The sequence below is a fragment of the Podarcis liolepis genome, assembly GCF_965112155.1.
Source record: "Podarcis liolepis genome assembly, chromosome: 9".
NCBI lineage: Eukaryota > Metazoa > Chordata > Lepidosauria > Squamata > Lacertidae > Podarcis > Podarcis liolepis.
Genome location: NC_139564.1, coordinates 13,377,683 through 13,447,441, shown reverse-complemented (window position 1 = coordinate 13,447,441; position 69,759 = coordinate 13,377,683). Strand labels below are relative to the sequence as shown.

At 43.6% G+C, this 69,759-nt stretch overlaps 3 protein-coding genes and 1 long non-coding RNA gene across 16 annotated transcripts; 2 read left to right on the top strand and 2 right to left on the bottom strand.

The window, feature by feature from the left end:
- Positions 1-1,578: 1,578 nt before the first annotated feature.
- Positions 1,579-19,461, bottom strand: ENOPH1 (enolase-phosphatase 1). 2 transcript variants are annotated; one of them, XM_083458969.1, is made up of 6 exons: positions 18,634-19,461; positions 8,553-8,654; positions 7,762-7,964; positions 5,963-6,095; positions 4,584-4,707; positions 1,579-4,020 (listed from the first exon to the last, which is right to left on the bottom strand). In XM_083458969.1, exons 1-6 carry the CDS (start codon positions 18,949-18,951, stop codon positions 3,881-3,883), a joined length of 1,020 nt encoding a protein of 339 aa, XP_083315095.1. In that variant the 5' UTR covers positions 18,952-19,461; the 3' UTR covers positions 1,579-3,880. The 2 variants fall into 2 exon arrangements, with proteins under 2 accessions (XP_083315095.1, XP_083315096.1); XM_083458970.1 differs by lacking the exon at positions 18,634-19,461 and adding an exon at positions 17,123-17,363.
- A 143-nt stretch (positions 19,462-19,604) lies between these two features.
- HNRNPDL (heterogeneous nuclear ribonucleoprotein D like) lies at positions 19,605-31,820 on the top strand. Of its 7 annotated transcripts, none has more exons than XM_083459021.1 (9): positions 19,605-19,842; positions 23,914-25,216; positions 27,697-27,865; positions 27,955-28,116; positions 29,209-29,340; positions 29,458-29,572; positions 29,831-29,998; positions 30,285-30,377; positions 31,555-31,820. In XM_083459021.1, the coding sequence occupies exons 2-8, from the start codon at positions 25,098-25,100 to the stop codon at positions 30,353-30,355; spliced, it is 936 nt and encodes a 311-aa protein (XP_083315147.1). In that variant the 5' UTR covers positions 19,605-19,842; positions 23,914-25,097; the 3' UTR covers positions 30,356-30,377; positions 31,555-31,820. The 7 variants fall into 7 exon arrangements, 4 of the variants coding, with proteins under 4 accessions (XP_083315147.1, XP_083315148.1, XP_083315146.1 ...); XR_014515595.1 differs by lacking the exon at positions 19,605-19,842 and adding an exon at positions 30,762-30,866 and having other exon boundaries at positions 24,928-25,216; XR_014515596.1 differs by lacking the exon at positions 19,605-19,842 and adding an exon at positions 30,762-30,866 and having other exon boundaries at positions 24,977-25,237; positions 31,559-31,820.
- Positions 31,821-35,779: 3,959 nt separating this feature from the next.
- On the top strand, positions 35,780-52,380 carry HNRNPD (heterogeneous nuclear ribonucleoprotein D). Of its 5 annotated transcripts, XR_014515589.1 has the most exons (9): positions 35,780-36,728; positions 43,821-43,989; positions 44,114-44,275; positions 45,685-45,816; positions 47,775-47,874; positions 48,605-48,754; positions 50,716-50,813; positions 51,127-51,233; positions 52,045-52,380. XR_014515589.1 is itself a non-coding variant. In XM_083458987.1 (8 exons), the coding sequence occupies exons 1-7, from the start codon at positions 36,523-36,525 to the stop codon at positions 50,781-50,783; spliced, it is 987 nt and encodes a 328-aa protein (XP_083315113.1). In that variant the 5' UTR covers positions 35,780-36,522; the 3' UTR covers positions 50,784-50,813; positions 52,045-52,380. The 5 variants fall into 5 exon arrangements, 3 of the variants coding, with proteins under 3 accessions (XP_083315113.1, XP_083315114.1, XP_083315112.1); XR_014515590.1 differs by having other exon boundaries at positions 50,716-51,233; XM_083458987.1 differs by lacking the exon at positions 51,127-51,233.
- A 152-nt stretch (positions 52,381-52,532) lies between these two features.
- LOC310686002 lies at positions 52,533-65,340 on the bottom strand. Of its 2 annotated transcripts, none has more exons than XR_014515626.1 (5): positions 65,147-65,340; positions 62,268-62,335; positions 61,257-61,365; positions 56,128-56,286; positions 52,533-54,454 (listed from the first exon to the last, which is right to left on the bottom strand). It is a non-coding gene; the product is annotated as an uncharacterized lncRNA (long non-coding RNA). The 2 variants fall into 2 exon arrangements; XR_014515627.1 differs by having other exon boundaries at positions 65,201-65,265.
- Positions 65,341-69,759: the final 4,419 nt, after the last annotated feature.

Here is a 69,759-nt window from a genome sequence, read left to right as displayed (position 1 = left end):
AATCTCCACATCAAAAAATGAAATGTGTCTCGTCTCTTGCACAAATTAAAAATACATTCTGTGCATTGGGCCCCAAACGGGATAGAATCTTGTAAACTGTTTGGCGTGTCTGCCCATGACTTGTAATTCACTAATACAAAACCAATCACTGAGCAGAAAACACATTTTTGGGGGGTGTTGTACAGAGAGAAGTCTCCATTTCTTCTCTGACCTCCATCTCATCTTTATTTCTATTTCACACAAGCAGCTTCTTCTTCCAACGATTTTTTATTCTGTAACTTCTCTGGAACACACACAGAGAATGAAACTTTGCTGGTTGCAAGAGTTTCATGCTGGTTTAGGTTTTTTTGTGCCAAGCTTTCCACATAACTTTTATACAGCTCTGATTAATATTTGTGACTTGTTTTGGGGAGATCTTACTTCTCCTTTATCAGAACTGTTCCTTTTGCACGGAACTAGGTTTTTCCAGAGCTTCAGCCTATACAGACAGATTTGAATATTTTATAGATCACTCTGCTCCAAGGTGAGATTAAAAATAAAATAGCAAAGTCAAACATTTTTCTTTAATTTTTATGCAGACTAATTTTATGTTTGGATTTTTGTGGTTTTTATATCCTGGACACCATACTTATCTCTAGCAAGATGAATCAAAAACCACAGGAGCCTGTTTCCTGGAACAGTCTTTTCTTGAAGTGAAAGGCCAGCTAGAATTATGTAGTAAACTTTAAATGAAACTTTAAATGAAGAGGCTGCTGGAGGTTAGGTAGGAAGAGTTTAGTTGCAATTAATCTTGCATATAACAGCCACTTTCCTGTAGATTTTTCATTCCCCAATATGCATTTCATGTTGTTTTCACTTTGATATTTCTAAGCTCACATCTTTCATAAACTAAACTGGCATGCGCTGGACTTTGATTGATGTATTTAAAATAAAATCCTTCCAAACAAATTAATAGCCTCTCAGGTTCTGTTCATCCTCTTGCCTATTTGGGGCAAATTAAGACTGTGTGGGATGCAGGTGGCGCTGTGGTCTAAACCACAGAGCCTAGGGCTTGCCGATCAGAAGGTCAGCGGTTCGAATCCCCGTGATGGCGTGAGCTCCCGTTGCTTGGTCCCTGCTCCTACCCACCTAGCAGTTCGAAAGCACGTCAAAGTGAAAGTAGATAAACAGGTACCACTCCGGCGGGAAGGTAAACGACGTTTCCGTGCGCTGCTCTGGTTTGCCAGAAGCGGCTTAGTCATGCTAGCCACATGACCCGGAAGCTGTCTGCGGACAAACCCCGGCTCCCTCGGCCTATAGAGTGAGATGAGCGCCACAACCCTAGAGTCGTCTGCAACTGGACCTAATGGCCAGGGGTACATTTACCTTTACCTTAAGAACCTGACTACAACTCCCATCATCCCTGATTAGTGGCCATGCTCCTTGGAGCTGATGAGAGCTGAAGTCAAACAATACCTGGAGAGAACCAGGTTCCCTGATCCCTCGTTTAGAGAGTGACCCCCTTCATTTGTGTGCTTTGAAAGATTACCAGAGGTCAAATTTGCAACAGGTAAGCAGCTACCAACATGATACAGGTGCTTGTCAAACACGAAAGACAAACCTTTATTTACCACAAGTGCGTGGGCGGAAGTGAAGCCAGTTCAGACAGAGGGGCCATGGCTGCTGGTCTTCCATTTCGGCCACAGATTAGTTTAAAGACAACACATGCATTACAAGGTGACAATCACACGGACATTGAATAGATCTGCAGCAAAAGGGACGCTTCCTATCGCTACTCAAGGAAGAAGCTTTATTGCTCAAATGGATTTCATTGGAAATATTTTGTTTCCCAGCATGCAAAGGTTGTAGTGAGAACTGGGATCCTTACGCAGCAGGGTGGATCACATATTCATGTGCACTGTTTCTAACAGCCCTTTATTCCTGAAGAGGCCGCAGAAGAGGCCAAAGCCTTGTTCTGGGCTTCTGCATAGGGCAGGACTACTTTTCCCTAGGACAAAGCCTGCCCACCCCTTGGTCCTACAACATAATGTGAATATAACTTGCTATACTTATGGCCACATCTGCACAATACTATTAAAGCAGTATCATACCCCTTTAACAATCATACGGTGCTACAGTTCCCAGAATTGTTTATCAATCCCCCTTTCCAAGAAATTCTGGGAATTGTTGCTCTGTGAAGTGATATGGGTTCTCCTGAAAACTCTCAGCACCATTAACAAACCACACTTCTGATGGTTTTGGGTGGTGATGAGGAGCCACTACCAAGTTGTATCACAGTGTTTGAAATTTACAATGAGGATGTGGTCTGTTATATTCTGCATTCTGCCTATCTTAAGACATAAGTGTTCCAGGCCATCAGCCATCCAGGTCCTGGCCAGTCACAGAGCTGCTCAGTACTGGCCAAGACTGCTGCAAAATATGCCTTGAAGACAATGCCCTGGTTACAGTGCCTTGCAATAGTATTTACTTACAAGCAAGGAAGTAGTTGTTTGTGTGGAAAATGACACTGCTTTCTCTCAGCATTCGCCCTGTCCGGTGTGGACGAAGTTGTATCTCTTCCACGCAGAACGGAAAGGGGAAGGAGCAGCCTGGAAACAGCTGTATGGCAAGGCACAGCTGCACACTGAATTTGAGGTGATACACACTTGTCTTGGGAGACCAAAAAAAACCATGCAGACTTTGAAAGGGGTCAGTGGGGTGAAAACGTCTGGGGGGAAAAAAGATGACATTTTGGGAATTCAACAGCCACAAAATGGTACAAGTAAAGGGAGAAATGACTGGTGTGATTTGTGGCATCGACGTCACAGGTACTGTCCAATTGATTGCAGCTGCAATGCACAAAACACTCAACCTATCAGTAGATGAAGGGGAGAGATTGTGTTTGCCCACAGTAAAGGGAAAATACAATCCTTCCCTCCCCCGCCAATCTATACATTAGCGATGCTAACGTTGTACAGATTTCCCAAAACACGCTGGGACAGGGGTGGGCAAAATATCGCACCACCTTGGCACAGAAAGCTTCGCCTGGGAAGGCCTTCAAAAGTGTTTACAGCTTTTGGTCTGCAAGTCAGTTCACGCTGCATCCTTATTTCCTCAGCGGATTAGTTAACTCTTAAGCAGAGCAGATAATGCGATCTTTGCATAGCAGGCTGCATTCCAGCATGCAAAACTCGGGGCTTTTGTGTCTCTGCTCCCCGAATCTCTCCATCCTTCACTAAGACAAGCAAGATTGGGGCACGTTCCGGCTAGATAAACGCACCAGAGGAGCAGAACCTGGAAGGGGTGTGGCCAGAGGAAGGGGTGTGGCCTGAGGAGAATCCCATGGGCGGGATAGAGGACTGCATTTGGTCCTGATCCTGATGTCCCCCACGCCTGCTTGTAAACCAAAAACAGCAGAACATAAAAACCTTAAAAGACTTGTTTATTATTTGCAGGACAGGATGAAGCTAAGGGAATGTGTGTCTGAGGTAAACATGCTGGGCACAACCCATGGCAAGGATCTCCTACACAGGAGCCTCTGGAGATGAACGGCGGCTGCGGGTAAACTTAGGCAGCCTCCTTCGTCTCGAGAAGGCCTCCCATGGACAACATCCTCCTGGTGGCTTGCGTGACTTCCACGTGCAATTCCAAAGCTAGGATGTGCTGACAACCAGGGCTTTGCAGCCACTGGGTCCGATGTGTGCCTGCAACACCAGCAGATGTCTCAACCTCACCGGGTTCAAATTCCTGTCGCTGGAAGGCCAAGGATCCCAATGCTCTCAATTCCAAAATTCATGTCACCAGCAATAAACTACCGTATTATAGTACAAGGAGGATTTTGGTCAGGTGTCGCTCCCGTATCATCCTTTCTTTCTTAACAGAAACACAGAAATTTGCTTCTTTAAGTGGAGGACGGCAAGAAGAGTTCGTTGAAAGAGGTTATGAGTCTATAATAAGATTTCTCGTCGTCTGTCAGGCCTGCGTTGCCCGGCCGGACTACTATCGCCACATGCATGTCGACTTCTTCTGCGGCATCTGCCTCTGAGGGGAAAAGAGCAAGAATAATCCATCAGAAGAGGGTGAATCCAGATACACACCACCATCTTATTACTGCTCATATGCTGGAAGAAGGAAAGATGGATAAACCACTCTGGGAACTGTAGCTGTGACAAGCACAGCTCCGTAAGAGGAACAGGGACTTTCCTCGCAACTCACAGCGCCCCTTAATAAACTGCAGTTCCCAAGATTCTCTGGGGGTAGTCGTGACTGTTAAAATCAGTACAGTGGTACCTCGGGTTAAGTACTTAATTCGTTCCGGAGGTCCATTCTTAACCTGAAACTGTTCTTAACCTGAAGCACCACTTTAGCTAATGGGGCCTCCTGCTGCCACTGCACTGCCGGAGCACGATTTCTGTTCTTATCCTGAAGCAAAGTTCTTAACCTGAGGTAATATATCTGGGTTAGCGGAGTCTGTAACCTGAAGCGTATGTAACCCGAGGTACCACTGTATAATCGTGCTTGAAATGGATGCAGTTCACAGTGAACAGCTTCTGGGCAGGCTTACGAGAAGATAAGGATCACAACAACCAAACTTGCTTTCTTACCCCGAGTGACATCCGTCAAGAACAGTATGTTGCTTGTGGAACACCCAATGCTTGCGGCGATCCTCTGGTAACTCACGCTGTCCACTTTCGGGCCTATTTTGGTGTCAAAGTGGCCATCAAAGAGCTGGAAGATTTAGGAAGGACATTTTGTTTTTAAAGGAGAGGCTTCACATTTCTCATGCTCTTCTTTCATTTTTGTGTTAGTATCGTTTTTCTCGCTTGTTGGCTCGGTCTGTTCTTTAACGCAATGTTGCTTAGTTTAAGATGTTAAATTAGGCCAGCTTATTCATACTGTTTTACATTGTACGGACTGACATTTGCATTAACTGATGTTGTGATGATATAGAATAGTTTCTAACGCGTCTACTACTTATTTCATAAAAATTCTACACTGCTCGATTGCAGAAAAAGCGGTTTCTTCCCCCATTTTGCAAAATTTAACAGAAGTTAGAGTCCTGGTTAGATTGTGAAGACCCCTCTAGGCCCTGTTTACACGTGGAGCAGAATGTGGGGGTAAAAACAGCCTGTACCACTTCATGCTGTGAGAGGATATGTGCCCTTAAAAAAAAAAAAGCTCTGATTTAGATTTCAGGATTTTTAATAAATAGTATTTTGCCTTTTTATTTCTGCACTGTGCTGATTTTTTTTTTAAAAAAAATACATTTATTTACATTTTACACATTCTTTATTATTTTTATTTTGACAAAGTAATAATCATAAATAAATGAGTAAAAATGTGCACCCCACCACCGAGACCATTCCATTGTAACTACCCAACCTCCCAAAATTTCAACACCTCTTGCAATGGTTTGACCCCTTTCCGTTTTAACAGTACAAATTCTACTAACACCCTGATTTTTAATGCCAATCAACCTTGTGTTCTTCAGTAAAATCACAGGACACCCAGATGTTTCCAAAACTCTCAATGCAATAAAATTAAAATGCACAGCAGAGCGAAGCGTTCTAGTTCAGCCTGCTCCCCACTGTGCTTGTATTCCACTTGCAAGTAAATTTCATTTTTTTCACTAAATAAAGGAGCATGGAAGAAGGAGGAGATGGGAATTCCTTGAGCTGCAGTGTGAAGTGAAACATTCCAGTCTGCCGCTTAATTCCTTCACTGCATGTCTTCTCTGCTTTTGCCCATTTTATTGTCTCAAGGACATAGAATCACAGCACTGGAAGGGACCATTTAGTTCAACCCCGGTAAGGCGAGCTGTCTCCAGAACATAACCATCAAGGTTACTTGATGGCTTTATCCTCCATCTTGTGAACGCAAACAGACACTCTGCACCTGAGAGAAGTTGGAAGTGAGACCGTTTTAGGGCGGAAGAAGCTGGAAAGACAAAGAAAGGAGACAAACCTTTCAGCGGAGTGCCTACCTCGCAAATATCGCCTTCCGTAGAGTTCCCAAAAAAGAGCTTTTGCGCCTCAACACTCCCAGAGGAATAGATGTAAACTTTCATCCCTGCTTCTCTCCATTTCCTGACTGCTGGAACCACATCATCAAAGAACCTGTAATGGACAGGGAATAGCAATGCATGAGGCAGCAAAATATCTTGAAAAGACAACAGAAGTTCTTGCCTTATTTGTGTGCAGAATTTGCTGGACAGACACATTCCACAAATGCGCAAGAAGACCTGATGCACCTTAGAATTACAGGAACAAAAACGTTCCGATAATAAACGGTGTCCCTCGGGAGGTGGTGGACTCTACTTCCATGCAGGTTTTTAAGCAGAGGTTGGAGGGCTACCTGTCAGGGATGCTTTAGCTGAGATTTCTGGATTGGACCAGATAATCCTCAAGGTTCTTTCTAACTCAACAATTCTATGGTTCTAGGTTTCTATGTGTGTCTCTAAATTATGAAGAGATGTATACAGACACCCATCCCAACACTGGATGATAACAACAACAAGAAGAAGAATCCCATCCTAAAGTATGCTGCTGAAATGAAGAAATCAGGGGTGGGGGAATGGATGTGTGTCCATTCAGTCTTGATACTCAAGATATTCCACTCAGAAACACATCATTGCTTGTTTTAACTCGCTTGTGGGAATAACTCAGAGGCTGTGAAAGAAGGAAGGTTAGCAACAGGAAGAATTAGAGGAACCATCAGAAATGACTATGAAAATAATAATAATTATTATTATTATTTATATCCCGCCCTCCCCAGCCGAAGCTGGGCTCAGGGCGGCTAACAACAATCAAATAATCCCACATTCTAAAAACATTCCATTATAAAATTAATTAAAATCAAATTGATGGCAACCGTTAAGCAAAATTCTGTGCAGATTGCCAGAATAGGGAGTCAAGCTGCGTCCTGACCAAAGGCCTGGTGGAACAGCTCTGTCTTGCAGGCCCTGCGGAAAGATGTCAGTTCCCGCAAGGCCCAGGTCTCTTGTGACAGAGCATTCCACCAGATCGGGGCCACGGCCGAGAAAGCCCTGGCTCTAGTTGAGGCCAGCCTAACCTCTCTGAGGCCTGGGACCTTCAGGGTGTTTTTATTTGCAGACCGTAGGTTCCTCTGTGGGACATACCAGGAGAGGCGGTCCCGTAGGTACGAGGGTCCTAGGCCGTATAGGGCTTTAAAAGGTTAAAACCAGCACCTTAAACCTGATCCTGTACTCCACCAGGAGCCAGTGCAGCTGGTATAGTACCGGATGAATGTGATCTCGCAGCGAAGACCCCATAAGGAGTCTCGCTGTAAAAGCAGTATAAGAAAGAAAAGCAGTATAAGATGATCAGAACCCTCCAAACTTGAAGCATGGGAAGTCCTATTAAAAAATTATAATCTGGCAGAATATTTGGATTATTTGATATGCATTTGTACAATTTGGAATATTTAATGTGATTTGATTGGATTGTTAAAGTGGAAAACTTAATAAAAATGAATTTTTTTAAAAAGATATTCCACTCAGTTCTGATACCCCTAAACTCAGAATTAAGTCATTCTAAGGGTCTGTGTTTTGCACCTGGCCTCAGCAAAAAAACAACAACCCCAGACAAACAGGAAGTTGAATCTGCAAGCCTGAAGTCTGCCCAGTGCTAGGGTCAAAGCCCCATGTTTTCTGCTTTCATGTGCAGATCCCCTCTAAATGTGTGTTTATGGTTGTTTGGAGGGCAGGAGCAATGGGGCAATAACGCACACTGGCCGCTTGTGTCATAAACGCTAGACACTCACTCTCCCTTCAGTCGGCCGTTTTCATATGCTGCTCTCCATATGTGGCCTTGGAGCTGCTTTAGGGCGGTTGTCTTCCTGTCTAAAGACATCTGCCAGTGGACGTTGTCTATGACGGCCTGGATGATGCGCTCCACCTCCTCCTCTCCATCCCTGGTCTCCAGCGGGATGGGCACCACTCCATCCATGTGGGCATCTTCTTCAGCCTTTGGGAAACAGTGAGAAAATGTTATCAGCAGTGATGGGGACTCCTACTTCAAAGAGCCCAGCTGGGTCAGATTCAGAGTCCATCTACTCCAGCATCCTGTTTGCTGAAGATCAGCCAGAGGTCCTTTCCTGCTACCGATGTGCCGTGATTAACATCTTGTGACTTTGTCCTAGACCTGGTGTCCTGACTGCAGCAAGAGAAGACTAGAATACTTGTATACCTGAAGGAGCATCTCCACCCCCATCGCTCAACCCAGACACTGAGGTCCACCTCCAAAGGCCTTCTGGCGGTTTCCTCATTGCAAGACCTGAAGCTACAGGGAACCAAGCAGAGGGCCTTCTCGGTGGTGGCGCCCGCCCTGTGGAATGCTTTCCCATCAGATGTCAAGGAGATAAAGGACGGCATAACTTTTAGAAGATATCTGAAGGCAGTCTTGTTTTAATGGTTGATGTTTTATTGCATTTCTAATATTTTGTTGGGAGCCGCCCAGCATGTCTGGGGAAACCAAGTCAGATGGGCGGCATATAAATAATAAAATCATTGTTATTAGAAGAAGAAGAAAAGGAAGGGATGGCAAACACTTTACCTGTTTTCTCAGAAGGCCGACGTCTTCTTGGCACTCCTCTTCCTCCCAGTGCGCACGAAGGTACTCTCGGATGTTGTCTTTGATGTAGGAAAACAGAGTATCCTGGCGAGACAAAAAGCGAAATGAACACGAGGCAGAAATGTTTCCATCCCTGTACTCGCATCCCTTGCCTGTGAAAAATTTTCCATTTTTAGAGTGACCTCAGCCCTACTCATGTGTTGTTAGCTCACATAGGGCATCGACATGTGGAGCAGCAGTAGTCAACATAGTGCCCTCCATCTGTGGCTGGACTCCAGCTCTTGTGGCGATGGATGATGGGAGTTGTAGTCCAACGACAGCTGGAGACCCCAAGGGTGGGAGAACACTATTCTAAGGGGAAATGGGGATTAGGCCTGAATGTCATTCTTGCAATACAGTGGTACATTGGGTTACGAACTTAATCCGTTTCGGAAGTCCGTTCTTAAACCAAAGCCATTCTTAAACTGAGGCGCGCTTTCCCTAATGAGGCCTCCTGCCGCGGGTGCCCTTCCACTGTTTGGCTTCCGTTCGTAGTCCGAGGTAAAGTTCGCTAACTGGAACACTATTTCTGGTTTTGCAGAGTTTGTATACCGAATAGTTCTTAAACCGGGCTGTTCTTAAACCGAGGTACCACCGTAGAAAGTTATGAGCAGGCGATGCCCCGCTGCAATTCAACTGATATTCTTAACATTTGAAAACGACAAAGCACATTTGCTTCCTGTGCTCTTCCTCGCCCTGTTAGTTCCAATTCCTGGTATTACAGAAGGGCACGTGAGTGCAAAGCCTTCAGCCTGCAACTGTTCAAGTTGCCTTTTGGTTTAAATGCATCGTTCGATAGAGAATTAGCCAAGAGCAGTAGCGGATGGGGGTGCTGGAACAGCCCTCACTTGACCTCCTGGCAGCAGAGGCCCTGCTGCTTCCTGGGAAGGAGACGGGCAAAGTGGTGGGAAAACAGGCGCGGTGAAAATGCAATGGCAGGAGCACTGGTTGGTACTGGCAGTGCATTTGCACTATGCTGACCCCTGTGGCGATCACAAAGGATCCCCGAATATTTCACCGTCTATTGATCCCTGTGCCACCACTTTCTTTCTTGCTGCCACCACCCAGGCCCTACCAGGGACAATATTGAGTCCAGTCAGGGTTAAACTGGAATATAAACTTCTGTTTATTTATTGCAGTTTAACAAGCGTGTGGTTTCATAAACAGTATCGGTCAATTACAATCATGGGATGCCTATCCAGCCCTATAACTTCCGCTACCTGCTCTCACTCACTAAACCACCTCTCAGATATTTACTTGTCTACCTAGCTCCTAACTGTTCCTGACTCAACTTATTTCACTATCCTAACTCAACCTACCCACAGACTCTATCCCAATTCACTCCCACTCCAACCAACCACCCAACTCCCAACGAACTCCTCCCTTTGCCCCTCCCAGAGTTGGTTTTATAGTCCCTCTGACTCCACCCCCTGGGTTCTGATTGGGTAACCTGTTTAACTATTTCACCTCCAGCACTCTCATATGTTAACGGCAACCCCCCCAACCCTCTCCTTCTCTGTAACCAGCAGTGACTCAGCTGTCAGGAAGCCAGGGGAGCACCACTGGTCCTTCTACTCCTGGTCAAGAGTGAAATGCAGGGTAGCTCTGAGACGCTTTTCAGAATAGGAATGATGGCAACATCTGCTAGATCACCTGGCTAACTGGCAGGCTCTCCTTCCTCTGGCAATAATGAGGTTTCAAGTTTGCTTACGATGCATAAGCACAGAGAATTCATAGAATCATAGAATCATAGAATCATAGAGTTGGAAGAGACCACAAGGGCCATCGAGTCCAACCCCCTGCCAAGCAGGAAACACCATCAGAGCACTCCTGACATATGGTTGTCAAGCCTCTGCTTAAAGACCTCCAAAGTAGGAGACTCCACCACACTCCTTGGCAGCAAATTCCACTGTCGAACAGCTCTTACTGTCAGGAAGTTCTTCCTAATGTTTAGGTGGAATCTTCTTTCTTGTAGTTTGGATCCATTGCTCCGTGTCCGCTTCTCTGGAGCAGCAGAAAACAACCTTTCTCCCTCCTCTATGTGACATCCTTTTATATATTTGAACATGGCTATCATATCACCCCTTAACCTCCTCTTCTCCAGGCTAAACATGCCCAGCTCCCTTAGCCGTTCCTCATAAGGCATCGTTTCCAGGCCTTTGACCATTTTGGTTGCCCTCCTCTGGACACGTTCCAGTTTGTCAGTGTCCTTCTTGAATTGTGGTGCCCAGAACTGGACACAGTACTCCAGGTGAGGTCTGACCAGAGCAGAATACAGTGGCACTATTACTTCCCTTGATCTAGATGCTATACTCCTATTGATGCAGCCCAGAATTGCATTGGCTTTTTTAGCTGCCGCGTCACACTGTTGGCTCATGTCAAGTTTGTGGTCAACCAAGACTCCTAGATCCTTTTCACATGTACTGCTCTCAAGCCAGGTGTCACCCATCTTGTATTTGTGCCTCTCATTTTTTTTGCCCAAGTGCAATACTTTACATTTCTCCCTGCTAAAATTCATCTTGTTTGCTTTTGCCCAGTTCTCTAATCTGTCAAGGTCATTTTGAAGTGTGATCCTGTCCTCTGGGGTGTTAGCCACCCCTCCCAGTTTGGTGTCATCTGCAAATTTGATCAGGATGCCCTTGAGTCCATCATCCAAGTCGTTGATAAAGATGTTGAATAAGACCGGGCCCAAGACAGAACCCTGTGGCACCCCACTAGTCACTTTTCTCCAGGATGAAGAGGAACCATTGATGAGCACCCTTTGGGTTCGGTCAGTCAGCCAGTTACAAATCCACTGAGTGGTAGCATAGTCAAGACCGCATTTTACCAGCTTCTTTACAAGAATATCATGGGGCACCTTGTCAAATGCCTTGCTGAAATCAAGGTAGGCTACATCCACTGCGTTCCCTTCATCTACCAGGCTTGTAATTCTGTCAAAAAACGAGATCAGGTTAGTCTGACATGACTTATTTTTCAGAAATCCATGCTGACTATTGGTGATCACAGCATTCCTTTCTAGGTGCTCACAGACTGTTTGCTTAATGATCTGTTCCAGAATCTTCCCTGCTATTGATGTCAGACTGACTGGGCGGTAATTATTTGGGTCCTCTCTTTTCCCCTTTTTGAAAATAGGGACAACATTTGCCCTCCTCCAGTCTGCCGGGACTTCGCCTGTTCTCCAGGAATTCTCAAAGATGACTGCCAGTGGTTCTGAGATCACATCTGCCAGTTCTTTTAATACTCTTGGATGCAGTTCATCTGGCCCTGGAGACTTGAATACATCTAATCTAGCCAAATATTCTTGTACTATCTCCTTAGTTATTCTGGGCTGTGTTTCCTTTGCTGAATCATTTGCTCCAAATTCTTCAGGTCGGGCATTGTTTTCTTTATCGGAGAAGACTGAGGCAAAGAAGGCATTGAGGAGTTCAGCCCTTTCTGTGTCCCCTGTTTGCATTTCACCATCTTCTCCTCTGAGTGACCCCACTGTTTCTTTGTTCTTCCTTTTGCTACGAACATACCCATAAAAGCCTTTTTTGTTGCTTTTAACCTCTCTAGCAAGCCTGAGTTCATTCTGTGCTTTAGCTTTTCTGACTTTGTGTCTACACGTGCTGGCTATTTGTTTGAATTCCTCTTTGGTGGTTTCCCCCCTTTTCCATTTTTTGTACACATCCTTTTTTAATCTTAATTCAGTTAAAAGTTCTTTAGATAGCCACCCTGGTTTCTTTAGGCACCTTCCATGTTTCCGTCTCATTGGTATTGCCTGACGTTGTGCTTTTAGTATCTCCCTCTTAACAAACTCCCAGCCATCATGAACTCCCTTTCCTTTTAGTATTGCTGTCCATGGGATCTCACCCAGCACTTCCCTAAGTTTTATGAAGTCGGCTTTCTTAAAGTCAAGAAATTGAGTCCTAGTATGCTTGGCTGCTACTTTCCGCTGTATAGTAAACTTCAGAAGAGCATGATCACTCGCGCCTAATGATCCTTCCACATCTACCCCACTAACCAGGTCATCAACATTGGTTAGGACCAGATCTAAAATGGCTGTTCCTCTTGTTGCTTCTCCCACTTTCTGGACAATGAAGTTGTCTGCAAGGCCAGTGAGGAATCTGTTTGACCTTATGCTCTTGGCTGAGTTTGACGTCCAACAAATATCCGGGTAATTGAAGTCCCCCATTACTACTATCTCCCTTCCTTTTGCATGCTTGGCCATCTGTTCCAGGAAGGCAGCATCTATGTCCTCCGTTTGGCTTGGGGATCTATAGTAAACTCCCACAATGAGGTCTCTGTTATTCTTCTCTCCCTTAATTTTGACCCAAATGCTCTCACTTTGGCTTTGAGGTTCTAAATCTTGGATCTCTTCACAGGTATACACATCCCTGACATATAACGCCACTCCTCCTCCTTTCTTGTCTGGTCTGTTTCTCTGAAATAGATTGTATCCCCCCATTATTACATTCCAATCGTGGGACTTATCCCACCAGGTTTCAGTGATGCCTATTATGTCATATTTAGTTTGCTGTACCAAGAGCTCAAGCTCATCTTGTTTATTTCCCATGCTTTGCGCATTAGTGTACAGACATTGAAGTCCATTAATCATTCCCCCGTGTCTCTTATTTAAGGATTTTTTCCTCCCTCCACTAGGTCCGCGTGCTGTTTGCTCCATTTGGTCTATGACATTTGGATGATCATCTTCATTAATTGATAGACTCCTACCTTCAGGAGCACTGTCTCCCTCCCCCACATTAGTCAGTTTAAAGCCCTCCTGATGAGGTTTCTGAGATTTTTGGCAAAAACATTTCTCCCAACCGTTGTGAGGTGCAGCCCATCACTTGCCAGAAGTCCATCTTCAAGAAACTGCAGTCCGTGATCTAAGAATCCAAACCGTTCCTGTTTACACCATTTGCGAAGCCAGCTGTTCACTTCCACTATTTTCCCCTCTCTCCCTGGGCCACGTCGTTCAACTGGGAGGACAGACGAGATGACAATTTGTGCATTTAGTTGCTTCAATTTCCTGCCGAGAGCCTCGTAGTCTCTTTTGATCTTCTGGAGGCTATTGTTTGCAGTGTCATTGGTTCCCACATGAACCAAGAGGAAGGGGTATTCGTCAGTGGGTTTTATGATTTTTTGCAGTCGTTCAGTTACATCTTGGATCTTAGCCCCGGGGAGACAGCACACTTCCCGAGACATCTTGTCAGGCCCACAGATCACTGCTTCTGTTCCCCTCAGTAGGGAATCCCCTATCACCACTACACGCCTCCTCTTGGGTTTGGTCGGGGTTCTTCTGTGAGCTGTCTGTTCCAAGGTCGCCTGCACATTCCCTGAGGACTGACTTTGCTGCTCGTCTTCATATACCTGATCGACTGTAATGAGGGAGAGATCCTCAAATGGAGTCTGCTCTTCGTCTTCCATGCTAGGGGAGAGGACCTCAAAGCGATTGTGTATTTCTAAACAATCAGAGTGAACCCTGGGCCTCCTACTTCTTTGAGTCACGTTTCTCCATATATCTGGCTCCTGTGTTGCTGAACTATCCTCCTTCTCAGGGGAGTCCCCTGTCTCCTCTCTGGTGGAGACGGTGTGCTCTGTTGCTTCCAAGAAGAGCTCCAGCTCTCTAATTCTTTGGAGCGTAGCTACACGTTCCTCCAGTTGCTGAACTTTGTCTTTTAAAAGGGCAATCAACATGCAATTGCTGCAGGTAAAGCTGCCTGCAACCTTTGGCAAGATGGCAAACATTGCGCAGGAATCGCAGGCGACTGCAGCTGTTCCCTCCCCTTCCATCTTGAGATCGTGTCGTTCGGGGTGGCTACCGAGGTCCTCCATCATAAAAAGCTTGAGGACAGGACAAATAACTTCCCCTCCACACACACACACACAAAAAACACCTAGGTTTCCCCCACAAACGTTTGAGACTAGCTCCCCTAAATCTAAAAGATGGGTATAACTGCGCGCGCCGCTAGGCGCGCGCCGCTGCCCTGCAGCCTCTGATAAGCTCCTCCCACAGCTAATCCCCTGCCTCAACAGAAACCCTGCCCCCTCTGACCTTTACACAGGGAAAACAGCTAATCAGCCACAAAGAAACACACACACACAAGAAAACCCTTTTTTCTCCTTCTTCAACTCTGCCCTGCAGCCTCTGATAAGCTCCTCCCACAGCTAATCCCCTGCCTCAACAGAAACCCTGCCCCCTCTGACCTTTACACAGGGAAAACAGCTAATCAGCCACAAAGAAACACACACACACAAGAAAACCCTTTTTGCTCCTTCTTCAACTCTGCCCTGCAGCCTCTGATAAGCTCCTCCCACAGCTAATCCCCTGCCTCAACAGAAACCCTGCCCCCTCTGACCTTTACGCAGGGAAAACAGCTAATCAGCCACAAAGAAACACACACACACAAGAAAACCCTTTTTTCTCCTTCTTCAACTCTGCCCTGCAGCCTCTGATAAGCTCCTCCCACAGCTAATCCCCTGCCTCAACAGAAACCCTGCCCCCTCTGACCTTTACACAGGGAAAACAGCTAATCAGCCACAAAGAAACACACACACACAAGAAAACCCTTTTTGCTCCTTCTTCAACTCTGCCCTGCAGCCTCTAAAAAGGATAAGCAGAGGCTAGATACGTCTTTCCTTTTATTTGATGGGGGTACGGCTTCACACAAGCAGTGGTAACGTTTCTTTGCAAGGTTGTTTTGCATTTCTAATTAAAGCTGCCGCTGGATGAACCTTTTTTTTGTGAAACTCAGTATGTTTCACAAGTTGACGTTATGCAGTCGGAAGCAAAAACCACCGAGTTCAATGGGGTTTGTTCCCAGGAAACATTGTACAGGATTGCAGACATGCTGGTCCTAATCAACCGGGTATTGAGTTACGTACTGTTGCTTTTGGGATGCTTGTATGCATGTTTAAATAATGCGTCAATACAGATGCCTGAATTTCGGGATATTTCTTGGGAGTGTTGGGATGGAAGCTCCAATAGGATAGCTGGAGATGAGGTGTTATAGCTGCTATTACTGAGTATCAGGATAAGTGCCAGTTTAAGGAACCGCTAGACTGGGCAGAGCCAATTAAACAGGGAACAAAAAGTCTGGCATTTGCAGTTCATGTCCAGGGGCAATGGACCTGCTAATTGACAAATGATGCAGCCTTCAAGTCAGGTAGGAAATCAAGTTCAAGGTTGGCTGCTCATGCTGCAAAAATCAACTTGGAGAGAAAAAAAGTATTCTCAAAAGAGACTCCTAGTCCCTCAAAATTCTAAGGTTACTTTGAGAATAAAAAAGGCCAATTTGGTTCAAAAGGATAAACTCTTTCTTTAATAAGCTTTTCAGGGCAATGGGCCTCTTTTCCCCTCAAAAAGCTCCTCTTAACGCCTATTCACATACTCCCAGACCAGGTTTTGCTAGAGCCGGGTTTTCCAAACTTGGGTCCCCAGCTGTAGGACTACAACTCCCATCATTCCTGACCGCTGGCTCTGCCAGCTAGGGATGATGGGAGTTGTAGTCCAACAACAGCTGGCGACTCAAGTTTGAGAAACCCAGCGCTAGAGGACAGAAGTAACGGGAAACATAGCAGTCATTATATTAGCAAAGCTGGGGATTCATTTGAGGTGGCGTTCCAGGTAATGAAGTCAATAGGAGGGACCAGAAAGCATCAGGCGAACTTCTGAATGTCAGAAAGAACATTTCTGGCACAACAATAATAGTTCTCTCTTTCTCTCTGTGTGTGTATGTGTTAAGGCAAAATACAGTGTCAGTAAGAAGCCTACTGTGTAACTGTGACCTAATTTCCTAAGTATTTGATGTGACAGCTCACAGCTCACTCACGTTTATATAGCAGGAGTGTGAGCAGAAGAAATAGAAGCCCTAAATTCTTAAGATTATGAAGTGTTTGTTCTACTTACAAAAAGAAAAAGAAAAAGAAAAGGCAAGGGTATACAGGGCCTTTAGTCCTTTTGGGTATTTATTAAAAATTTTAACAACATAGAAGCCCAGTCCCAAATGTCTTCACTTAGGAAACACAGGCCTTATACAACGTCCATCTTGGTCCACATAGTCCAGTTCAGTGGTACGTTGGTTCTCAAATTTAATGCATTCCAGAAGTCCGTTCCAAAACCAAAGCATTCCAAAACCAAGGCACGCTTTCCCATAGAAAGTAATGCAAAATGGATTAATCCTTCCAGACTTTTAAAAACAACCCCTAAAACAGCAACTGAACATGAATTTTACTCTCTAACGAGACCATTGATCCATAAAATGAAAGCAATGAACCATGTGCTGCAGTCACACAATCAATCAATCAATCAGTAGCTGAACTGGGTTCCACACAGTCACAAAAACAAAACGAAAAGAGCCGCAAAAACAAAAAACGCAAAATAAAGAGCAAGAACAGACAGACTTCAGCGTAACGCTCAAAACGAAAGTGTGGCACTCAAAACGGAAGCATGGCACTCAAATTGGGAAGTGTAACACTCAGAACAGAGCACGTTTGGCATCTGAAAAAAGTTCGCAAACCAGAACACTTACTTTGGGTTTGCAGTGCTTGGGTTCCAAGCTGTTTGAGTACCAAGGCGTTTGAGAACCAAGGTACCACTGTAATGTCCACACTGGTGGGTAGTTGGCTCTCCAGAGTTTCAGGCATAGGAAATTCCCAGCCCTACTCAGTGAAGCCAGGGATTGCATTTGAGACCTTCTGCATGCATGCAAAACAGGTGCTTTACCACTGACATTTCCCCGGTGACATTTAACGGCAGTAGTATAGTGAACACCGCCCTGAAAGAGAACCCTGTGTCATCTTAAACTGAACAGATGTAGATTCACCTTTTGTGGATTTATAACCCTCTGCAGGTGTGTTAAGCGTTATTCTCTGCTGGCAAATTTATAAACATGGGTAAAGAAAAATGATGCAAACTGCAGAGGCCAGAAATTCAAAGCAACGCAGGAAGCTCATATACTGTATTTACGTTTCATGGCCTTTTGCCCCTTCTGTTTAATAACTCTCTGGATGTGTCTGTGTACATGTGTGTGCATATTACATATCTGACAACAGGCAGTAGTGCTTGATGCAATTAAATAAGGTCCCCGCTACAAAAGCACATGCAACAATACTATTTATGTGTATGCCACCATATGCATGTGCGGTGTTGTACAAAATTCAAGAAGGCAGATACCCTGCCCTGAGGCTTTTTTCTGGCCCACGTAGGACCAGTCTGGATTGTTGGCCTTGGTGAAGATTTGACATTTTCTCCCCACAAACGTAAAAAATCTATTTTTTATGGCAAAAAAATATTGGCTTACAATTTAAACACATCCTCTCGACTAAATTGTGGGTGGTTATTACCCTAACAGATCACTGGGAATGGAGCTGAGAATGGTATTTATTATAACCAAGAGATGCGCACATGAAAAGGATTTTTTTTTTTTAAAGTACACAGTGGGAAAAGTACTTACATTTAATTCCACATTCTCTCAAGATTAAGTCACAAAGTAGTGAAATCTTTCCCCGAAATAGCACTGGATAAGCTCCCCATCATTCTAGACCAAAAACTGTCTTACAGATAAAAACAGCACAATTGCAGCAGAGGGGGTGGGGAGTGCCTGTTTCTACCATGTGTTTTTGCGATGCCCCCCCCCAGGTCAACAAATCTATAGACCCTATCGGTAGCTTTTCACAGACCAAGAGAACAAAACGCAGCATTCTGCTACTGTCAACTTTCTTAAAAGGTTGCTTTGTATCTTTCTCCATGCCTCCAGGTTTCCCTAAACGCAGATGCTAAACGTTATGTGATTACAGAGGGAAACTGCCATACCCGTGCCAAGAAAAGCGAATGTGGGGAGGCTAATGTGCCCCGGCGTTTGTTTACTCGGAAGGGGAAAGCGGCCTCACCTGCGCCCAAGGGAGTTGGGGGGAGCGCAGGCTGCGGCTTCCGACGGCCCGATCCAAACCTCCCCCCCCCCCAAAAAAAATCAGTGTCAGATGCGCATCCGACGGCGGGGCCTTTCTGCTCCCTCTGCCTCCACCCACCCAAAATCTTCACCTTGACAAACGCGATGGGTGTCGTCGTGCCTTCGATGTCCAGGAGGAGCACGCTGACTTCTGCGGGGACGGCGAAGCCCACCATGTCCACCGCGGGGGCCCCCCGAGCCGAGGGGGTGGAAGCTGCTGGCTGCGCGCACGGCAGCGCGGAAGAAGCCGATCCAAGCGCACAAGCGCGCGCGGACCCTCCCCGGAAAGCGGCTTCACTGGGACGCGGCGTCGGAGGGGAAACGTCGGGAGGAGCCGCGGGGAACTGGCGAGAGAGAGAGAGGAGGGGATCGGGCGCACCACGTGGCTGGAAGCGGAGTCGCCGCTGCATCCGGATCGCGGGAGCCCGATTGGCTGCCGCGAATGGACGGGGAGGCGGAGTGGCCGTAATGCGGCGCGCAGGGGGAGGAGGGGGCAGCGGCTGGAAGCGGCTGGGCGCATTCGCCGTGCGCTCTGCTGCGCGCACCGTCCAGGGCGCGCGCGCGCTCCTCTGCTCCGCGGGGCTTGCTCGCAAGGAAGAGCGCGCACATCGCCGCGGAGCAAGACCCCGCCGTGGCTAGTGGGGGGGATTCCTCTCGTGCAAGCGCGCGGGGTTGGTTAAGGTGCAAACCGCCTTCCGAGGGAGCGCCTGAAATGCGCGGCGCGTTTTTGGAAAGCCGTTAAAAGGATCTGCATAGGAATTCAACCAAGGGGAAGCGATGAAGTCACTTAACAATGTTAATAATTGTAATTTTAATAAGGTTATGATTTATGTTTGTTTGTTTATAATTTTGTGAAAATAATTTTTTTGGGGGGGGGAAATGAAATGCGCGGCGCGTCACCATCACCATATCGATATTAACAATTGGTAATAAGTCAGGCCTCGGGCTGCGTAACGCGTGCGGCCATCCCCATTTCCGTAACCCAAAGTAGTTACGGATTTAATAGGCGTGCACCCAAACTACCGTGTTGTGTAATAAAAGCTGAGCGGCCATTTTCCACGCTGCGTAGAGCGAGTGCCGGGGGAGGATGCATCTTGTCTGCAGTACAGGAGCAGCTTCTCCCTGCAGGTTTATCGGCAGGACAAGCCGTGCGAGGACCTTGTAGGCTGCATCCCTTGGTACCGTTGGAATATTAGCTGGCACGCGCCCGCAGTTGCCCTACCGCTTTGAAGCAAGAGGCTTCGTTTGCCCAAGAAACGCTTGAGATTCTTTATTTAGGGCACTGATGGTGGATTCAAAAGGTATGCTCAGAATTAGGGTCCTGTCCTGCTGTGGGCAGCCCAAGTTATTAGTGTGCATCGTTAACTGACAATGCCTTTGGAACGCGACTAGAAGTGAATTGTTATTGAATTCTGGTATTTTGGTTTCTTGATTTGTTTCTACTCATTTCTCCTATTTCCTGATTAAAGTCATCGGTGACTTGGTGCATCGGGACAAGCAGTGAAACATCAAGCTGGTCTTTTTAAAAGTTTCCTCCAAAATCTCAAACCCATGCTCTTTTTTTTGTCTCATGCATCTTTCCATAATCCATTTGGAGTTAGTTTAGGGAGGGAGATAGTTCTGTCAATCTGCTATCCTCTTTACCACTCAGTCAACCTCAGTGCAAAAGTACGGCTGTGGCCGGGAGGTCCCATCCACCTGTATCCAGGCAGAAAAACAAAATGATAGTACATGTGTATGTTAATGGCACTTAGACCTGATTTTGCAGTTATTGCCCCTTCCTGCATGATGGTAATTTAGCCATATTTGCAGGTCTTTTCCAGGAAGACTAAAGAGGCAATACATCTATTCTGAGCATGCTCAGAACTGTTTCCTTGAAGGTCACACCTACAAAGTTCAGGGCCCAGCTTTTTTGGTAAAACCTGGATTGGGACTTCTCTAGGTTCTGGTGAACTGGAATACATAAAACACTGAGTGGGTGCTCTTATAGATTCCCATTATGTACAGCATTTACTATTGGTGTTTCTGCCCTGCCCCCTTTCATTCTGGTAAAAGAGTAGCAGCGAATCCATGTATAGAAGGCTTATATTCAGTGTTAGTCCTACTCAGAGTACACCCATTGCAATTACGGTGGTACCTTGGTTCTCAAACTTAATCTGTTCTGGAAGTCTGTTCCAAAACCAAAGCATTCCAAAACCAAGGTGCGCCTTTCCATAGAAAGTAATGCAAAATGGATTAATCCGTTCCAAACTTTTAAAAACAATTCCGAAAATAGCAATTTAACATGAATTTTATTATCTAACAAGACCATCGATCCATAAAATGAAAGCAATAAACAATGTACTGCAGTCACACAAATCAATCAATCAATCAATCAATCAGTAGCTGAACTGGCTTCCACACAGTCACAAAAAACAACAAAAAGCTGCAAAAACAAAAACGCGAAATAAAAACAGTACCCAAAATAGACAGACTTCAATGTAACACTCAGAACAGAAGTGTGGCACTCAAATTGTCAGCGTAACACTCAAAACAGAAGCATAACACTCAAAATGGAGCATCTTCGGCTTCTGAAAAAGGTTCGCAAACCAGAACACTTCCGGGTTTGCAGTGTTTGGGTTCCAAGTTGTTTGAGAACCAAGGCACCACTGTAATAGATCTAAGATTCATTAATTTCAATGTGTCTACTCTGAGTAGGACTAACTGCATACAACCAGGTGAGATTAGATTTCAGACTGTTACGGTTGTGGAAACATCTCATTAAATATAAACAGAGATACCTCATTGAGACAGATGCAGTCTGTGCATCATACTGACGGCATTTATTTCTGAAGCTCAGTTCTGAACCACGTCTCTGCTCAATTTAAACCCCCTAGACTATGTCATGCTTTGATTGGGTAGAATATTACCTGCATCTCTGCTGTATTTCAAGAGCATTTAACTTTATGACTATTTTACAAAAATATGTTCTTGGTTTTCATTCTGTTCTTTTAAATAAAATTCATTTTCAGATGAAGATTTTTTCCTTTACACTCCCTCTATGCTATAATGCTAATTGCAAACAAAAAGCACTCTTTAATAATATGATACTTAACCGTGCCAAAGCCCAAATGCAACCCTGGAACAAATGGAAAAAGAAGATTGTGCCTTTAAATATATACCAATGAGTCAGACTTCACACACAGGATTATGTGGAAAGGCTTCCTTGTCATAGGGTGTGGAATTCAAGCAGGCTGGAGACTCAACACTTCTCATTTTACAAATTTTGGCCAGCATGTCACCAGGATAGTTTTCCATTTTGGGGCTCAGCGGTATGTACTATTACTTCTTGTAAAGCTGCATGGAATGAGATTGCTCAGTGCTACTCACTTTGCCACTCCTTTTTATCTCCTCCATTATCTCCTCTATTAATTCCACAATTTAAACCCTACGTACTTTTCTTCATAAACACATGAAAAGCAGCTTACAGCAAGACCAAAACACAGTAACCAGAATAACCTAAATGTTACTAAAATCAATGTCCTATAAGAAGAGGAGGATAAAATAAGTTAAAATGCAAGGGGATAAAAACATTTAATTTCTGCTGGAAGCTCAGGGGCATTAAAAGGTCTTAGGAACATGCTATAAGCTTAAGAGAGTGTTTATGTGGCTTTCAAGAAAACAACTGTATTTGTATAGTATGCTACATACAAATAAATCAGTAGAATTACTCTGAATACTAGTTGCTGAAGCCTATGAATAGGAGAGTGCTATTGTGCTTATGTCCTGTGGTCTCATCCAGTAGCACTTTTCTTATGTACTTAAAAGAAGTTTCACTGTTCAGGAATCATTCCAGTTGCTGAAGTTTGCAAACTAGACATTTCAAAACACTGGCATTTGAATTCAATGAGGGATAGGCAGTGTGTCCTATATATTAATCTGATGCTCTCAAATGAAATGAAGGACTTTCAAAAAAATAAGGAGGCCTTTTGGGGAGGAAAATACAATAATCCTTCCACTTATGAAGGGACAGAAACCTGTACTCCTGTGCTTTTAAACTACTTCAAGCATGAACTAGAGTTAGTGGGAAGTGAGGTGGCGGGACCAAATTGTTCAAGTTTGCTAGCGGGACCAAATTGTTCAGGGTGGCAAGAGCATATACATTGGTACCTCGGGTTAAGTACTTAATTCGTTCCGGAGGCCCGTTCTTAACCTGAAACTATTCTTAACCTGAAGCACCACTTAAGCTAATGGGGCCTCCCACTGCCACTGCGCCGCAGTCGTGCGATTTCTGTTCTCATCCTGAAGCAAAGTTCTTAACCCGAGGCACTATTTCTGGGTTAGCGGAGTCTGTAACCTGAAGCATATGTAACCTGAAGCGTATGTAACCTGAGGTACCACTGTACCTGTACATACACCTCAGCCAGGCTGGCTCTTACCTGAGCTGTATTGTTAGTATGGACTCAAATCTTTGTCGGAAAAGGAAACGGGGTCCTTTGCTCCTTGAACCTTTTCTAAACTTGGAGGCAGGTAACCCTGCTTGGAAAGGCTGAGGATACTCTCCCCTTACTCTTTGTCCTCTTTCCCCTTTTTTTATAAAAAGGGTGGAAAGAGCATGGGCACTGTAATCTTATTCTAAGATGCCCCATGAACTGTAATCTTATTCATGAGATGCCCCATGAACCTCAATGGAGCTTCCTTCCTTCCTGATGTGTGCATATGATAGAAGCCTTGCTCGAAGCATTACTTAACTTCCTGCTAAAGTCTGAATAGCAAGCAGCGGGGAGTTTGAGAAAGCAGCCAGGCAACTCCTGACACCAACTGCTGGGCACCACCCTTCTTGGGCGCTTTTTCCTGGCTTGGGTGTGTTGTTTAACTGCGACAGAGCTTGCTTGCCTGAATGGAGAGAACAATGTATGTGTGGAGAAATCAGTGCTTTTTTTCGGGGGGGGGGGAAGCAGGGTTACACATACCCCTAAACATTTTGTGAATCTTTGTCCTTTTGTCCATTTACTGTATTTATTTTTCCCGATTTGAACTATAAAATGGTGATTTTCTTGAGTCAAAATGAGAGTACCCCTAAACATTTTTTTTTAAGAATAAAAAGCACTGGGAGAAACCTTTAGCATTTGTGTGGCTGGAATCATGTAGGGTACTGGACGAAAAATATAAGGCTGTGTACATACCATAAATTTAAAGTATGCCTCCCCCACCAATAATTATGGGAATTGTAGTTTGTTAAGGGTCCTGGGAATTATAGCTGTGCAACAAGTTTCTTACAGTTCACAATATTCTCTTTTTTTGGGGGGGGGGCTGTTCTTTAAATGCATGATGTGTATGTAGCCGTTGTCATGTATCATACTCAGCCTTGATTTGCACTGTTTCCTACAAAGGAATACAGCCCTCACAGAAACCTCATCCAAATCATGTTATGTATGGATGTCCTCTGGGGAACTCTTCCTGCACTACATGCATAGCTGCCAACTTTCAGAAAATAAGGGATCAGCAGCCTCGAAAATAAGGGATCAGCAGCCTCACCGGTCCCGGGGACAGTCTACGGGATATCTAACAATCCGGGATAGCAGTGGGAAGCAGCGGGAAACAGCGCTGGGATAAGGGGATTTTGTGCAAAAAAAGGGAAGGTTGACAGTTGACAGCTATGCTACATGACCATACAGGCTCAAACATGGGAGGGCTTCATTGTGCCCACTAAAAGCCACCACTGACCCCCTTTTTCCGCACTGCGAAAGAAGCCACAAACCACACAAGCAGGCCGTACAATTGATTTTGGGGCAAGTACAGAAACAAAAACTTTGCATGCAGGCAGGTCCTTTCAGAAGTTGTGAATGTGGGGTGAGGGTGAAAACTAGAAGCAAGGCTCACTTTCCCACTGGATGTCCCATGTGTACTGCCCATCTCATGAAAGAAAGGCACTCTGCACGTGATCAGGAACCATGTTTCCCTTCATCTGCTTTATGAAAAGCAATGGCAGATGCAGGTCCCTTAACACCAACTAAGCCCTGAATCCACCATCATTGCCTTCTGAGTAAATAGACTTAGCATTACAAACCGCAGCTTATGACTTTTTAAGGACCCGTCTTATTTTGTTGCTTTGAACCGTTTTTAAATGATGTGCTTAAAATATTGCAGGCTTAGGGCGGGTAATAAATGATGATGATGATGATGATAATAATAATAATAATTAATGGGAAACGAGACCCACTGAATGCAAACGGGTACTTTTGTACGCAAACGTGTGGAGTCCCTGGTGGAAGAAACCGAAAGGCTCTTAACATAGTCCAACCCACTAGGGCTCACGCCTCGGCCATTGCCCTTCCGCCACTGGAGCGCTCTTTTCCTACAGAAAATCCCTCCGCCCTCCTCCTCCTCCGCGCCTGCGCCTGGGGACGGCGCCGATTGGGTGAGAGAGGCCGTATATAACCGCGGCGCAGGCTCTGCCCGGATCTCTTGTTACGGCCGCCATTTTAATACTCTGCTCGGCTTCGCTCGCTTGTCCCTTCTCTCGTCTTGTCTGTGTCTCTGTGTTGTGCGCGCTTCTTCTCGGCCCTTCTCGGCCATGGAGGACAACACCGACTACGGCAGCAGCAACAACAACAACGCGGGCTCCGGCGCCGGCGGGGACGACTTCGCCGAGGGCTCCAAGATCAACGCCAGCAAGAACCAGCAAGATGACGGGTACGAAGGGCGGACGAGCAGGTGGAGGAAACCAGCCTCGCGGCGTGGCGAGGGGAGGGGGGAGGAAAAGAGCGAGGGCGCCATTTTGTCCTGTAGGAAAAGTAAATGGCGGGAAGGAGGGGGGGGGACTGAGGCGGCTCGGCCACGTGACTAGGCCGTTCCCACGCGAGCGCCGCCTCCCCGGGCCCCTTTTGTGTGTCCTTCGCTCCGCCCCCCGCCCGCTCGCGCGCTCGGCCTCCTCTTCCAATTGGGCGGAGCCGGCAATGTGCCCGTTAAGGCGCCGTGACGCAAGCGGCAGCCTATGGGGGAGCGCGGTGGGCGGGATCAAGGAAAGCTGGCGCCGCCGCGTGCGCAGTCTGGGAACCGGGCAAGAGTAGTAAGGGGCGCCTGTTTTGAGTGCGGGGAGGTCCCAGGTTCGATCCCAAGCGGGGGACTAGGGAGAGACTTACCTGCTCTGCAGCCCTGGAGAGCTGCTGCCGGCCAGTGTAGGCTTCGTTGTGTGTCAGGCTCTCAAGGCATCTTGCTGGGTTCTGGGCGCACTTGATCTCTGCCACGGCTGCGCTCATCACAGGATTGCTACACTAGTGCGTTTTGCTTCACTAATTTATGTTAAGTTTTTGTCCTATCCTTCCCCACCCCGTAAGGCGCTCGTGGTCCCTTTTGCCCTTCCATTAAGTTTAATCGCCACAACAACAACCCTGTGAGGTAGGTTAGGGTGAGAGAGCAAGTTGCCGAGTGGGGATTGGAACCCTCCCAGGCCCCGGTCCTGTGTTTCTTAAACTTGGGTCTCTGGATGTTGTTGAACTACAACTCCCATCGTCCCTAGCTAGCAGGACCCAGTGGTCAGGGATGGTGAGTCTTCCAGCTGTTGTTGGACTATAACTCCCAAGTTGGAGAAACATTGCCTTACTCCCAACAAACCTAACTGCTGCACTTTGCCTGGCTAAAAATAATAAATTATTATTATTATAGTGCAGCATGGAGACTCTTGGATGTAGTTGTCTTCTTTGGTGATCACTCGTATCCGAGTAAGATTGTCTTACATGAATATGGTCTTAACGGTGTGACTGTGGAGGCCAATTCTGGATCCATACATCCTTCCACAGTGGGGTCAGAGGTTTCAGGTGGCAGTAGATCACAGTAAGGATTTGCCAAACTGTGCCTTCCTCTTAGCACATTTCTCCCTTGTGTTTCTCCTTTTCTGAGTTCTGCTTCTTCAAAGGCCGTGATGCCTTTGGTAAAGGCTGTTCTCTAGTTGAAGCTCTCGCAGGCCAGTGATTCTCAGTTGTTGGTTTTTATACTACATATTTAAAGAGTTGCCTTGAGAGCTTCTTCAAACCTCTGGTTGTGCCATCCTTTTGATGATGCTGGATTGCAATTCCCACTACAGTATTCCTGAGTGTTGGCCATGCAGAACCACACAGTTCTCTAAAGCCTTATCCCAGCCACCTACAATATGAAATTCCCATTGACCTACCTTTCAGGGCTGTTAAGATTGAGAGCATGGTTAGTTATCTGCACTTTCATGTTATCCTGCATTTCATCCTTGCAAGACTATTCAAAGCTGATAATTGTCCTCCTTATGCAAGTTTCCTTCCTTCCAGGGAAGGGTGTCTAATTTCATTCTTTCTGTCCTGATTCCATTCTAAGCTCAAGATAGGATGAGCAGTTAATCAAATATGTACCTTTCATTCCTGTTGCAAAGTCTTAAATCAGGGTAGATTGTGTTTGCCTGCAAATGACATCCATTCCATATACTTTTACTTGGAAGTAAGTCCCATTTAAACAAAATAAGCTTCACACTAAGCTGAAAGTGTAATAGGGGTTCTATAGGCATGTATTTTAAACCAGATATACATTTACTGTCGTGTAGAGACATTAGAACTTACAAGAGTTGTAATAATCTCAGAATAGACACAGAATGTGTTCCGCTTCATGAAAATGTTAACCTATACTTGGCTACTCTTGTATTTGGGCTTTTTGAAATTAAAATGCTTTCTCCCCCAAATAATGGAAAATAAAGATAACATTGTAGATCAGCATTGAGAACTTTATGCCCAGCTGTTCCCATGGTAGGGATAAGAGATAGGACTTTAATATATAAAAAATTAAGGACCTTTACAGTCATCTTTGCTCACAGTTTGAACCACATATGCAGGACAAATCAGTAGAGCAGTGTTCTGAAGGACCCCCTCTCTGCAAAAATGAGGTTTTGGGTTTTCCTTACTAACTTGTGACTGTACATCAAGTGTGACATGTTTGAGTTTTTCTAATTTGTGGAATACAATAGAGACATGGTAAATGAGTTGGGGCAATCAAGCATATTTGTCTGTCCTGCTTAATAATGTTGTTTTGTATTGGTTAGTGTAATTGCCTTTAAATTTATTAGCTAGCTTGCAAATTGAAAGTCAAAACATACATTAAATACATAATGTTTTGGGAAGGTATAATTTAATCAAATGTCTGTCCTTTCATTGCAGTAAAATGTTCATTGGAGGCCTAAGCTGGGATACGAGCAAAAAAGATTTGACGGAGTATTTGTCTCGCTTTGGAGAAGTGGTGGACTGCACAATTAAAACAGATCCTGTCACAGGGAGGTCTAGAGGCTTTGGCTTTGTGCTTTTCAAAGATGCTGCCAGTGTTGAGAAGGTATGTAAGTCTTGGTGTTAAATGCATCTTTCAATACTTATGAAGTATTTTCATTTTCTGAGTCTGAATTTGAACTCGTGTATTTTTAGGTTTTGGAACTGAAGGAACACAAATTGGATGGCAAGTTAATAGATCCCAAAAGGGCAAAAGCTTTAAAGGGGAAAGAGCCACCCAAAAAAGTGTTTGTTGGTGGACTGAGTCCAGATACATCTGAAGAGCAAATAAAGGAATATTTTGGTGGCTTTGGAGAGGTATAATCTTTGTTGTTGTCTTTGTCTAGCATTTTTTGTCCCTACAGTTGAGGGGTATTTTGTGGCATACTTACTGGTAAAACATTGCTTGTTCTAAATTGTACAAGAAGCCTGCAACTTGTGCATATTTAACTTGTATGCATTCAGCTTTACATGCTTGGCCAAATTTAAAAAGGGTTGGGCATCCAGTAAAAAGAATGTGGCAATCTCATCCACCATTGCACCCAGTGTGTTTTGACTGTAATTTTGGCTTTAGGCACGATCCCCAAAAGTTGTGGGCTTACTGTAATATAGTAGTTTTGAATGACACTGTCTGCATTTGCATACAACAGTAAGCTAGACCTTCTGAGTGAGCAGTGTTCCCTGGTCACTCCTTTATATTGATCCCCTGGCACAAACAGGATTAATGTAGGAGGGAGCTTTGACATCTCATTATGTCCACGTTAGGGATCATAGTTTGTTGCAAGAAGCTATGATCAGTAAAGCTGATTCAAAATAGGCCAGAAAGTCTGGCTTATTATGTGCAGATGTGACCTTTGAGTAGCTTGATAGCTTTTCTCTTGGGGTCGTTGACTTTTAGAGCTTTTGAACATCAGTTAAGACTTTTCTTGCAAGCTGCCTAAAAATATTAATTATTGGTCAATACACTGTAATGCATCTGGTGCTTAAGAGTAACATAAGGAAAAAGATGAGCCTTGTCTCAAAATATTTGTAGTTAAATTGCATCAATGAGGTAAAAGAGGGGTGAAGGAAGAACTAAGAGGATATCAAAAAGAATGACGGAAGAGCATTGGATGAATGTGAGTAAATGTAGCTTGAGTTCGATCAGAGTCCAGGGGAAGGATTTGAGAGCATGTAGAAGTTAGAGATTTAGTTTTAGGCATGAGGGTTTGCAAGAAAAAATGGGATGGTAAAGGTTGGAAGCTGGAAGAGTGAAGGTATATACACATTGCAAAATAGGGGCCAAGAGGATGAAGGAAGGCTGTGTCGGATGGGACTGATGGGAGTTGTAGATCAAAACAAACAGAAAGCACTAGTTTGGTGAAAGCTGACATTGGGTTAGATTTAACAGCTTTTAACTGTGGTTTTCAGATAGAAAATATTGAACTTCCCATGGACACGAAGACAAATGAAAGAAGGGGTTTCTGTTTCATCACATACTCAGATGAAGAACCGGTAAAGAAATTGTTGGAAAGCAGATACCATCAAATTGGTTCTGGAAAGGTATTGCTTTGTGTTTGTCACTTCCAACTTCTCTTGCATGCAAGAGTGATGATAGTTCAGAATGTTAAGTCCTTTGTGTACGTAGTATTATAGTTCTGCACTTTTGTTTTCATCTAGTGTGAGATAAAAGTAGCACAGCCCAAAGATGTATATAGGCAGCAACAGCAGCAACAGAAGGGAGGCAGAGGCGCTTCATCTGGTGGGCGTGGTGGTTCCAGAGGACGTGGCAGGGGTGAGTGTGCCTTAAATCTTAACTGCTGAAATGTGTCTCCAGAAACCATCTGAATCAGGAGTTGCAACGTGAGGGGTGTTCTTGGAGTGATACTACATTGTAAGACTGAGGGCAGAGATTGTTCTACATTTTTTAAAAATTTGGGAGCCTTTGTAGCTGAATATTAGAGTAAAAAAGCTTTAAATACTGTGGCTTTTAATTTTTCTCTAACATAAAAAAGCAGGCTAAAGATTTCATGTCATAATCACTTTATTTTAGGTCAAGGTCAAAGCTGGAACCAAGGGTATAATAACTATTATGATCAAGGATATGGAAGTTACAACAGTCCTTACAGCGATCAGAGTTACAGCAGCTATGGTGGATATGATTATTCTGGGTACAACTACCCAAGTTATGGCTATGGACAGGGATACGCTGACTACAGTGGTAAGCCTCTTTTCTTTCAACATTGCCTCTAGTTCATACTATAGATTTAGGGTAGTTTTATGGTCTTTCTCATCCTGGCATCTATGGGGCAGGAAGAGGAGGGTATTGCGTATTTCTTTATGGATTTTTAGTTGTGGGAGTTTCTAAGAGTTGTGGGAGTCTGTATTGAAACTGATAGAGGTTTGTGTAAGTATGTAACGATTCCGATGATAGTTTGGTACAGCATCTTTTGAGTATCCTGTGGTTTTGAGATGGACTTTGAAGCTGCAATTTCTCTCCTGAACAGGACAGCAAAGCACTTACGGAAAGGCATCCCGAGGTGGCGGTAATCACCAAAACAACTACCAGCCATACTAAAGGAAAACCTGGAAAGAAACAGGTGTGTATTGAGTGAAAGTGTCACCACCCATACGTCTAATCTAATTTAAAGATCAATAGACAAACAAGTATAAACCACTTTTCTTGGATAGCCTTTTTCTAAAAAAAACTTTTTTAAAAAACGTGTTTTGAAATGTGTTTTTAAAACTCTTTACTTTTAAGTGTCTATAGATCTTTAACTCTGTAAAAGGTGGTTCATCGTCCTTAGTACTTCAGAGAAACATAAGAGTTTTTCTGCTTACATTGTGTGCCAGGTGGTGTAGAGGAATAATTAAACTTAATAGAAGTGTTAACCAACAGGTAAAGTACTGAAATGGGTACAACTTAAGCAAAACAAGATTGTTGTCTTCTAACTCTGACATTATACCTTGTTTGTACCCGCCAGCGGGAACTTCATTGCAGGCCGTGTGTCACCCTGACCACGTCTATCTCTGGGGGTCGCACGTTGCAGGCAGAGCGCAAGGCATACACCAGAAAACGCTGTCCTGTGGTATGGTCTCTTCCAACTTCATGTACCAGCGTAAAGATTAAAGTGGAAAACTTCAGACTTTGGCTTCTTTTTAAAAATCTTCTTTGAAGATTTAAGTGTCTTAACTTAAAATGGTTTTTTACAGGAGTTAAAGTGCATAAATGCCTTTACAGCTTAATCATTTTTGGTCTTCTGTTTAGTGTTGTATATCAATTGTGGAACCTCGTTTTAAGTGTTCGTTCTTTAAGATTTAATGCTTGCTTTTTTCTTTTATAGCTATTAGTGAATTCTACAAACCTAAACAAACTTTTAAATCTGGAAACATTAAAGATCATATGCAGATGGCAGTTTCTATTTAATCACTTGGCTAACAATAATTTTCCTTGTATTGCCACTTTCTCTTTCCCGCTAGCAGTTGAAGCCGTGAAAGGCTCTTCTACAGCTTGGTTTCTAGTAAACCAAGAACTTCCTTGCTGAGTTTCTGCAGTTCTTTGACATAGCTCCATCATTTGAGCTGAACTGGGACGCCTGGGCATGTAAAGTGCAATTGGGTCATCAGAAATATTTCATGTTGACAGAGATGCATATGATCTTTAACAGTGAAGCGAGGAATAAATAGAGGACTTAAAGCAGTTCATGAAAATGGACCTTTTAAAAACGATTGTAAACGTTGCACTAGTCTCATAATGTTTTTTTGTCTTGGTTGTAGGTAGATTCTACAGCAAAGCCATCTTGCAGAACATCAGGACTGACTGGAGGGTGGTCTTCGTGACATGAGATTATTTTGTAAAAGACTTTTAGTGTATGACACAACAGTGTCCAACTGTACATAGCGGCCGAATAGTTTTCTTTATGGTTTTTACTTTTTGTCCTTTTGTCATCTGTGTTTGATGCCAATGTGGTTCTGGTGTTTATACAATTTTTATTTGTATTTCTTTGTTGAATGGCTCAAATAAAAATGCTTATCTTCTGTGAGTGCTGTCTTCAGCATTTTGAGAATACCACGGTGGTTGTATCAGGCTCAAGAATACCATTAGGTACTTGTGAGCAATATTGCAACATGTTAAACCCACACTGTGTGTGCTAGAGAAATGCAAGGGTATGTGTGTCTCAACTGTATTCCATGCTGTACTGCAACATGATTCTATCACCGACGTTTTCATTTAAAAAATGAAGAGACTTTATTGATTATAGAAGCAAGTGTGATCTTTTATGTTGATATATAGTCCCTAATCTATGTATGATGCAGCTGCTTGGAGGGAAGTCATCCCTTTTCTTTGAAAAACACTGAACAGAGACTGAAACATACCCTAGGTTTACTGAAAATTGTTGGCTGGTTGTTTGGGTGTTTTTTTTTTTTAAATTGCATTTTAATTAAGTTGTGCAACTAAGGTGTTTTTACTACTAAGGAAGACAAAATGCTGTTTCATTAAAACAACAAACAATCTAATCAAAAGTTTTAAGTACTAGGAGGGTTGTTTGTCCATTGCTCATGCTTTGACACCGACTTGGCAGTTGCAGCCAACACAGTCTAGTCTGCTGCTGATAAACACAATGGGGTGATGCAGTGTGTCTACTTAGCCTTAGTTATGATAATGACAATCACTGGCATAAACACTAGGGCTTTCAAATGGAATCTAAGAACTTTGTCTGATCTTCGGAAAACTAAAGGTATGAATAGTGTTTAGTCTCTCCATCTCCCCCTGAGCTTTATTTTTTTGTAAACGAGCAGGCTGTGTCTTAGCAGTCTTTAGATTTCTACAGTCCAGTGACCTTAACAGTAAAAGGAATCTAAGGTAGAAATGGAAATGAGTGCTAGTCAGCAGGAAAAGCAAACCCTATGAAAATAATCAGTGCCTGGGGAGTTTACTCCATGAGTACTTGCCCTTTCACTATTGCTCCCTTATCTAGTATTATATGGTATTTTGGGATGTGGCTTTTTCAGTGCTGCATTCTTTCTATATAAAAGAATATATTAAAGAATAATAAAAACGATAGTCTGGGTTTTATGAGGCAAGAGGCTCTTTTTCTCATTGAGACCAATCAAACTGTCAAGTGATCTCGCCTTACCCTAATGTTGAGTGGTCACCAAAAAGGACCTTTGACCATGATAGTAATTGAGCAATTTAAATAATGGTCACACAGTTTCGATGTTAGTATGCAATACAGTACATGTAATCTGAGAGGGAATCCTACTTCCCCATCCTTTTTTTGCATTTAAAAACTTTCCCCTGTGTCCTCATCCTTAGAAGTTGCCACCAGTTCTTTGAAGAGAGCCAGCATGGTGTAGTGGTTAAGAGCGATATGGTGAACTGGGTTTGCTTCCCCGCTCCTCCACATGCAGCTGCTGGCTGACCTTGGGCTAGTCACACTTCTCTGAAGTCTCAGCCTCACTCACCTCAGAGTGTTGTGGGGGAGGAAGGGAAAATAGATTGTTGGCCGCTTTGAGATTCCTTAAGGGGAGTAATAGGTGGGATATACAGTGGTGCCTTGCAAGACGAAAAGAATCCGTTCTGTGATTCTCTTCGTCTAGCGAAGCAAGCCCATTGACGGATTAGCGCTTTTAGTGGCTTATCAGCTTATCGGATCAGCTGATTAGCGGCTTAGAAAAAAGGGGGGGAGCAAACCCCCCCGCAGGAACTCACAAGACATTTTCGTCTTGCGAATCAAGCCCATAGATTTGTTTTGCGAAGCACCTCCAAAACGGAAAACTTTCGTCTAGCGAGTTTTCCGTCTTGCGAGGCATTCGTCTTGTGGGGCACCACTGTAAAGTCCAAACTCCTCTCTTTCAAAACTACGGTAAATCTCGGGTCCTAGGAAGATAACGAAGCTGCCATATGCCCTAGTCAGACCACTTGGCTATTCAGTAATATATTTCCTATGCTGATTTGCAGGATTTCCAGCATTTCAGATGCAGGGTCTCCTACCCCTATCTGGAAATGCCAGAGTTCAAACAAATTTCTAAACCCTTCATCCAAAGATCACAGAGCAGGTTACAATATACTGTAAAACAAAAATACAATCAGTAAAAACAATCCCCCCCCCCCCCAGTTTAAAAGGCTATACAGTCGTACCTTGGTTGTCGAATAGAATCTGTTCGGGAAGTCTGTTCAACTTCTGAAACTGACAACTAAGGCGCAGCTTCCAGTTGGCTGCAGGAGTGCGTTCGGGAGCCAAAATGTTTTGAGTTGCAAGGTGCTTGGGATTCAAAGTACGACTAGATGGTTTAATTAGCCTAAGGCCTGGGAAAAGAACCATTTATTTGCCTAGTGTATACGGATATTTAATGAGAGCCTCGACATCAGGAAGAGAGTTTGCCCTTGAACGTGAGACTTTGAGGCAAAGCATTCTCACTGACAGACTAGCATGTTCCCCTTCATAAACTAAGGGTCTTGTATATTTTAAAGACTTAACTAGTTTAGAACTCTAGTTTCAAAGAATGCAGTCTTTTTCAGATTGAATAAGCCAGCAGGCAGGTGTGTATAATACTGGGAGGGAATTGTAAGCAGTTCAGAAAGAAATGAAATGCAGAAAAGAACAGTGATAACTAATTAACACTGACTGTTCGCAAGAAGCTGTTATTGATAAATCCTGGCAGCGTTACTAAAAACCTGTGAGCCAACCCAAAAGTGACAGCACTGAACCTCTTGATGAATTTAATTCATGTTAACTGTCTCCTCTTGAAGCTCACTTGTTCCAGTATGGCAATCTGCTCTCTGCCACCTGTGAAATTCCTGTATTAAAAATATGCTGTTTGTACTACTGGTATATTTTATGTAGCACTTTACTGGCATCTATTATCCCTAAAAGAACCATGCGGATAAATCAGTATTAAGCCCCATTGATGATGGAAGATTGGCTGGGTGGGTAGCCCGGTTTAAGAGCGCCCAGCAAATAGTAGTGTGCCTGTTTTGCATGTGAGCACAATGCCCCAGATTCAATCCTCCCGGCATCTCTAGGCGAGACTGCGAATATACTGAGTCAAAAGAGAGCAGGCAGTATTGTTTCACACACTATAATCCAGGCTGCTATGCATTTTTTGAGGTTCTTAGTACAATATTGCCTGTCTAATTTTCAAATGTGTAATTGCTTTCAGATTTGCACAGGGATGGCCGTTTCAGTCTTTTGCAGCAAAAACGAAGGGCCTCGTGGCGCATTGAAAGAGGTTTATTATGACATGGGCTTTGGTGGACCACAGTCCGCTTTATCAGGTGGATGAAGCTGATGCTTTTTGTTTTTTAAAAAGATTCTATTTCGATAAATAAAAGTGGGTACTCAGCATGTCTCTCACACACAAACCCATCTCGTTTCTTTCTCATACAGCACTGCACAAAGCGTTTCTCATCGCCGAACGTGTTCTGGACGCGCGTGGGATTGTTCACAGGATCGTTCGCCTGTTAAATGCGGGCGGAAATTTGCAAACGCAATAAATGCAATAGCAAACGGTCGTGGTCGTGCAAGCTGTGCAAGAGCCGGTGGCGTGTTCATAATCCAGGACAGATTTTTTTAAAGTACTTTTTATTAATTTTTCATAAATAACAGGCCATATTAATAAAATACCAAATCATAATACAAGTAAAAGAGCCAATTAATTCAGTTCCGAATTAAACACTTGGATGACTTCCCTTGTTCTGGTTATCAGGAGTTGATGTGATTCCTTGGCCCTGCTCCAGTCCTGTTAATCGGCCCAAATACAATAGTTCCGATCTTAATCCTTTATTTTAGCAGCTACTGGTCTAATCCAGGACAGCCTTGGGCCGCCGCCGCCTAACGCCCTTCCTCTCCTGCGAGGGAGTCGCGCGGCCCTTTCTTCCCTCCCGCGTCCCGGAAAGACCCTCGCGGGATCTCCGGCTCCGAGACCTCCTCTTTCACGGAATGGCGGCGCTTCTGTGACAGGAATAAAGGGAGCCCGAGTGGCGCTCCGAGTTCTTCTGTGGGAGAAATAAACCTCCTACATCCGGGGTTTGTGTTGTGAGGCCTGTGATGGCGGCCTTCCTATTGTCTGCTCCCCCCTTATTATTCACTTCAGTTTTATTTTATTTATTTATTTCATTTCAGTTTTATTTGTGATTTTATCGTTTTGTAATGTCTTGTTAAAACTGCTGCGGACCTGCTTTTTTGTTTTTTAAACTGCCCTGGGATTACATGAGGGAAGCTGAGGCAGTCCTAACGAATAATAAATAAACGCAATAACAACAAGCAACACGACCGAAGGGGCTGACTAGACTAGCGGAATAGAAAAGACGCCACGCCGCCACCGGCGGCCCCTCTATGTCCCCCGTCCGCCTGCGTCTCTATGGTTTCCTCTAGCAAAACGACCTCAAGGCGAGGGAATGCGCGCGCACGGCGTGAGGAAGGGAGGGGGAGAGAAAGAAAACTGGGGCGTCGGTCACGTGGCCGCGCCGCCGCCGCATTCCTTCCGTCGGCCATTTTAGGTTGGCAACCATCGAGGCGGCGCCATTAAAGTGCGAGAAAGGAGGGAAACGCCAGCAGCCCGCGCTTGGCACGTCGCCGCCGTCGCGGTTTTCGTCGCGGTCGGGCAGCGCAGCCCCTACTGACTCCTCTCCCCCCCCCCGCCTCGCAGGATCCCGCCTTCTTCTTCTCTCCCCCCCCCCCAACAAACCTTCGGTGACGCTCCTCTCTCCCTTTTCCTGCGAGACCAGCCGGCCGAGGCACCATGTCGGAGCAGTCGTTGGCCGGAGATGCCGCTGCCGCGGAGGCTTCGGAGCAGGCCGAGCAGCCTGAAGGGGCCTCGGGCAACGGAGGCGGTGGCGGCGCCGAAGGAGGTGGCGGCGGCGGAGGAGGAGGAGGCGGCGGCGGCGGCGGCACAGGAGAATCGGAGGGAGCGAAAATCGACGCGAGCAAAAACGAGGAGGATGAAGGGTAGGCGAGCGGGTGGTGGAGGAGGAGAACGACGGTGGGCCTCATCCCGCCTCGCGTTGACCCGCCTGCTTACTCCCGAGTCGGGAGAAACGTAACCGGCGGCATTATTTCCTAGGGGAACCTCCTTTTCCCCTCCCCAAAATTGGTTCTGCTGCCCCCTCAGTGGTGCTTCGCTTCCCCTCCCCCTCCCCGGGTAGTGTTAGGATGGAGAGGCGCGAGTCCTCCGGGGAGGAAGGAAACGGGGGTCGTGGACGCTTTATCTGATGCTTTTACCTGATGGCTTCCAGGTCTAAGCGGGCGAGCGGCGCTCCTGCGCCTCGGGCGACTTCCGAGGAGCAGCTGCCTGTTGCAAGAGCGATCTCTTCGTTTCGCAGCCTTACTTTGCTCCGGAGACGGGTGGGTGGGGGTGGGTTGTGCCTATGTGTTTCTGGTTTTATGGCCCTCGAGACCTTGCCCGTAGGGTCTGCGTTAGCGAACCCCGCGTGGCTTCTTTTTTATATATAAAGAAAGAGTGGCCCCCGTTTGCTTCGGCAGCCCTGCCGACTTTGTAAGGGAGAAGAGTTGGAAGTCACTCTCGGGTTGCAACGGAGCAAAATGCATCTAACGCAGAGGGGGCTGCATGGTGCGAAAGTGGATGCTCCGGTGTGCATGGTCTGGGCGCTATAAAAATGCACTAAAACAGCCGTCTAGAAGTGGCTGTCAAATGCAGACGATGGCTTATGAGCCCTGCTGGTTTTTGTTTGTTTGTTTTTAGCCCAGGATGCGTGAAAACAAAGAGTTGTGGCCTCGCAGAGAGTAGACGGTCACAAGGCTCATTGTTTTCACTGCAGATGGACTTGCGCTGCTACCTCGCTAGAAATGGCGCGAGTGGAGCCCATTCTGTGCAAATTTTCAGTTGTGTATATTGTGCAAAAGACAGTCATATAAGCTCATGCAAGAGCTTGGTGGTACACATTCTGTAGCTTTCAAAACGAATGTGATGCTTTCCACTGAGCTCTCTTTTGTCCCGTCATGAAATCTACTTTTTACTTGGTGGTCCCATGGCATTGTCTTTATCTGTGCCTTGTGTTAGTGGCTGCAGAGATATGTGGAAATCCTGGGTGAAAAGCCCATCCCCACTGTTTATAATGAGGGTATCCACTATCTGGCCGAAGGTTGCATTGTCTTTCAGTGGATTAGGTTGGTCACCTAAGCAGCTTTCTTACTTTGAGACTTTTACAGTGTGGAAAGGATAACACTATGTTCCCTCAACTAATGTATATTGCATGTCTTATGTAATGCATGGGAGAAAATGTTAACAGGATAGCTGAGCAGTATCCTTTTGTAGCATATACATAAGTAATTTACTCTGGTGATAGCCATTCATTCATTTGTACTTCCGAGCCTAGAGTTTTGTAATGTGGTTTCCCTGGGGATGACTTTAAAGGTTTCCATTTATTAGCTTGTAAAATAAGAAGCAAAAGGTAGCCATGTTCCCCCATATGGGGGAAGAAACCTCTAGAATCCACAGTTGGGCAATATTTTTATTAGCACTAGCTAAAATGTAACAAAAATGTGGCAAGCTTTTTGGAGTTCTGGATGGCTTTAGCAAAACAACAACGTTATAATAAAACCACAACTTAAGAGACAACCAAATATATATATCACAGAACTAAGCAGCTGCCAAGTACATACTTTAAAGTGGCCAACCGTAAAGCCAGATCTTTAAAACTGGGACAGAAGAAAAGCCTTAGCCAGATGCTGAAAAGACAGCAAGTTGGGTGCCAGGTGGCCTCCCTAGGGAGATTATTCCATAGTGTTGGGCTCAAAAATACTGCAGCTCTCCTGGCTGGGCTATGTTATTGAGATAGTGCTAGTTAAGGCATACTAAGTAACCTAAATCACTGGGACTCAGCATGATGGTCTATGCTGCTATTTTATGTGATAGGTAAAGGTAAAGGTACCCCTGCCCGTACGGGCCAGTCGTGTCCGACTCTAGGGTTGTGCGCCCATCTCACTTAAGAGGCCGGGGGCCAGCGCTGTCCGGAGACACTTCCGGGTCACGTGGCCAGCATGACGAAGCTGCTCTGGCGAGCCGGCACCAGCGCAGCGCACAGAAACGCCGTTTACCTTCCCGCTAGAAAGCGGTACCTATTTATCTACTTGCACTTAGAGGTGCTTTCGAACTGCTAGATGGGCAGGAGCTGGGACCGAAAGACAGGAGCTCACCCCGCCGCGGGGATTCGAACCGCTGACCATGCGATCAGCAAGCCCTAGGCGCTGAGGTTTTACCCACAGCGCCACCCGTGTCCCTATTTTATGTGATTCTAAGTTCAAATATGAGCATCCATTTGCTATTAGCATTAAGCCTGGGCTGTTGAGACTGTCCCTCAACTGTGGAGCACTCTTGCCTTTGAAACTAATCAAATGATGGTTCCTGGTTTATACAATACTGAATGAGTGCTACTGAGAACCTTAATAATAATAATAATAATAATAATAATTAATAATTTTTTATTATTTATACGCCGCCTGTCTGGAAGGCTTACAACATATCTAAAACCATGACAAAAACATCAATCCTTAAAAACTTCCCTAAACAGGACTGCCTTCAGATGTCTTCTAAACGTCAGGTAGTTGTTAACCTTGACATCTGAAGGGAGGGCATTCCACAGGGTGGGTGCCACTACCAAGAAGGCCCTCTGCTTGGTTCCCTGTAACTTTACTTCTCGCAGTGAGGGAACCAGCAGAAGACCCTCTGAGGAGAACCTCAGTGCCCAAGCTGAGCGATGGGAGTGGAGCTGCAGGGTTAACCACTTGTGTTAAAGCTATGTCCACATAGGTTGAACCAATTCCTTTCTGGGTAGCTGTTTTACTGCCATAATATATAAAGCAGGCCGTAGCCGACTTTTGAGCATCTGTACACGTGAGTAGTTTTTTTTAAAATGGGCTTTGCTCACGGTCTTTGGAAAGAATTGTAACCCCATATTTATGCCTCTTGCCTTCTTTGGTCCTAAAATGCTGTCTTGGCATGATTTAATTAGCAGGAATAATTTCTTCCTATACTTGTGAAATCTTTTCATTTCTGGCCTTGCCTAATACAGTAGTAAAGAATGTAATATGCCTACAAGATGATCCAATGACATTCCTGCACTGCTAGTAATCTTGTTTTCTGTGTGATAAAGATAGCAGATGTGCAACTGGATTGCAGTTTCATTTTGTACTGAAGTGCTCTGAATCTGTGAAACTCATTTATGCTCTAAACCTGAAATGGGTTAACAGTCAGAACTTCCAGAAGGGAACTCCGAAAATTGTAATACTTTTAAAGATGCTCAGTGTTAGATTCATTAGACCAGTGTTTCTCAAACTTAGGTCCCCAGCTGCTGTTGGACTACAACTCACCATTCCTGACCACTGGTCCTGCTAACTAGGAATGATGGGAGTTGTAGTCCAGTATAAGCTGGGCACCCAAGTTTGAGAAACACTGCATTAGGCATTCCGTTGTCTACTAGATTACAATTATTGGACTTCTTGCATGGAAACTGTAACAGTTAAACCTGTAGGAGTTTGCATTCCAGGTGTGGTTCTCTAATGCACCAATATCTTCAGTAAGCAGGGAGGCCTGCACCACAACATTATCAGTAAAGGCAGCTGTTCAAATAGTACATTTGAGTTGTATCTTCCACTTGGAGTGCTCAGAGCACCATAGAACAAACCAAACTTGTAAGTATCCATTCACTTGGTGTGTTCTTAATAATCCTGTGCAGGTGACGAGACAGGAAAGACCTTGACAGTTCAGTTCAGTGTATCACAAATTACTGAGCATGAACAGCCCAATACAAAGGTTGTATACTAGCAACCTCTGTCAAATTATTTGCAAGATTGTAACAAACATGCCAAATTAGTTTTTTTAATACAATCATTAAAAAGATAGGGGGGGAGCTGGTAAGTTTGTCTTCCACATTCACTTACATACCTGTCTTCAAATTTATTTATTTTTGCATGAGCCTATCTTGAAAATAGCTTCAGGGAGGCCAAATGGCCGAAATATTGGGAAATTTTGGAACAAGATGGAGACAGAATAAAATTGCAGAGCTTTGAAAAATTGAAAAACAAAGTGCGAGATTGGCTCCATTATTACGAAATAATGGAGGCATACAATTTGGACAAAAAAAGTTGGTTTCCAGGTGGAAAAATCAAAATTGGAAACAGAATTATTAGACCCAAAAATTAAGAATTTGTCAAGAATGTATAACTTGCTGTTGAAATGGAATACTCAGGATGAAATGGTGAAATCAGCTATGATTAAATGGGCACAAGATGTTGGACATAACATAATGATGGCTGGCTGTTATGGACCACAGGTATGAAATTCACAGCATGTAATTAAGAGAAAACTTAATGAAAATGATTTATAGGTGGTACATGACACCAGTCAAGCTTGCAAAAATCTACCATTTGCCCAAGAATAAATGTTGGAAATGTAATGAGACTGAAGGTACATTCTTTCACCTATGGTGGACATGCCCAAGGATTAAGACATTCTGGGAGATGATTTATAACAAAATGAAAAAGGTATTCAAATATACCTTCCTGAAGAAACCAGAGGCCTTTCTCCTGGGCATGGTCGGCCAATTGGTGCCAAAGAAGGATAGAACTTTTTTATGTATGCAACAACAGCAGCAAGAATACTCATCGCGAAGTATTGGAAGACACAAGATTTACCCACCTAGGAAGAATGGCAGATGAAGTTGATGGACTACTGTATTTTTTGCTCTATAAGACTCACTTTTCCCCTCCTAAAAAGTAAGGGGAAATGTGTGTGGGTCTTATGGAGCGAATGCAGGCTGCGCAGCTATCCCAGAAGCCAGAACAGTAAGAGGGATTGCTGCTTTCACTGCGCAGTGATCCCTCTTGCTGTTCTGGCTTCTGAGATTCAGAATATTATTTTTCTTGTTTTCCTCCTCCAAAAACTAGGTGCGTCTTGTGTTCTGGTGCGTCTTATAGAGCGAAAAATACGGTATATGGAATTGGCGGAAATGACTGGTAGAATCCGAGACCAGGGAGAAGAGTCGGTGGAAGAGGACTGGAAAAAGTTTAAAGATTATTTACAGAAATACTGCAAAATTAATGAATGTTAGAAGAATGTTGGAATGAAGATATATGGCTTTAGTAGAAATGTTATAAGGAATTAAGTATAAATAGATTAATAGAATATTAAAGGGGAAAAATAAGGTCAGAATGTTAAGATAATTTTAGGATAGAAAACAGGAAGATGGAAAGGAATTGCTGAAATAATTAACGGAAGTGGAATACAAACAGGGAGGTGTGAGGAGGTCGCTGAAATAAGTGAATGAAAGATAAGATATTGAAATTATTTGATGTGTTTTAAATTGCTTTTGTTTTGTTAGTTTTATGTGTTAGTGTTTTGTGTTAGTGTTATGTGGTGTTTTTGCATTGTATTGTATTGTCTATTCTTTTTGTTGTTGTTTTTTGTAGTGTTTAAATTGTTGGAAAAGCAATAAATATTATTTTTTTTTAAAAAAATATCTTGAAAATAGCTTCAGGAAGCCTGCAGCTCTTATGATTTCTCTTATTGCTCTTAGTTAGCGCTCAGCCTTCCGCGGAGGTGGTTCTTTTTACGTGAAAGTTGCAGCTCAAAGATGGGATGTTACTTCTAGCAGCAACCCATATTGCGTCACATGGTGTTTCAGGCACAGCTGCAGTTAAAAGGTGCAGCCTTAAGATAAGGAAATCCCTGACTGAATGCAAGGTGGTGAAGGGACAGCCTCCTGAACAAAAGTTAGTATGTGCCTTTTTCCGGTACAGTTACAACAGTGGGAGTTGATCAGTGGGCTGTCCCCCCCCCCCTTTCCCTGTTTTAATCTCAAAACAATTTAGGCTAACCCTTCCCCCAAGCTCTGACTTACTTAAGTATTATTCACTGTTCATTCTGTGGGGAGTGGTGGACATGTCTCGACCTCTTTGCTTGGAAGTAGCTCCTGGGTTACATACTTGATTTGGGAGAGGTCTGTCATCATTGATAGCAGTGCTGTCTTGTGTGAAAATCATTGTAATCACAAAACTAGTTCATACAGGACTTCTGCAGCTTTGACTGTCATATTTATTTTTTATTTTTTGGTCTTGGAGCCTGCTGCAATAATCAACCTGACTAGTTTGTGCACTTCATTGCTTTTATACCATACAAACATTCATGGGGTTGGATCCAGGCTGCCCATTAGTGGAAGGGTTGGGGTTAACTTTACTATTTCCTCCTTTCCTTTCTGCAGTTCCCACGCCCTTCCCCTGAGATCTGTTCCCGAGGGAGGGGCCTCTGGAATAGCATTCAGTGTTGCTTTGGAGGCTTAAGAGGGAATTGGTGAAACTTTCCTCCCCCCTTTCCCTTCCGCAAGGAGGAGCATCCACTGCAATCCACTGGGTTGCAGAAGTATATTCACTCACAAATTAGCAGAACTGGAACTAACACATCATTAGGATTCTTGATGCTTGGTGTAAAGCTTTTATTGTTGACGTTCTGCATTTTAGGCAACTGGTTTGTATTTGCACTAGCCTGTAAGAAACCCAAGCAGTTCACAAGAGAACAATAGAATCAGCCAGCTTTGGATGTGAAATTTAAGTAGCACCACTGGTCTCCGACCGCAATAAATTATCTATCTATCTTAGTAGCACCAGCCAGTTTATGTGGTTACTTCCATGTCAAAATGGCAGCGCTATATGTTTAAGTAATGTTCTAGCTATTAGAAGTACCTTGGGCTGCTGAGATGGGTGTTACCTTGGGATATGCTGGGATGGTAAAGGGGAGTAGGGTTTTGCTTTTACCGTAGCATTCTTGTTGCAATTCTGATTAGTTTCAGTAGTGTATTCATTATAAAAGGGGTGTGTAGCCCCTTTTCAGATGGCTTGCCAGTTGTCCCCCACACTGCTTGTTTTGGCAGGTACCTAGGTCTATGGGTGGGAGAGAACGGCAGGCATTGCTTTGGGGCAGGTTATCTAATGGCTATTCACATTGCTCTGCTACTGTTCTAGCAAAGTCCATTAAAGTCTGAACGTTTGTTTTCTTCTGAACATCTGAACGTTTGTTTTCTTCTGCAGGAAAATGTTTATCGGTGGCCTCAGCTGGGATACTACAAAGAAGGATCTTAAGGATTACTTCACGAAATTTGGTGAAGTTGTAGACTGCACCCTGAAGTTAGACCCAATTACAGGGCGGTCCAGAGGCTTTGGGTTTGTGCTGTTCAAGGAAGCTGAGAGCGTAGACAAGGTATGTGTTCAAGATGCTTTGTCATTGTTGCAAGAATTCAGAAAAGATCTATGCTAGTTCTTGCTGAGTATCCAAGGAAATAGAGTTTAAGATGCCATGTTTTTTATGCTTTATTTTTTTACAGGTCATGGATCAGAAAGAACACAAGCTGAATGGAAAAGTGATTGATCCCAAAAGAGCAAAAGCGATGAAAACAAAAGAACCAGTTAAAAAGATTTTTGTTGGTGGGCTATCTCCAGATACGCCTGAGGAAAAAATAAGGGAATACTTTGGAGGTTTTGGCGAGGTAAGTCACCTGCCCAGTCTGTTTATATTGAGTTAGTTTGGTAATTCCCCTACCTCCAGAACTGCTCAGAGTGGCTGATAGAATCTCCTGAGCAACTTTAGGGTATGTATAGCAGTGGGGAAGGGAAATAGACACTATTAGATACCACTCATACTTATTCACAACTTCCCCCAAAATATTTTTTGGAAAACAGTTTACTGACGAAAATGGGGCGAGGATTTTTTTGGGGGGGAGGGCAGAATTATTTCATCGCTGTAGGGCAAGTTTGACCCCCTGTTCAAATGCAACTGTTGGGAATAATGAAACTCATGACAGTTGGCATACCTAGGAAATCTCTGCTTGGTATTCCTTACAGAAGCAGCTCTGAGAAAAAAGGTCCAGCTACCCAATAAGAAAGCTGTCCCTTCGTGGTACTTTTAATCTCTTGTTTGCATGTAATTTTTGCGATGCTACTTTTGGTTCTTTGTTGTCTCCACATTCTTACTACCAGTTTCTATCCTGGCCTCAGTTTGAGGACATAGACATTTAGTTCATCCCTAAGAACTATCCTAAACCAGGTGCTTATTGGCTCCTATTGACTTCCCCCTATGGATCAGTTTAAAAGCTGTGTTGTGCTGTTCTGGATGTTACAGTTGTATTGGGGCTAATTTGTTTCCAGAGCAGTAGGGTATACTACCAGCTTCACTGAAATCAATGGGAGGCTTGCCCTGAGTTCAGCAGGATGTGGAGTGCACTGTTTATTATTGCTTCAGAACAAAACCACTGCCTAATTGACCCAGCCAATAAAAGTTCAAATTAAATATTAGAGTAGTAATATCCATAAGACAAACTGGTTGAAATTTTTCAGTTGCAGGCCAATTTCTTTTGAGAGCCTGAGATTTTATATGTATTCAAAATTCTACTGCAGGCATTTTTCTCTAATGGTTAAATTGGCTCTGAACAATTTAATGTTTCTGCAATTAACATAGTTTTCTTTCAGTAATTTAGTAATCCATTGTGGGGCGGGGTTACCTCTGGGCACTTTCCTGGGTGCAGAGGCTTATTTCAAACATTGCAGCAAACCATGAGCAAGGAAACCTACCGTGACTTAGTATGATGTGTGAATGGACAAATCATAGTCATACATTCTGAAGGCCATTTTGCCCAGAGACTTGGGTCTTGAGCAGGAAAATGGCTGTAAATAATGGCTTCCCTGCACTTCAGTTAAGACTATGGTTTGGTTTCTATTTATGGTTCATACAATCATTGATGGTGATGTTTCAATTTCAGCTGACTACTTGCATCCTGACTACTTGCATCCTCTATTGTTCTTATTTAATATAAATTTTGAAACAACGCTCTTCGTGTGCTTTTAGCTATAAGCTGTTCAAAATACATACTTTTGTGTCATCTGTGTATCTCTTGATCAGGTGGAATCGATAGAACTTCCCATGGACAACAAAACTAACAAGCGTCGTGGTTTTTGCTTCATTACTTTCAAAGAAGAAGATCCAGTGAAGAAAATTATGGAGAAAAAATACCACAACGTTGGTCTCAGTAAAGTATGTTTCAAGCTATGATTCCAAAGCACCTCCTCTTTAGAAAGAGAATCCTGGTTTTGCTTGGTCAATAACAGCCAGTTATTATCAAGACAGAAGAGTTGACAAGAAAACACAAAGGGAGGAGTCGCTGGTGGATGTTAGGGGTTAAACATTTGTTTAAAAGCATGCATGCACACACACAACTGTTAGAAATATTTTCAACTCTTCTGTTTTGAAAAAGCACCGCATTTTTCGCTCTATAAGACGCACCAGACCACAAGACGCACCTAGTTTTTGGAGGAGGAAAACAAGAAAAAAAATTTTTGAATCTCAGAAGCCAGAACAGCAAGAGTGAAAGCAGCGATCCCTCTTGCTGTTCTGGCTTCTGGGATAGCTGCGCAGCCTGCATTCGCTCCATAAGACACACACACATTTCCCCTTACTTCTTAGGAGGGAAAAAGTGAGTCTTCTAGAGCAAAAAATACAGTACTTTGAAATCATCGCTATGTACTTGATATAGAGCTTAGTTATCCAAGTGCTGGTCTTTATGTAGTTGACGACACCATCCATACAGAAGGAGGGCGGTATATTAGCAGGCTTGAGGTGAACCCCAAAGGCTTGCAGGAATGCACACTTCTTGCGAGAGGGAGGGGGAATCTGAAAACAGCCCAGTGAGGACTGGGCATGGGATATTGACTGTGCTGAGGCCTTTTGTAGGGCAGGGCGAAGGGTGGGACAGAACCTAGAAAACCAACTGCTTGTGACATTATGCTGGGAGTGGATAACTGTATGTGGCCAGTAGGCCACACCCTTAATTCCCCATCTTTTGGGCCAATGTCAGTGGGTGGGCTGGGATACCCGCTTGTCAAGGTTCAAAGGGGCTGCACCAAACGCTTTGCAGGTGCGCTATCAGCGTAAGCCTACCTTCAGAGGCGTTTGTTCATTTCAGTTGGTGCTGGTAGTGGGAGGTAATTTGAAGGTCCTTATTGCTCCTTTATATGGGACACGGGTGGCGCTGTGGTCTAAACCACAGAGCCTAGGGCTTGCCGATCAGAAGGTCGGCAGTTTGCATCCTCGCGACGGGGTGAGCTCCTGTTGCTTGGTCCCTGCTCCTGCTTACCTAGCAGTTCGAAAGCACGTCAAAGTGCAAGTAGATAAATAGGTACCACTCCGGCGGGAAGGTAAGCGGCGTTTCCGTGCGCTGCTCTGATTCGCCAGAAGCGGCTTAGTCATGCTGGCCACATGACCCGGAAGCTGTATGCCGGCTCCCTCAGCCAATAAAGTGAGATGAGCGCCACAACCCCAGAGTCGTCTGTGACTGGACCTAACGGTCAGGGGCCCCTTTACCTTTTATTGCTCCTTTATAGCTGCGTCTTTCCCTGTCCCACACAGGTGGGGCATGGTATTGTGAAAATGGCCTCTCAAGCCAAATTGGGAGTAATTAGGCCCTCGAGCCAGAGGTTCCCTACCCCGGATTACACCATTCAGTGTAACATTGCAAGCATTTAAACTTCAGTTTATGCTGGGTAGTTCATAATTTTGGAAACAGTATTTACTTCTTCTAAAAGAGCAATCCCTCTTCTGCCAGTGACTGGTAGATAGGCTTATTTGGAGCTTGTAACTTCTTACTAAAATGACATAGTTTCCAAAACTAAAACTAAGTTGTCGCTTACCAGCAAAGATTTTGCTGGTTAAAAAGATTAAGTTAAAGCTCCTGAATGTTGAGCAGCGCCTCTATACCTCTTCAAAGCTCAATTCTTACTAGTGTTTTTGTGAAAATGAAGATTTAACACTTAACTATAATATAGCTGCAGTTTTTACCTGCTGTAAGTTTTGTTTAACTGGAGGTGCCAACTAATTCCTTAAATTGCATTGCTATTTTTGATGAATTTAGTAGTGTTAAAGTAAATGGGCATTGAACCTGAAAGAGCTGCTCACTTGCACTTTGCAGAAATAACTATTACTTATCATTCTTTCAGTGTGAAATAAAAGTAGCGATGTCAAAAGAACAGTATCAGCAGCAGCAGCAGTGGGGAACACGAGGGGGATTTGCTGGAAGAGCTCGTGGCCGAGGTGGAGGTAAATTTTTTATTTAACTGGCACTGATACTTAATTCCAGTACCTGCTCGAAGATCTGTTCTCTCTAGTGCATGTTTTTCAGCTTTCTGTTTTAAAAATTCCCCAAGCATCTCTGTGAACTCAGTGCGCCTACCTGATCTACAGCGCCTGGCCCTAGGCATTGAATCTTTTTATATTAACTGACAGTCCTTTTTAACAATTCAGGATTACAAGGAACCTGAGTGGTTGCTCACAGAATAAAGTTATACTTCAACATAGTGGAAAGCTAGCTAACATAGCTTGGTGTTTGGCACAGTGTAGCTGTTGCTGAACCATACATAACACCCAGTATACTTAAAAATAAAATAATTTACTTGGAAATTCAGTTCACTGATTTCAGTGGAATTCCTTCCAGTTAAGTGTGCATAATAGCACTTTATTTCAAAGACTTTAACCTTGCCAAAAAGGCTTCTAGAGCAGCTTACAAAGATCAGTAGTAAGAGTAGCACATAAGCCATGAGAAAGAAAGGAGAACAGCAAGTTCAGGCACCAGTTCTTACAGTGCAGTTCCTACAGTGATCAGCTTAGTTCGAAACCTCCAGTAGCCTGACAACTGAGAAAGGCCCCAAAGCAGCTAGGGTCTCAGCAGAAGGGATGGAGTAGCCCAGCTGCCTTGTAGAGTTTAGGACTGTTCATTTTAGGCTATTCCCCCCCCCCTTCCCCCAATGACCATCTCTTACTTCTGTTGCAGGCCCCAGTCAAAGCTGGAACCCCGGATACAGTAATTATTGGAACCAGGGGTATGGCAACTATGGTGGATACAACAACCAAGGGTATGGTGGCTACGGAGGTTATGACTACACTGGCTACAACAACTATTACGGATACGGAGATTATAGCAGTAAGTGTAGATATGCTTTATATTTTGCATACCAGCAAATGCTGTTGATTCGGGTGATGGCTACCAAATCAGAATCCAGGGTGCTTTCTTTCTAGTGTCCGAAAGGCACAGCTGAGTAGCACTTTAATGGAAAATGCTAGGCTTCTGTTTTTAGCAGAGGAAATCTGTTTTAAGTAATTTGAAAGGCGGATCAATTCGCTAACGGAACACTGCACTTGCGTTTTTGGAGTGCCCTTTTGGGAGCTGTCCTCGGGATACGTCTGCACTGCAGCCCTTCTGCAGCTCTTTTGTTTTTTCCCTCCCTCGTTTTGTTCCTGTGTTGCTCTTTGGGCATTCACCTAAAACAGCCAAGGAACACCAGAGGCGTGAGACAGCCTGGAAGAGAAAAAGGCAGGCTCAAGCCGAAAGCTAGTGCGCCTTCTCAAACAAAACTTTTAACTTGGAAGGTGGTAGACATTGTTCTTCACAACGCCTGCACACACATTCTCAGTGATCCTGGCAGAAAGCTACAATCTTTTAGATGCCTTTCGGTGATAACAGTATTAATCAGGCATATAGTGACTTGTGCCCAGTACCTAGTAATCAAGAAGTGGTATTGTTTTTGTTTTAAATAGGCTTTCCATGATGGCACCAAGGTTGGACTTGTTAGTCTGCACTTAAATTCATACTGATTTGGCTTATTGACATCCGATGCCCTATTAAATGTATTTTAGGAGGGGGGATTATTATTTTATGTTATGAACTGCCCTGAGATCTGCAGATGGGTGGTATACTACTACTACTACTACTACTACTACTGCTGCTGCTGCTGCTAATGCTTTTAGAGCCCCATGAGGTTGCAGATTAGTCTAATTACAAAAGAGGTCATATTCTTAAGGAAATTTTTGGTCATTAACTTGAAGTTGCTTGCTCTCCATCCTTCAAAACTTCTGGTGAGACTTGAACGTCCTTCGTTATTACTACCACCTTCTGAGAGGAGATTTGTTGGAGTACCCCCTTTTAACCTGACACTGCCTGCTTTTATTTTGGAGATCTTAGCTCCGCGGGAGCACATACATCCGGTGCTATATGAGCTGCACTGTCTCCTGGTGGAGTACAGGATCAGGTTTAAGGTTCTGCTTTTAACCTTTAAAGCCTTATACAGCCTAGGACACCTCGTACCTACGGGACCGCCTCTCCTGGTATGCCCCACGGAGGACCTTAAGGTCTGCAAATAATAACACCCTGAAGATCCCAGGCCCCAGGGAGATTAGGCTGGCCTCAACCAGAGCCAGAGCCTTTTCGGCTGTGGCCCCGGCCTGGTGGAACGCTCTCTCACAAGAGACCTGGGCCCTGCAGGATTTGACATCTTTTCGCAGGGCCTGCAAGACGGAGCTGTTCCACCAGGCCTTTGGTCGGGGTTCAGTCTGATTCTTTTCTTTCTGTATAAGAACAAGCATTAAAGAGGCCTCCTAGCCCGCTCACAGGTCCTTTATAAGACCAGTTGGCCCTGGAGAATATTAACCATTCTCAATTTTACCTGGGGGCTGCCATCTGTCCAGATTTTAATTTGCTCTGAACTAATTTTAAGATGTATTTTAATTAATTGATTGCCTGTTCTTATGTTCTTGGGTTCTTTGTATACTGTGTTAGTTTTATGATGTTAGCCGCCCTGAGCCCGGCTCCGGCCAGGGAGGGCGGGGTACAAATAAAAATTTATTATTATTATAGAAGTCTTTAATGAATCACCTTGTTGGGCTGGTGAAGCTTGCATGGCCTGCTTCTGTAAAAGTAGTGGTTTGTCCCTATTTATCTTGGAATTGACAGGCATAAAAGAGGGCTCCGCTGTCATATGTGTGGTGCTAGCACTATGTGAAGAGCTTTCTTGAGGATCTAGCCTTTTACAAAATTAATAGATGGTCTTAAAGCTCAGTGGCCTCTTTAACTTCCGTGAGCCTTAAATTGCCTTTTCTCCTATTTAGATCAGCAGAGTGGCTATGGGAAGATATCTCGGCGAGGAGGTCATCAAAATAGCTACAAACCATACTAAATTATTCCATTGGCAGCCCACCCCAGACAGGTACGTCCCTCATTTGTAAGCTGCGCCGTAACTTTATACTTAATAGTAGCTGTTTTTGAGTACATTGCGTAAGATACTGTAATGATTGATGTTTTAAAATTTCGCAGCACCCAGAAGTGCTTACCGTAATGTAACGTAATGCCTTTGAAGATAAGTAACCCAGGCGCTCTTAAGCTTTTGCCTTTTGCCCTGTAAATTAACAAGTCAGTAAAGTTAACAGGTAAAGTACTGCTAATGGGTACAAATTAAGGAATTGCAGCGAAAACAGTATTGCCTACTAACTCTGATATTATACCTTGTTTGTACCCGCCAGCGGGAACTTCCTTGCAGGCCCTGTGTCGCGCTGACTTCCCGATTCTCACAGGCCCGCTCAATGCGGACAGGGTACGAGATGCTCACGCTCTCGAATGCTGCCGTTTGGTATGGTCTCTTCCAACATCCTGTATCAGCATTATAATAAAATGGATACTTCAAGCTTTGCCTTCACTTATTTCTTTGCTTGTAAAACTACTTGTAATGTAATTTTTAATGCATTTTTTACAGGCCCAGTAATGGTTAAATACGTCAGCTTTACTGAATAATTTTAACTGTTTGTTCTTCTAAGGATACAGCTTGTCTCTGGATTTTCCAGTCTTTAATTTTATATTTTATTAATCTATTTTAATGCTTGCTTTTCCCATTTTTATAGACGTTGTAGCAGTAATTGCAAGATGTTCTTGAGCTGAAGTCCTGTTGTGTCAACTCCTCTAACTTCTCAATATTATATACATATATATATACTACATGCACCTATTTATAGTATACCTATTTTAATAACCCTTTCTCCTTGTTGTATTTCTCTTAATGGACAAGTAGTGCTGTTTTAGCTGGCAATTATAAGTCTTTAACAGAAGTGTTTGGGCCAAAAATAGCCACTTGCTAAGCTACTACCGCTACTCAGTGGTGGTTGAGCATTAAAGGGTTTTGGGGAGATCCTTTACGGCATTTCGTGAATAAACAAGTATTTCTTGAGTAATTTCAGAGATGTGGAAAGACCCTTTTCCAAACAGTGGTGCACATGTGGATTTCCAGCTCATGGACTCTCCTGTTCAGCTTTAAAATAAAAAAAGCATATTTGATTAATGTTGATACAATATTTACATAGTGGGACATAGGGGTATCTAAACACTTTCTGTAACTTTGGCTAGAACTTGTGGCCTTCACAAACTGACCCCTCTTTCTTTCTCTCTAGGTGGACAAGCAGTATTCTCATTTGAAGATTCATTTTGAGGCGGCTCAGGCTGCCTGCTAATAGCAGTTCAAACTAAAATTTTTGTATCAAGTCCCTGAATTGGAAGTAAGATGTTGGTCCCTCTGAAGTTTGATTGCGTTCTCATTACAACAGAATTGCTTTCACCGTCTTTTTTTTTTTTTTTTTTTGCTACGCTTAAGGATCAATTTGATTTATGCCCACGCCCATTTTGTTCCCCAGTATTGTAGAACAAAAGTCTTGTGTTTAAAGCCCAGTGTGACAGTGTCATGACGTAGTAGTGTCTTACTGGTTTTTTAATAAATCTTTTTGTATAAATTGCACTCGCTTTTTCCCTCTTGGGAACAGGGAGGCTCTTGAGAGTTCTTTGAAGGTATTAAGCTGCTTATGCATCCATTTAGTAAAAATTCTGAGAGGACAACTGTGGCTGTACTTCACCAGTGGCGGGCAACTAATAACACAGCAACACATTTCCATAGCAAACAATTCCAGATTTCTTTATTATTTGGATTGTATTAGTAGTAGATAAGAGGGATTTAATGGATAGACAGGATCTAACATCCATCTTGGTTCCTCACCTTTGCGGAGCATCGCTAAGGCTTGCACAAATTCTGCTTCACTGCCTTGGAAGCTAGAAATCTGATCACTGTATTAAATGGCTTACAGTGGTTTTCAGATTACAGAAATGTTGCCCCGTTAACATGTGGACCCCAAAACACTAAGTGGCTGTGTTGATCATTTATTAAGAGACTTTATGCTCGAGGAGTTTGGCAGTGACAATCTCCTTGCACCACTCTTGGCAGTTCGTATTTGTATTGTGCTTGAGTCAGTCATCCAAAAGGCAGGATAATTCCAGTGTAGATCTAGCGGTTCTGAATTGACACTACCTACTGGCTGTGGGTTAGGAGCCAGCACAAGTTTTCTTCTCCTCTGTTCCTGAACTCTAGAAATACATTTTTAAAAAAACAACCAAAACTTCAGACAGTACAGTGGGGTCCATGTTACATTTATATTTTCCAGCCTTTACAACGGCACTTGCCCAACAAAGTATGACTTCTAATATCACTCAAAAAACATTGGCCAGATGGTACACAGATATCTATATTTTGTTTGATCACTGTCACATCAATATCTGTTGGAAACAAAACATTTCTATAAGCAGTTGAATCAAGAAAGACGGCACTTTTAAGCATTTCATTAATTTTGTACTGATTGTTATAACTGGCAATTGGGTAAGTACTGTGAAGGCTCCTGACAGTCTACTCTGGAATAAGAGACTGCAGAATGAATTGCTTCTGCCATGGCTTGTATTGCACAGTCCGTTCGTCTCAGCATGTTCTTATGGCTCTAAGGAGGTGCTTTTTTAGGGTCTGTCTACCTGCTGTCGCCAGTGGCTGGCAGCAAACCCCAGCATCTTTCTCGCTGCTTTTCCCCAAAATTCTTACATATAAAATGACTGTACATTGCAGTCATACGTGTCTGGACATATAGCTATTGACTGAAGTTCAGCCACTAATAGTTTTTCCGCCACAGAGGCTCCAGTTATAGGAATAAGTAGACACACCTGCACTAGGGCTCAATTTCTTTCTCTATCAGGCTGTTGCTTAATAAACATGAAACTAAACTGCAGTGAGGAATCATGTAGTGTGAGAATAAGCAAAAAACCATTGGGCAGGACATTGTGGTCTGGAGTTCTCAAGCCTGCTCTTGCCTATAGCACGACTTTCCCCCTTTAATAAAGAACTTTTCCTACTTGGTATCAGATTATTATTTAACCCTTAAACACCAGCATTTGTAGAACGTGGGCCTTAAGCATATAAGGGTGCAGAATAGGAAGTAGATGCAACAAGTTGGCTTAGAAATTGAAAGCATTTCTACCCCTGCACCATTGAGAATTTTGTTCAGGGTTTTGTCTTAATAGGTAAATCTATTGCCTTGTCACTTTTTATGATGCAAAATATTGAAAATGGGGAGTTAGCTCATTCCTTTATTGCAGGGCTGGGAAATCCGTGATCCTCCAGACGTTGTTGGACTCCCAATTCCTGGCAGCCTCAGGCAGCCTGGCAAAGGGTTTCCCATCCCTGCTTGCTTGCCAGCCCAACGGCAAGCGCTAGTGTGTAAAAGCAATTTGTAGCTGTTAACTGTACTTATTTGTAGATAGAAGACTTAAACAAAAATACTTGTGCCTTTCAATCTAGAACTCTTTATAGAATGCCAGTGCATCGTTTGAAACTGCTTAAAAGGATCCTTATGTTGGAATGGTGCCTGTGGCTAAAAGGATGATGAACACTACTATGACGAGGACAACGCTAACAATAATTATGATCATTTTAGTGTTTTTCCACCACATCTTCCTTGAAATCTTTGTAGACGTTTTTTGGAAACCGTGAGCCTGAAAGCAAATGGAAAAAGGCACAAGTCAGTAAGCAGGGCAACACACCAAATGGATGAAAGCGGCTGCTATAGAAATGTGGAAGTAGCTTTGTGTAACTTACAAATTACCCCAACAGTTGGTAATCGAAGTCTTAGCTTGCATTGTTTTTCAAACGGATGCAATTCAAAGAATTGTGTGTTAACACACTTAAGCTGTAATCTGAACCCTACTTAAGTGAATAAGCCCTGTTGAATTAAATAGGATTTATGAGTAAGCACGATTAGGATAATGCTGTTAGTTTTTTTCCATCAGGCTGCTTGAGTATTTTGAGAGCTGGTGGGAGAGAGAAGCGCAAAATGAGCCTAGAATATTTCTCCTCTTGGAATTCAGTGTCGTTGAAGCTGCTTGATTAGCATGAATTGATAGTTAAACACTTAAAACAGTTTCTTCAAAGGCCCTGATCACTAACGACTTTTTCTTGGAGGAGTAATTTGTGGTGAGCCCCCAAAGTAAGCATCTTGCTGCATTGCTAGCAAATGGACCACGTGGCTTCCCTGTGGATCCAACAAACTTCTTCCATCAGTCCAAGGATTTACACTTGTGCAATGGAGCATACCCCTCCCTGTGCCCCTAAATTTTACAGGTGTTACCCCCATAAGAGTGTGCAAGGAGAGATTGGAAGGAAGCTACCGTATTTTTCGCTCTATAACACGCACTTGACCATAACACGCACATAGTGTTTAGAGGAGGAAAACAAGGAAAAAAATATTCTAAACGAAACAGTGGATGTATGATTTTTGTGGTTCATGCTGTGGCCACAAACATGTGATCTGACAGTGAGTTTGGGGTCGCCCAATGTAAAAATCCTGAGGATCCATGTGGATCCATGCTTTGTAACCACGTTTTTGCACCACTGCGGCCCCAGGCAACAGTGGGTGCGTGATTTTTTTGGTGCAAGCTGTAGCCATGGACATGCTATGTGATCTGATGGTGAATTTGGGGTGACCCAGTGCAAAAATCCTGAGGATCCATGTGGATCCGTGTTTTGTAACCACGTTTTAAGTGGGGAGGGAAGGAAAAGCACTCAAGGGACAAGGAGTACGCGTGGGGTGTGTGGAGAAGGATGCTGCTAATAATGCAGAAGAGGGGTATAAGAGGAGAAGGCTCTCCTCTCCCGCTTTGCTCCTTTTAAGCAAGCAGGCTCTCTGTCCCTCTCTCCTCCCCACTCAGCTGCTCTTCTCCCGCTTTGCTGTTTCAAAGCGAGCCACGGAGGAGGGAAGGAAGGGGAACCATGGATCCTCTGCTCACAACTGCAGCAGATCCTCCCACCATCCGTAGGCACTCGCTCCATAACACGCACAGACATTTCCCCTTACTTTCTAGGAGGAAAAAATGTTATGGAGCAAAAAATACAGTACATTTGCAGAATCGTACATCCTTTCAGTGGTTCTCAACCTTGGGTCCCCAGATGATTTTGGCTTACAACTCCCATGATCCCTAGCTCACAGGACCAGTGGTCAGGGATGATGGGAGTTGTAGGCCAAAAACATTGGGGACCCAAGGTTGAGAAAGGCTGCGTGATGGAGTTAATATGATACAACCCTCAGATCCTGATGCCAATCCTCAAAGAGTCAGCTTAAAGCCATTCTACTGATAAATATTCTGCACAAAGTAAATGAATGTAGAATCACCGCTGTTTGGAGATCATCGCTTCGATCAGCCAGCTCACTCAGGCGTTCTTGTCTGTCCAAGACTTTTTCAATATTTTGGCTCATGACATTTTTCACATCATCCACTTGAACTTGAAGTGTAGAAATCGCAGCATCACCGTGTTTCTGATCAAACGCCATCTGCCCAGGATAAAGTTTTCATTTCACTTATTAAACTTAATACGAATAATAATGCTAGCTGTGGTTTTGTATAGCAATGTTTCCTGAAAAACAAGTCAGTCAGCCAATTATAGGCTATTTGAAAACCTAATACAGTACTGAATTATTTCCTTGTTTCCACCAAGTCTCTAGGTTTTATTCAAAAGATTTCTATCCTAATTTTTCAGTCCTAAATTCATAGCAGCTCACAGCTGAAAACACAGAAAGCTACAGGTAGAGTAAAACAACAACAGTAAAACCTAATATTAAAATGAGAAACAAGTAAGATTAAAAATGCATTTGTTTACTAAGCATTTATCAACACTGTGTAATAATGCCTTTTAGTATTTTATTTCCAAATTTCCAAAGCGGTATTAAAAATCCAGCACAACTCTTGCCATATAAAGCCAACAGGAAAAGTAATATAACACGTTAAATACAACAACCTGCAAGATAAGAAATCAAAACCAACCATGAACCACCTGTTAACTCATTTAACTTTTAGTTTGGACAAGTAATTGGACCTTTTAAACCCCAAATGGTATTAAAAAAAAGCAGTGAGCCCACTATATTAAGGTTATATTTTAGAATTGTGCGCTTTCTCTGCAATGTTATCACACGGCCACTAGAGGTCATCTGAGCACTTCTACAAATTAATAGCAAAACAAAAAACATTCCTATGAGGTTAGGGCAATTTACTTTCACAAAACAAATAAATGATTAAACAACACTGAGATGTATGGAAATTCCTAAGTCTCTCCTCACCCATCCCACTTATCTACCATTAAAGTGCATAGAAGTAATTATCTGTACTGTCCAGTATCACAAAATTCACTATTATAAAGGGTTACTAATATTATTTCCTTCAGCTCTCTGCGGAGATAATGCAGATTTCAGAATGATCTAAATTAAAGACTGCAGAGATTAGTGTCATGTTTGCTCTTTTGTAAAGGCTTCGAACATTTGCTTTTTGCTGTCCCTTGTTGGATCTCAGGAATGCTCTAAGGAGGCACAATGATAGCACACACAAAATGTGTTGCTGGATCAGGCCCGTGGTCCCATCTAGTTCAGCATCCTCTTTTCGCAGCAACCAACCAAATGCTTGGAGGCTACTCACAAGCAGGCAGGACCTGAGTGCAGCAACCAAGAGGATGCCAGCGTGGTTAAGGAACAGAGTCAAGGAAGCTTACTGGAGGCAAGGAGCAGTTCTTCAGAAAATGGTCACTTATCCCCAATGAGAACAAACATTGACCAAAGAAAGCAGAGATGGTGCAAATAAAGAAATGCAAGGAGCACATTTCAGCTGAGTGTCTACTACAGTGGTACCTCGGGTTACAGACGCTTCAGGTTACAGACTCCGCTAACCCAGAAATAGTACCTCGGGTTAAGAACTTTGCTTCAGGATGAGAACAGAAATCGCGTGGCAGCGGTGGGAGGCCCCATTAGCTAAAGTGGTACCTCAGGTTCAGAACATTTTCAGGTTAACAACGGACCTCCAGAACGAATTAAGTTCTTAACCCGAGGTACCACTATATTGTGATTTTCAGGAACTCCCAAGCCTTACCGACTTCCCTTTCAACTTCACTTTTACCAATCCCCTCATTTGGCCGCACAAAGAACTGTCTTGCATCTTCCACAGCGAAGAGACATACAAAGCATTCTGCCAGCTTCTCTGCAATTTCTGTAAAGTTGTGGGTGAACATATCAGACGACACAGTGATTCTTCAAACAGCTCTTGTTTATTCACAGGCCAGAACAGAACAGAACTGAAGGATTCACTCAGCCTGCTTATATAGAGCTCCACTAGAACGCAACAGTATCCATTTTCTGTAACTATCCAATCACTGAACGTCACTTTCGATCCCTTATTTGCATATGTGGACCTGAACTATCTACAGTATCCCCCTGCTGGCCCAGGGTGAGAACTTCAGTACATAACAATTTCCTTTTTCTTCCTTGGCACACCTTTGACTCCCTTATGACCCAAAGGTCCAGCTGCCTTCATAGCCCATTTCCTGCTTCCAATGCACTGACAGTCTTTTTTTAAAAAAAAATATTCCAATGCAGCAAGACACTCAGTTTCAGTCAAATCTAGTTTCCTAATCTTGAATCAGAACTCACAGAGAATAAGTAGCAGTAGGACATGAGAAGGGTTTATTTGCCCCTCTATAAGCATCTGGTTTTAATTTCAGCAATTCCTTTCAGTGCCAGTTAGTGACTGATGAACTGTTATTCTTGTTACATGGCAATTTAAGACGTGTAAGAATAGCTATGTAAACCCCCACCATTCGCAGAACTTCAACAACAATGGATTCCCATTCTTTATCAGATTCATATTTACTGGAAACTCGATCTAACCATACAGCAAAGGTAAAGGTACCCCTGCCCGTACGGGCCAGTCATGACCGCCTCTAGGGTTGCGTGCTCATCTCACTCTAGAGGCTGGGAGCCAGCGCTGTCCGGAGACACTTCCGGGTCACGTGGCCAGCGTGACAAGCTGTATCTGGCGAGCCAGCGCAGCACATGGAACACCGTTTACCTTCCCGCTGGTAAGCGGTCCCTATTTATCTACTTGCACCCGGGAGTGCTTTCGAACTGCTAGGTTGGCAGGCACTGGGACCGAACAACGGGAGCGCACCCCGCCGTGGGGATTCGAACTGCCGAACATGCGATCAGCAAGTCCTAGGCGCTGAGGTTTTACCCACAGCGCCACCCGCATCCCTAACCATACAGCATAGTACAAACCAAAAATAATTACCATTCCGGGAATAACAGATATGTTAAAGTGGGGGGCACTATACATTTACCAAGTGTGGAAAGACTGAATTTCGATATCCTAAAGGTAAAGGCACCCCTGACCGTTAGGTCCAGTCATGACCGACTCTGGGGTTGCGGTGCTCATCTCGCTCTATAGGCCGAGGGAGCCAGCGTTTGTCCGCAGACAGCTTCCGGGTCATGTGGCCAGCATGACTAAGCCACTTCTGGTGAACCAGATCAGCTCACGGAAACGCCGTTTACCTTCCCGCCGGAGCGGTACTTATTTATCTACTTGCACTTTGACATGCTTTCGAACTGCAAGGTTGGCAGGAGCAGGGACCGAGCAATGGGAGCTCACCTCGTGACGGGGATTCAAACCGCCAACCTTCTGATCAGCAAGCCCCAGGCCCTGTGGTTTAACCCACAGCGCCACCCGCTTCCCTTCAATATCCTACACAGCGATTAAAGGTGTTGGACCTCTTCTGCTCTTTCACATCTGACCACCTTTCTATCACATATCTGTTATATCTGGGAAGCTGTGCCATAAAGGCAACCTCTACTAAAACCACCCTTTTCTAGCTCCATAGTAATGGCGCAGGAGCCCATTTCTCCCTACATGAAAGTAATGTGTGTGTTAAGACAATATTAATACTTTAATAATTAATAGTAAATAATGATAGAACAGAATCCAATTCGACATTACATACACCGTTATTGTTGTCTATTTTTCTCATTGATAATTTTACTGCTTTATCTTCTTTTGTAAACCGTTTTGATTTTTTCTTTTTACAATCAGGCAGTGTGTCCATTTTATGAAATAAGTACAGTGGTACCTCAGGTTAAGTACTTAATTCGTTCCGGAGATCCGTACTTAACCTGAAACTGTTCTTAACCTGAAGACCACTTTAGCTAATGGGGGTCTCCCGTTGCTGCCGCGCCGCCAGAGCACGATTTCTGTTCTCGTCCTGAAGCAAAGTTCTTAACCTGAAGCACTATTTCTGGGTTAGCAGAGTCTGTAACCTGAAGCGTATGTAACCTGAGGTACCACTGTAAACCACCAAGGTTTCCCGAACACACATGGGGCTGCTGTCCCTGCTTGCTGAGCTCACGGACTCCCTCCCATAACACTTGACCCAACCCGCTCCCTGCACGACCCACCCACCCTGCCCATTCCCTCCCAGCTCACCCCAAACATTTTAACGGGGCTTGAGAAACTACTCTCTAGAATCATAGAAGAATCATAGAATCATAGAGTTGGAAGAGACCACAAGGGCCATCGAGTCCAACCCCCTGCCAAGCAGGAAACACCATCAGAGCACTCCTGACATATGGTTGTCAAGCCTCTGCTTAAAGACCTCCAAAGTAGGAGACTCCACCACACTCCTTGGCAGCAAATTCCACTGTCAAACAGCCCCACTGTCAGGAAGTTCTTCCTAATGTTTAGGTGGAATCTTCTTTCTTGTAGTTTGGATCCATTGCTCCGTGTCCGCTTCTCTGGAGCAGCAGAAAACAACCTTTCTCCCTCCTCTATGTGACATCCTTTTATATATTTGAACATGGCTATCATATCACCCCTTAACCTCCTCTTCTCCAGGGTAAACATGCCCAGCTCCCTTAAAACCGCCCTGAAGCACTGCCCACCCACCTTTAAACAGCTTGCGTTGTCTGCCTGTGCTGCCTGCTTGCCTGCTGTTTTGTGGTCACGCCGGAGTTGCCGCGGTCGCCCAACTGGTGACTGTGCAAACTGTAGCGTGACAACAGCCTTACAATTTTACTCTATAGTAAGATTAGTTTCACACCCCACTGGCAATGCTGATTCAAAGCCCTGGTAGCCTCTTGTGGAAATCATTTCAATTAACTTCTGCAGGAGTGAATACAATAAGATTATTTTACCTAAAGTAGCTTTAGAAGATCCGGGAGAAGAGTTAAAGTACTTAAAAGTGTATGTTTGTTTCCCTCTGCTCTTTGGAAGGTATCTGTCTAATGCGATGACGCAGTAGGAAGCAATGATTGAAACTTCTAGTTAATATTTTACTACAGTGACTAGTCTTTTTGGATAAGCTGTACAAATATTGAACTCAGAATGTTTCTGCTGCAGAAATAGTTATTTTACTGACACAGTTAGATTTACTGTAAATAGATTGCTCATCTAGTTGTTTTCTAGAGAAGTGAGAGAAGTTGGCAAAGTTACTTACCATGTATTTTGCTAATATCTCTTGAAAATCTGTTCCCAACTCTCAAAACACTGAGCAAAAAGTGCTTGCGATATCAAGGAGTTACTTGACTGCTGATTGCCTTGTAAATCTGGAGGGAAATTGAATAGTTTAACATGGAATTCAAGAATTCTATGATCAACACAATCAAAATGTCAAATAGACATCAATAGGCATATGAAGGTACAAAAAGGAATGGGATTGCTTTAAAAACTACCTGACAAAATATGGTTCCAAAACCAATACTTGGTTGCGCTTAGATTTATCTCACAGATATAAGGGGGGACGGACTGATTTTAATAAATGAATGCAGAATATTTGTCACTTAAGAGAAGCGTTGAAGCCGCAAAGAGATGGAGGGAAGTCAACTAATAGAGCAGGGATTCAAACTAGTTTTCCAGAAAAGAAAGAAAGAAAGAAAGAAAGAAAGAAAGAAAGAAAGAAAGAAAGAAAGAAAGAAAAGAAGGACTACAAATATAATTTCTTTCTGAGAACCCGGTGTATAGAATATTCAAATCACTGTTTGAACAATTTTGTGTACTTGACTAATTAATTTTCGTTTATTATTTATCCTTTTTCTTTTTCCCCCTTTCCCCTTTTCTTTCTTTTCTTATTTTTACTTTTTATTTTTACTTTTGAATATTTGGATGTAATGTTTAATTCATGCTTTCTCTGTATTTTTAAAAAATGCAATAAAGATAATAATAATAATAATAATAATAATAATAATAATAATAAGCAGTTCACCTGGTCTTCCTGCCACCTGGGCTGCTTCCTCCTTCACCTGCCTGCTATTCTGTCGTCATGGTGTTGGTGTGGCCCCCTACTGGCAGTCATGCCAATTGCACCATGACGACATTACATTTCTATGTATATAGGGAAGCATATCTCTAGCGTAATCCTGTAATCCATTTGTTATTACAGTTAATCTTTAAAACCTGGATTAGGCCTGGCTTATTCATGAGAAAAAAAATGCTGCAACACTCGACTTACGTTCCCATACAAACAGGTGCTTTCCCCAAGCCTTTGCATACAACTTAAGTCACTGCTGATGAGGTCCCCTAAAAATAAATGACAAATGTTTGGTGCTTGTTAGGAAAAACATGGAGCGTGAATGTTATTTGTGTATCACCCGGTTGCTATTGGATTTGCACTGCCTTCTGGACTCCTTCTGCACTTGATTAAAGGTGTACTGCTTTTATTTATTCACTTCAGCAGCTCACAGAAACGCCGTCTACCTTCCCGCTGGAGCGGTACCTATTTATCTACTTGCACATTGACGTGCTTTCGAACTGCTAGGTTGGCAGGAGCAGGGCCCAAGCAACGGGAGCTCACCCCGTTGCGGGGATTCGAACCGCCAACCTTCTGATTGGCAAGCTCTAGGCTCTGTGGTTTAGACCACAGAGCCACAGTGGGGCGTATATTTTAATACAGTGATACAAATAATTTCCCACCTAAACCTTTGTACCCTAGACTGCTTTTGAACATCAGAGACACTCCCCTTTTCTTTTAAAAATGTTTTTTAAAAATAATTTTTATTAAAGATTTCTTAGTTTACAAAAATACGTACATTGTTTCTTTTTTCAAGTTGTGTTTTCTACGGATCACTTTCATCGGTTGTGAGACATTAGTGTTGCATGCAATATAATTCTACTAAGTGTATGTATGGGGTTTTGTGTCAGGGTTACTTGTGTGGATTCCCTTTCTATTTGCTTGTTATATTTCCTTGGAAGTGATGTATGGAAGTGAGAGCTGGACCATAAAGAAGGCTGATTGCCGAAGAATTGATGCTTTTGAATGATGGTGCTGGAGGAGACTCTTGAGAGTCCCATGGACTGCAAGAAGATCAAACCTCTCCATTCTTAAGGAGATCAGCCCTGAGTGCTCACTGGAAGGACAGATCCTGAAGCTGAGGCTCCAATATTTTGGCCACCTCATGAGAAGAGAAGACTCCCTGGAAAAGACCCTGATTTTGGGAAAGATGGAGGGCACAAGGAGAAGGGGACGACAGAGGCCGAGATGGTTGGACAGTGTTCTCGAAGCTACCAGCATGAGTTTGACTAAATTGCGGGAGGCAGTGGAAGACAGGAGTGCCTGGCGTGCTCTGGTCCATGGGGTCACAAAGAGTCGGACACGACTAAACGACTAAACAACAACAACATTTCCTTGGTGGGGAGAGAGGTTGGGGGTGGCCTAGAGGTGGTTGGTTGTCTTTGGCTGGCTGTATTGAGATGTGTTTATGTGTGTGAGTGTGGATTTTTGGGTCACGCTGGCCATATTGATTCATATGCTGTTGGCCGGTTCTTGTTGGGTTGTGCATGTGATAAAGGGGAGCCATACCGGGGTGAAGGCGTATTCTTCTATTTGTCCCTGTGTCAGTTTTGGTTTTTCTAGTAAGGCTATTTCCCCATACTATTTGATACCAGTGGTCCATGTTTACTCCTGACAGGCGTCTCCAGTGTCTGCCTATGATGCTTTCCTTTTTAATTTTTTTGCTGTTGCACTGCATTTTAATTTGTTGGAAGCCGCCCAGAATGGTTGGGGTAACCCAGTCAGATGGGTGGCATATAAATAATAAATTGTTATTATTCTGAAAAATGCAATGGACACCATTCAGCCACAGTTGAGAAGCACATTGAAATGCCATTGTTTTCAGTGGTGCATTTCAGTAAATGCTTCCCTCTCTCTGAAATTGGAAGAGAATTAAGTGTTTGATTTTGATAGCATTGTGCCTCATGTGCCCTATTAGGGGGGAAAAACCCCAGCATTTTGGGAAGATGGTATCAATTTTATATGAGGAAGCTGTCTGCTTGCTCTTAATCTGTTTTAACAGCTTTCAAGCCTAACATTTCTAATTGAATGCAGCACTCACAAACCGATAAAAAAAAAGGAAAATCCTTATGAGGTGTTTATCTCATTTAAAATCAAAGATCTAATATCTCTGGTTTCTGGATCCCTCTGTATTGTACAGGCTATAAAAGGAATACTTCAAATAATTCTCTCTCTTGCTGGAGTCCTATGCAGTCCTTGCAGAAAAGGTTAGATATAAATGTATTAAAATAAATTAAAAGGTCAAAGCTCATGATTTCCAGCTCTACTGAGGGCGCAGGAAGGGGAGAAATGGGATTGCGGGTGGCACAGCTTTACCTCAGATTGTAGATGATTGTGGGGTGGGAAAGGGAGAAGAGAGAGTGTGTTTATGTGCCTGGGATGTGGGAAGTTGTGGTGTTTTCGAGGAAAAAGGGCCCATAGGGATTAGAAACTGAGTGGATGTACCCAGAGACTTTGGGATTGTTTGTGCATCCATAGATTTAGAAAGCAGTGTGGGTTTGTATCGTTTAAGAAGCAAAATATTTATTATAGGCACTTGACTTAGATGGTGGCACGACCTTTCTGTGGTAAGGAAACGTAAAACCTTACAGTACATTTAGGGTAGTAGCTTTCAGTGTTTTAAAAAAGTAATTTACGGGTGATAATCCCTCCCTTCCCGTTTTTGAATTTGGCAACCTGTAAAGACCCCGCTGAAATAAGTCCACACAAGTCAACATGACTCGGATTAAAATTCTGTTGGGATGTTTGTGGACCAGGATACAAAACCAGCAAGCGCTTAAATAAAGTTACGGAGCGAAAAAATAGCAGTGCCCCCAGCACAGCGGATAAACTGAGGAAGGACGAAATAACGGAGGGGAGGGATAAAGAGGAATGTATTCCCTGGTACTAGGAAACCACTGGAAAATTAAAGGGGTTCAGCAATCACACGTGAAAGAGGCAAATCCAATTAAGGTAAAATCTTGTGGGTATTATTTAACTGTACATTATCTTATTAAACAATAATCCCCATGGCATGCTAATAATAACAACAAACAATGTACATTTCCAGACTATCAACTGAGAAGACTCTCTTCCAGTGTCCTTTTCTCTCTCACCCTAATCTTAACTCCCCATCCTCTAACTGCCTCTCCTAACTGCCTCTTAACTGCCTCAGAATGCTCCTGTCAATCACAAGAAGCTTTTCACCAACATCCCAAAAGGACCATGAGCATCTATTAGTATTGTTGTTGTCACTCGCTTACAAAGCAGCTATTTCTTCCCCCTAAGCACCGTAAAGAGATTAATTAAAAGCCAAGGAAGTCTTTGCCTGCAGGCTGACAATGTAATAGACCCAATACAAAAGAGGGGAAAAAATTATGAATTCGTATTTATGGGGGTGGGCAGGCAACTTGTCTTGCTTTGCAGAAAATGGTCCTCTGTTTGATGGGCTGTCAGCGGCACAGCCCCCCATTTGAAAAAAATTCTCTCTTTGGAGGGCTGTCCAGTCCAAGCCTGGAGAGCATGAGTGGCCTTGGAAGTTGTGAAATCATAGAATCAGAATCACAGCCTTGGAAGGGACGCCAGGGTCATCTAGTCCAACCCCCTGAAATTCAGGACTTTTTGTCCAATCAATGAGCACCTGGGCAGCAGGCAGCGAAAGCACCTTTGTCACCACCCTCCCCTCTCTGCTGGGATGTCTTCTATTTCTACAGTGGTACCTCAGGTTAAGAACTTAATTCCTTCTAGAGGTCTGTTCTTAACCTGAAACTGTTCTTAACCTGAAGCACCACTTTAGCTAATGGGGCCTCCTGCTGCTGCCGCGTGTTTTCTGTTCTGACCCTGAAGCAAAGTTTTTAACCTGAGGTACTATTTCTGGGTTAGCGGAGTCTGTAGCCTGAAGCGCCTGTAACCTGAAGCATATGTAACCCGAGGTACCACTGTATTTGAAATTATTGTTTCGATTGTTTCTAAATTTTCATCTGGATCCAAAAATTAGCACCTGTAAATTTTATGTATATTTCTTTCCCCTTTAATTCACAGAGAGAAGGAACGCTCTGGTGCAATGCAGCAGCACAAATGGATGCCTTCACCTGCCCCAGCTCCAACAACAACAACAACAACAACAACTTATTTATATCCTGCCCATCTGGCTGGGTTTCCCCAGCCACCCTGGGCGGCTCCCAACAGAATATTAAAAACCCGGTAAAACATCAAAATCTTCCCTAAACAGGGCTGCTTTCAGATGTCTTCTAAAAGTCAGATTGTTGTTTATTTCCTTGACATCTGATGGGAGGGCGTTCCACAGGGCGGGCAACCAAACATACCCACGCACCCGACCATAACACGCACGTAGTTTTTAGAGGAGGAAAATCCGTAGGCATGCCACCAGTAGGCATTCCTCCATAACACGCACAGACATTTCCCCTTACTTTCTAGGAGGAAAAAAGTGAGTGTTATGGTGCAAAAAATACGGTACCTCTCCCACATCGGTTTCTACAGCCACAGCAAGCGCTGCAACCCTCCAACAGTTTGACTTCAGCCCCAAAGATACACTTCTCCATTGTCTCCTGAGACAGAGCGATGCCAACCGAGTCTGTACTTCACTTCTTGTGTAAGTGTCCATTCTTAAAGTCCCCAGGATTTAACACTTCATGAGAATATCATGCCGAACAATACTTATTTCTATTGAAGCCAATGCCTAGGGGCACCCCCAAAGTTTGCTCTCTGAATGTTTTGGTGCAATTTCTCACTGTTTCCTTGGGCCTCTGTTTTTATGGTTCTGGGCTGTTCATTAAAAGCTTATCCTCTGCATGCAATGTTAAACTATAGTTTAAAATAAGGTATGTTTTAATGAGTGCAAATGCTTTGCTCGTATCCTGCTCCTCGCCTGTGCCATAAAGGAGAAGGCATGGCTTGCTTTTCTTCAAACAAACCATGTGTGGTAAGCTAAGAACAAGACTCAGCTTCTGCTTGGGGCTTGTTTGGAAAGAAACATTGACATCAAAATAGTAATAATTAAAATTCTGCATATGTGATTGTTGGGCTAACAGTAGCCAGAGAGCTGATTTGCATTAAGACATCCTTCTAAACAGGACCAGTTATGTCCCAAAAGATAATTAAGCCTTGTTTATTAACACTTTATCTGGAATGTAATGGTTCTTAAGATGCTTTCTAGATTTGTCAGAAGCAACCCGTTTAATAAAATTCTGGTAGTAGGTGCTACTGGAAGGAATTTTTTATTTTGAATAAAATTCTGGACCTTCACATGCCCATTTCACCGTTGTCCAGCAGGTGGCAGCATTTGCTTTCAGAAAAGATTTTGCTTTATAAGCTTTTATGTGGTTACCATTTCAGCTGAAACAGCGCATTTATTAAACACTTAAATAAAAAAGACTTCTGACAAAACGAGTCTTCCAATCATTCTCATTGTACTGTTTATACTGTCATCGTTTTTTCCGCACAGTTTTATATTCTTTAATATTGTTCCCGTCTACTCCACAAACGGTATTTGTTGTGTTTACAAGTATCACTCAAGTTCTGTTAATATGGTATGAGTGGTACAATATGATCTTATATAATCCTTAAATATTCTCCATTCTCCAAATATTTTCTGGTTTGATACTCCTCTAACCCTTCTCGTCATCCATTTCCAAGTTAATCTACGGAGTGCTCACTTCAGTTTCATCCCCACTGCTCTGTCTACTGCACCAAGTCAACATGCGCAACCAAGAGTTGTATTCTAGGTTGGGTTGGGTTGGGTTGGGTGAATCTATCTTTTTCAGTTTCTCATTTTTCTACTCTTCCGCTTAGTTCCCCATATTTCCACATCGGTTTGCAGTGTGTGCGTATGTTTAAAATCCTCACAAAAATTCACCAGCATTCTATTGTCGATTTTCCCTAAGATACACATTTTTGTATGCCTGGCGTGCATATTTTTTCAAGTGATTTCCCCTAATACAACGCATTTTTAGTGTTATTTCCACTCTCACATGCATTTTTATGCACACATTTCACCCCAGCAGGCGTACCTTTGTGCAAATCTCTTGGCTGGGGAACAGCATTGCAAAATTCAGAGAAGTGCAAATTGTGAAGGATAGAATCAAATTTCTTCCCCATCTCTAATTCCAGAGCATCCTCTTTCTGACATCCAGGTGGTCCTGCTATACTTTTCAGGGACAGGGCATAATATATGCTACCAATAACTAGCCCTTTGCAGAGTGCCTTCTATTTAAGAATGGTGTGTGATATGCCTAGGAAATGGCAGGCTTCGGCAATTTGAGTGAGTTTTCAAACCTTCCCAGACTGCATAAACAATAACACCTCCCCAGGTAATCCGGAATTAATTCCTGCTGCCAAAGGAACGGAGCATAATGAAACTGCAAGGTGCTAATTTATCCAGTTCTCACAAGAAGACATTTATTTTTAGGTTCTTTCTCTCACACAGCCACACCTATATCACAATGACATGGACAAACCTCAGGGTCCCATCTCCCGGCACCTAATTTTCTAGGAAAAAAGCACTGGTTATTGGGTTATATATTTGATGATGTTATTAAAAACTGGAGCCTATACTCCTGATGGGAGGAAATATACGTGAACTGTGGGTGTGTAAAGAAGAATAGAGAAGCAAAACTGAAGATTTGTGCCAGAGGAGCTCAATTCTAGCCTATATTTCATATGCTGGTTTAGCAAGTGGGGTTCCAATTGATCAAAAGGCCAGCATTCAAATTAATTTCTCTGATTTTGGGGGTGTTTTTTTGCCTCCCTCCCAGATGTCCTTTTTATTGGCTATTATTTGTGCTCATGGTGGCATCAGGGCAGTTATACGTAATCCAGAGTGATTTGACAGCCAATCCCTCTTTTCTCTGGGAATTGTATCCTACAGCACCCTTAACGAACTACACTTCCCAGAATCCTTAGGGGGAAGCCATGACTGTTTAAAGTGCCATGATACTGCTTTAAGTGTTTACTGCAGATGGGGCCTGACTGATAGCTCTCCAGGGTTTGAGGCAGAATTTCCCCTGCCCTACCTAGAGACACCAGAGTTTATGATACGATACGATACGATACTATAATCTTTATTGTCATTGTCCCATACAGAACAACAAAATTGGAAAAAATCTACGTCAAACATTCAAAAACCAATGAGCCTGCTGTCTCAACTATCCCAGCCTGGTTAACCCCCTAAAAACTCTGATACTCCATAATTAAATACAATATACAGACTCTTTACAATGCGTTTAAAACCAAAATCACATTTGGGTAGAAACTGTTTCTCAGGCGGCTAGTCCTAGTCTTTATAACCCTGTACCTTCTTCCAGAAGGCAGAAGCTGAAAGAGATCATTTCCGGGGTGCGCACTATCCTGCGCTATCTCTGCAGGCACCTGGAAGTATAGATTTGATCCAAGGTGGGAAGAGTGCACCCAATTATTCTCTCTGCAGTCTTTACAACCCTGGACAGCATTGTTTTTCCCCTGACCGTGCAGCTCCCAAACCACACACACAGACCATACAGTACAATGGTAAAATGCCATCAATAGGTCCTTTGAGAGATCATTTTTCCGGAGGAGTCTCAGAAAATATAACCTCCGCTGTGCTCTCTTCATCAGGTCTTTGCTGTTTTCTCCCCAGGTTAGGGCATCTCTCAACTCCATTCCCAGAAATCGAAACATC

Excerpts from the sequence above, each read along its gene's own strand:
- ENOPH1 (XM_083458969.1), bottom strand. The coding sequence starts at position 18,951 with ATGCAGCGGCGACTCCGCTTCCAGCCACGTGGTGCGCCCGATCCCCTC. Across the intron at positions 8,655-18,633 it reads CACCCATCGCGTTTGTCAAG|GATACTCTGTTTTCCTACAT; the intron begins GTGAAGATTTTG and ends TTGTCTCGCCAG. Across the intron at positions 4,708-5,962 it reads CGGAAGGCGATATTTGCGAG|CTCTTTGATGGCCACTTTGA; the intron begins GTAGGCACTCCG and ends TAAATCTTCCAG.
- HNRNPDL (XM_083459020.1), top strand. The coding sequence starts at position 25,098 with ATGGAGGACAACACCGACTACGGCAGCAGCAACAACAACAACGCGGGC. Across the intron at positions 27,866-27,954 it reads ATGCTGCCAGTGTTGAGAAG|GTTTTGGAACTGAAGGAACA; the intron begins GTATGTAAGTCT and ends GTGTATTTTTAG. Across the intron at positions 29,999-30,284 it reads GGGATACGCTGACTACAGTG|GACAGCAAAGCACTTACGGA; the intron begins GTAAGCCTCTTT and ends TCTCCTGAACAG.
- HNRNPD (XM_083458987.1), top strand. The coding sequence starts at position 36,523 with ATGTCGGAGCAGTCGTTGGCCGGAGATGCCGCTGCCGCGGAGGCTTCG. Across the intron at positions 44,276-45,684 it reads ACTTTGGAGGTTTTGGCGAG|GTGGAATCGATAGAACTTCC; the intron begins GTAAGTCACCTG and ends TCTCTTGATCAG. Across the intron at positions 45,817-47,774 it reads ACAACGTTGGTCTCAGTAAA|TGTGAAATAAAAGTAGCGAT; the intron begins GTATGTTTCAAG and ends TCATTCTTTCAG.